Genomic DNA, 50,851 nt, shown 5'->3' with positions numbered 1-50,851 from the left:
ACTATGGTAAGCCTATTAGGCTATACTTGTTTATATTTGAGACCCAGCGGGATGGTTTTTGCGGGAAATTGCATACATACGTAGGCTATGTCACTCTCACTTGCACATGCATGTCTCATCATATCCGTAAATAGAGCAAAGTTGCTCCAACTAGGTGTGTAATTGACACATCGAGCAAGAAAGCGAAATCTCGAACCTCCATTTTTAAATAGAGAATCCCCTTTAAAAAAAAAGAGAGAGAAAGAAGTAGAACAGAGGAATGTATGTGGCAAAAAGAGAACACAACAGAGCTCGTAATAAAATGAGAATTAACATCAGCTTGGCTTTTAGGAAATGGCGAGAACCGAGGGATTTGGAATGTTGTAAAAGCGATGGGGAGATTACTTTTTTATAACTCAGCAGGTAAGTAAGGTATTTTATTGAACAGATAAATTGCCATATGTAGCTCTCTAATAGAGTTCAGTTGTTGTAAGGCTGGGATAGAATAGTAACATCTTCAGCTAGTCAGCTTAAAGATCCTTTCCATCTAAACTGGTTATATGTCTTAAACCGAGAAGTGTATGTTTTATGAGCAGTAGTCAAGCAGAGTGCAACCAAAACAATATTCTTTCTTTAAAATGAATGCAGTTTTGTTTTTTTAACCCCTAGAGGGCCAAATTTTAAAAACGCATTTAAAAAATATATATTTTAAACTATTAATACAAATATTTTCTAATATTTGTATTATTTTCTAATATATAGTAATGGTGCCTAATTTAGAGATAAATATAGTCTAGTACATGAAAATGCCCTTCAAATACAAAATATTAAAGTTATATTATTGAAGTAATATTATTGAAACAAAATACAGTAGGCTAAAGGTGAGGAATACCAAGATGCAAAAGCCTCTAAGTCCGTCTAAAGTTTTTGTTTAATATTAACATTTTTACCAGGCTCCTATGTATAGGTTTCTACCATGGTTTCTACCCAAGTACCGGTGTTGTGCCGGCATTGGGCTGAGGCTGGGATTTAGTGAGTTTGAACTTAGTGAAAGTATTTGATGAGCGTATACTATGTGCGGAGAGCATTCACTCAATATTATTATCTCATTTTTGACAGAGGTGGTTTTTAGAGGCTTTTGCATCGGAGGTCTTCAGTTGTACTTTTTGACTTGTGCGCCGTGTTTTTAGAACACGCCATGTTATGCGCAAGACAAAAACGCAGCCCAGGTTAAAGGGTTAGTTCACCCAAAAATGAAAATGATGTCAGTAATTACTCACCCTCATGTTGTTCCAACCCCGTAAGACTTCCGCTCATCTTCGGAACACAAAGTAAGATATTTTTGATTAAATCTGAGAGCTGGATCACTCCTCCATAGGCTTCTATGGGATCGAAACTTGCCGGCCCAGAAACGTTAGTAAAGAAATTAAAATAGTCCAAGTGACTACAGTGGCTCAACCATAAGTTTATCAAGCGACGAGAATACTTTTCGTGCGCAAAAAAACTAACAAAACTAACGACTTTATTCAACTATTAATTTTCTTCTGTGTGGGCCTCTGAGTGAGTTCACATAGTGTAACAGCGCAGCACTTCTGGGTTGTACGTCAGAACGTAGGCTCACTATTGGCCGACGCTGGTCATGTGTGTGATGCGTGAGCCGACATAGTGATGTACAACCCAGAAGCACTGCGCTGTTACACTACGTGAATTCACTCAGGCCCACACATAAGAAAATGAATAGTTGAATAAAGTCGTTATTATGACCGCCGCTAGCGTAGCTAGCGAAAGCGGTCATATAGGGATTGTCAAAGTTTTTTTTTTTTTTTTTTTTTTTTCACCTTACTGAATTTTTCGTCAACGATACCAGGGACACCGAAACACCGGGGAACATGAAATTTGGTGGGCATGTAGCCCCACTAGACTTCTAAGGAAAAATTTCGTTTGGTCCCCGGGGGCCACTCCCCCCCCGCACTGGGCCCCCCCAAACCCCCAAAAATGCAGTTTTTCCTAAATAACTACCTGAACCGTGGCACCGAGGATGAAGAAATTTTTATGGTATGTTGGTCTACTAGACTTTTACGGAAAAATTTCGTTTGGTCCCCGGGGGCCACTTCCCCCCCCGCGCTGGGGCCCCCTTAAATTTTTCGTCAACGATACCAGGGACACCGAAACACCGGGGAACATGAAATTTGGTGGGCATGTAGCCCCACTAGACTTCTAAGGAAAATTTTCGTTTGGTCCCCGGGGGCCACTCCCCCCCCGCGCTGGGCCCCCCCAAACCCCCAAAAATGCAGTTTTTCCTAAATAACTACCTGAACCGTGGCACCGAGGATGAAGAAATTTTTATGGTATGTTGGTCTACTAGACTTCTACGGAAAAATTTCGTTTGGTCCCCGGGGGCCACTCCCCCCCCGCGCTGGGCCCCCCCAAACCCCAAAAAATGCAGTTTTTCCTAAATAACTACCTGAACCGTGGCACCGAGGATGAAGACATTTTTATGGTATGTTGGTCTACTAGACTTTTACGGAAAAATTTCGTTTGGTCCCCGGAGGCCACTTCCCCCCCCGCGCTGGGGCCCCCGTAAATTTTTCGTCAACGATACCAGGGACACCGAAACACCGGGGAACATGAAATTTGGTGGGCATGTAGCCCCACTAGACTTCTACGGAAAAATTTCGTTTGGTCCCCGGGGGCCACTCCCCCCCCCCCGCGCTGGGCCCCCCTTAACCCAAAAAATGCAGTTTTTCCTAAATAACTACCTGAACCGTGGCACCGAGGATGAAGAAATTTTTATGGTATGTTCGTCTACTAGACCTTTACGGAAAAATTTCGTTTGGTCCCCGGGGGCCACTTCCCCCCCCTGCGCTGGGGCCCCCGTAAATTTTTCGTCAACGATACCAGGGACACCGAAACACCGGGGAACATGAAATTTGGTGGGCTTGTAGCCCCACTACACTTCTACGGAAAAATTTCGTTTGGTCCCCGGGGGCCAGTGCAGGCCTGAGCGGCGGTCATATTTTGTACCGCGATGCGGTACATCTAGTTTTGTTTGTTTTTGCGCACAAAAATTATTCTCGTCGCTTGATAAACTTATGGTTGAGCCACTGTAGTCACTTGGACTATTTTAACGATGCCTTTACTAACTTTTCTGGGCCGGCAAGTTTCAATCCCAAAGAAGCCTATGGAGGAGTGAGACAGCTCTCAGATTTAATCAAAAATATCTTAATTTGTGTTCCGAAGATGAACGAAAGTCTTACGGGGTTGGAGCAACATGAGGGTGAGTAATTACTGACATAATTTTCATTTTTGGGTGAACTAACCCTTTAAAAGTTTAACCAGAAATGGTCTTATTATTATTGTTTTTACTTTTTCATTCCAGTGCCCTGCATCTCGCGTTTTTAAGCGTAAAATAAAAACTGTTCTGTGTTAATGGTCAGTTATTCTGCAATCTGTATGATTGCTGGACAAAAATAGAGGGTGAGTAGATGTATGATAAATAGCCCAACTATTAACGATTTACAGTGGCTTCATCAGAACTAGACAAACTGTACCGGAGACTACAACAAAGACATCTTATATTTTGACAAATTCATGCCTGACCACAAACTCTTTGCACTCGGTTAATGTCATTCAGCACTGACAGGATGGTAAGAAATTTCCTCAGGGGACGAACGCAACTCTACAACACATCTGTGCAGTTCTCTCTACGTCCACGAGGTGGCTTTAGGTGTCAATGGATCCGGTGAATAACCTCAATGTGAAAACAACAGAATAACGGCCTCCGCTTGATGCATGAAATTTAGAAATGACATAATAAATTGCCTAAACCACAGTGAAAGCTCAGGTACAACATACGTAGATATCACTATTATTATTGAACTCTTCCATTCATAGTAACAGAAAAAGAATGTGTCCAGTGAAGTGAAAGCGCACACAATGTAAGAATAGATCTTAGTACTTGTGAGTGGTTCAAAAAAAGAGGGGATACACTGATTTAAGCCTTCATAAAGTTTTGGAAACAATCTGTTTCCATGTTTGATAATGTTGTTACTGTTACCTAATAACTAAATTACCCTCTAATTCTTTTAGACATATAGTTCACAGTAGGTTTCTGTCATGGCACTGAATGAAAAGGGATTAAGCCATCGAGTGGAATGCAGAAACATAAAAAAGGAATTAGATTTCCTGCTGTTTAAGAGAGTGCCTAGACTACCGCACCGTTCTGGTTGAGCGGGTTACACAAGAGCCATACAAAACCTCCATGTTAGACATTTAATGCCTCCAGATATCAGGGTGAGGATGTGCTTTAGACATAATGCTAGTGCTAATTTGCTGTTTATGGACATTTTATACGTTTTATTAACTTTATCATTCGTCCTTATTCTGTATGTATACAGTCTCCCCCAAAAGTATTTAACCTGCACATAAAATTGACTGCATTAGATAACAAACATCAAACCATAACAGAATGTTTTGGCGCATAACATAATTAATCTTGTGTCCAAATTGAGGTATAGTGGTAAATATCAAATGAGAAAAACAAAAACAATCTGTTTGGTGTAATGTGAGAAATGTGATGTAGGAATATCCTTTTTATAGTTCAAAAACAATGAGATCTCTTATTCCAAGACACTCTGTGATATCCAGCTTTGTTTGTCCAATCAATGGCCAGCACAGTCCACATCATTCAGCAGTAGCTCTCGGAAAACATGGTTGTGCCCTCTGCGGCACACTGGGGTAATGTTGGCACATCCAACCCGTTCAGAACCTGTTTTCGGGCAGAGATGTAGCAGTACGCCTTGCCTTTCTTTGCTCCAGGATGGTAGTGTTGTTGAACGGTCAGGTGGGCGTCTGTTGGTGTTGGGTCTGAGCACAGTTGGCAGCCACTGTCCAGAAGGCACTCTGGAGAACAGGCTGGATCATGGTGGCACACAGGACTGGCACCTCCCTGCTGTGTGTTGCTACCTGTATTACGCTGGTCATCCAAAATGCTTATTCCCAATCTCCATCGCTGCCATTTCTTTTTGATTTCTGACTGTACCTGAAATCAAAGACACGATAGGTAAGATAGCAGTTATGTGAATATATATATAGCATAGGATAGCAGGGTTATTATCGTACTAAAATACATTTTCTAAAATTAAAACGTTATAGACATAGAACAATAAAAAAAACAATGAATAAAAATGACAAAAAACAAAAAAATTACTAAAACGTAAAAATTTAATTGAAAACATAATATATAAAAAATAAAATCTAATTCAAAATATTAACAAACTATAATAGCATATCAATGATAATAAAATACCACTAATTATATACAGTTTTTTATTTAATTTTATTTAAATACATTATTGAGTATACATAAAAAATATGACACTATACAGTATAGAAAAAATATATACCTCTTTATTGACAAAGCAGTATAGTATGGCCACCAGAAAACCCTGTGGGGCAACAGCAACAAATGTGTCAAAATGCATTAACTGTAAGGATATACACTACATTAAAATAGTGCATGGAAAACAAAAAAGTAAGTACACTTGATGATCTAGGCCATGTTGTGACACGGTCTGTCTCGCTTGATCCCCTTAGTTGTACCTGAAAGGAATTGAAGAAGAGTTCAAAGAACAGGTTGACATTGCGAAGTACGCCCTCAGTCTGTTCCTCTGTCATCACAGCAAACACCACCTCATGAATCCCTAACAGGGGAATGAGGGTCAGCGTGGACTTGGCTAACCTGAGGGACCAAGAATATTAGACGCAGATTATTAAAAAACACAATCCGGCCCATTTCGCTTCAAAATGCCATCAACTTTTTTTTCTTTTTTTTTTTGTGATCACATTGTTTCAGATAAAAAAAAAAAAAGATCAAAACCTTTTAGGTTTTATAAATGTTTGAAGAGAGATTTCATAGGCAGATAAATTGACAATAGTGAGGCACTGTGGGTGAATCAAGAATCTAATAAGCCTCCATCATTATTACCAATACATATGCTTGTTATATTTCAATACACGTTTTAGTCCACTATGGATAGGAAGGATTTAAGCTTAAAGGCTAGAAATACATTCTCTGCTGGGAAAAGAACAGCTCCCTAAAAAATATGCTCCTCTCAAGGCTGACATTTGAAGAAGAGGATGAAACATTCTTCAAAATGGTTGAAACATTAAAAGCTTGCTAAGGCACTTTATGTGACACAGTTCCAGTTTACATAACAGAAATACCGGCTACAAGGAAAAACCAGCAGATCAGTTTGTTTTAAATAGCAAATTTGATTACAACAAGCAAAAAACAAACAAAAAAACAGACTAACAGATACTGATGAACATAAATTAAATCAAAACACTTCACTATTAAATTAATTTAAAATAAGACAAATTCTTACCTAAATTTATAATCTGTGTATCTCATCTGATGTGCTTTTAATTTGGAGATGAGGATCTGAATAATCCTTATAAATATGAAAAAGTTCACCTGCAAAATATGATTATTATATATAATTACATGTGGAATGCTCAATGTAAAGGCACACAAAACTTCTCATTCTGGAGAATGCAGAAAACTGCATAAATTATCCCAATTGAGAGTGACGGATCCGTTCAAACCAAGCCACAATAATTTCGGAGTACAGAAAAACATTTCCTCAACACAATCTCAAGAGTGCTCTAATGAGTCATCCATGTATAATGCAAGAGTTATTCATATGGTGTGTTCCAGTGTTGCACCAGCCATTCGTAAATTCGTTCTTAAATTGGAATGTAAAGTCCACACTAGAGGCTTATTAACTAGCTAGTTTGTAACTAACTCTGTACTCTATTCGGTTGCACCATTTGTTTATAAGGCAGAACAGCTAATAGGTCGTAAGCTCTCCATGAAGCAATGCGTAGTCACATAATGTGACATTTACCCTCAATGATCCAATAGCAGCCTTCAAATACGTAAGTTGTGAATAACATCATGAAAAATATATGTATTTTTTTTTATATGTAAATAACATTCAGAAACTGTATTTGAAATTTGAAAATGACATTCATTACATTGTATTATTTTAAATGCACAACATGGACCGATGCATATAGAGGAGTGCATTAGGACGGGTTCTTGTTGAAGAGCCTCTAACAAAGTAATCTGCACATAATGTTCTCTCTCTTAAATATAAGTATGTGTAAATGTCAGCATTATCATACAGTATATGTCTAAAGAATTGAAGTCTGTCGGGTAAAATAAAAGCTTTTTTGATGCAGTTCAGTCAGTCTGCTTTTTTATTCTAAGTAACCATTACTCCCGATGGGAGACTTCCGTAAATATTTAGTTAATACGTAGAGCTATGCTTTAACTGAGTTTAATGGTGCAACACAAAAATATTTAGGTTAATAAGTGCGCAAGTTGTAACAGTGACCATTTACGTCAAGTTGTCTGCTACAAATTATGCATAGCTGGTGCAACCGGCCCCAGATGACTCAGAACTTGGAATTCTCTCGCCTCCCACACAAAAATAACCACTGGAACATAGGTCAGAAATCCTACTAGTAAAGACGCAGCAGATCTTTCAGCCCTGACTATGATGAGAAGCACCATTTGTTGTCATTTCCAAGATGGTAGAAACTAACGCAATGTTCCATTAGTTGAAAATTTCAAGTTCTGAGTTATCTGGAACATCGGAATTGGGAAATTTCCAGTATTCAGTAGAAATAAAAGATCTGTAAGCACATATACTGTAAGCATATGTGAATGACTATAAATACAATCAGAGAACAAATTCAAATTTTAGACAAAATGAGATAAATATGGAGGAAAACTCACTAAAATTGCCAAAAGGATTGGCGTTCGGATGATCCACCAATATGCCATATTTTCGTTGATCTCCCAGCACCTTGAGAAATGTGTAGGGACATTTGTAATGCTTAACCAAAGTTGCTCTTAATCTTTAACTAAATGAAAGAAGGCTGTTGCATCAAGACTTCTGGCACATCTTACCTAGTGTTCTCATACAAGTAACGAACAACTATCCAAGGCACCACAAAGAGCACAGGCGTTCCTGTCAGAAAACAAGCAAGACACCTGCCTCACATTTGTGCATCTACATTAGCATTTAATTGATATATATATATATATTTAATGGTTTTTTATCAATTTATGAAATGAAGTATTCCACTTATTTTCATGACAATTGTTCTACAAAAAGAGTAGAATGAGTTTGTTACACACCCCAGCCGATGAAGAGGTACACACAGAAGTAACTGTTCTCTGAGAAGACCATCAGCACCAGCAGGTTGTGAAGATATAGACCTTCTACCAGTAGCCAATAGTAGTTGGCCCCAACACAATACTGCATCAGGACCTGAGCCACACGGCAGCCTGACATCACCTGTGGGAGTTTAATGTGGGTTTACTGTATCAAACAATGTACTTGAATAGTTTTGTAGCAGGAGCGTTTCCTCAAAGGCAAAATTGGATGAAAATAAATCCACAGTACAAAGATAAAACAATGCAAATATTACAAAATATGAAATTAAAAAGTGTATAAATCACACATTTTTTCTAAAATGACACACAATGGCACCAGCAGTTAAAGTTACAGCGGGATGCAACATCTTTCTTGGTTCCCCTCAGCTCAATGACTTTTAAAGGGATAGTTCACTTTGAAATTAAATTTTGGTATGTTTTAGCTTACCTCAAGGGCATCCAAGATGTAGGTGTCTTTGTTTCCGCAGTAGTTTCAATTTTTATATTTTTAGGTCAAACCGTTCTTGTCTGTCAGTCATATAATGCAGGTCTATGGTCACCACCTCAAAGAGCATGCACAGAGTCCAAATTAAATAATTCCCCATCGTAAGTACACATTGATAGCCTAAGACACGAAACGAGCGGTTTGTGTGAGAAAACGAACAGTATTTATATCGTTTTTACCTCTTGTACACAACCACGTCCAAGTGATCTGAGGGCGCGCGCGCTTCCTGGTGTGTGACATATGCGCGCGTTCTGGCTTAGTCTGTGCAAACAATGAGTGACATACACGCACGAGAGATCACTTCCGGCGCTTTCCGTTTTTAAAAACGATATAAATACTGTTCGTTTTCTCACACAAACCGCTCGTTTCGTGTCTTAGGCTATCAATGTGTACTTACGATGGGGAATTGTTTAATTTGGACTCTGTGCATGCTCTTTGAGACAGTGACCATAGACCTGCATTATATGACTGACAGACAAGAACGGTTTGACCTAAAAATATCAAAAGTGAAACTACTGCGGAAACAAAGACACCTACATCTTGGATGCCCTTGAGGTAAGCTAAAACATACCAAAATTTAATTTCAAAGTGAACTATTCCTTTAACAGACCCCCCTAAAGTGAGCCATGGGTTTGGTGAGTTTAACTGAGAATGAATGGGGAAAAAGTAATGTGAGAGGAGACAATGCTTCCATTGTGCTTTGATTGGCCTATTACCATGTTCATACTATACAATCTGGATTCATAAATAGGTCTGGACAATTAAAGAATGGTGTTAATGGGAAGACTAATTCAAAAGTAAGTATACAACCCTAATACATGGATATCTCGCTTTACAACACATCAAAAACAAACTAAAAATGACTTGAAAACATGATCTTTAATTTTTTTAGTGAGCAATCAGCTTGGTGGAAACCCTTGGTAGGCTACATCTCTGACTGTGGCCAGTGTTTACTGATCTTTGATGATCAGTATTTTGATGACTGATAATACGATAATAATTTTATTAAAAGACTATTAAAAAAACATCAGTTGAAAAATAAAATAGACATGAAATCTGAAATTTGTTTATCTAAACTTATTTAGTTTTTATTTTGTGATAAATTTAAAGATGCTTAAAAAACACTAACTTAATTAGATTTATATGTTTAATAAATAGAACATTAATTACAATTTTAATATAAAAATACAAAATAGAATAATATAAGCAATGTTTATTTACACTGCAAAACATTAAGTGTAACTATAACATGAATTTATATTTGATAAAAAAATACTGAGGACTTTGCCTCCTCATTCCAGAACAGCAACTGTTTTGCAGCGTGTAATTACTGTAATGTAATTGAGTCAGTACTGTATTTCTGCTTACCTCGTCACTCAGAACGATTGAAACATCTTTGTTGTCCCTGAACTCTGGAGCGTCTTTCATGAGAAGCGCGTCTCTCGTGAGGATGGACACAGCTCGCAGGATAAATGAGGCAAACAGGTTGGTGTGGATGTAATTACGTGTGCAACGCAGCTTCCTGCAATATTACACACAAACACATTATGGCTTTTCACACTTAAAATACTTAACCCTGGGTCAATATAAACACTGGGTGAACAAATCTTGCTTCACTTTTCAGACTGATCATTACTCCTAGGTACTCATAAACTCATGTTTCACACTATAAATTCCTGAATCCTGGATTAACGTTCTTATTTGGAGTGTCAGTGTCATTGGGCGAACAGCACGCAACATGTTTACATTAAGGCTCTTGCTTTTATGTCTTTTTATTCATCATATTGCAGGATGCAGGATGATGAATTAGGCCAACAGCTTTATATTGTTTTGTTTTTCTTCTTCTTCTGCATGCCATGTTCTGCTCACTTTTCTGAAGTAAAGCGATCACTCACCTGAATATGAGAAGTATGACGAGGGCTAAAGACAGGCTGGCCAGGGACAGAGAGTAACCAACTGTGTACATCACCCTGAAATAGGCCAAGATCATCATCTGATTCTCCTGTGAAGACAGCGAGTGAAAGAATAGCACTACACAGACATAAGCCAATTTAATTCATGTGACTATTCTGAAAGAAAAACCTTTTCAAATGTCTTGTGTGGGATATGGAGGCAAAGCTTCAGAGAAATTCTGACATTTTTCTAACTCTGCCATACTGACAACCACTGAAAGCTGCCTTAGGCAGAGTGTAATGACATCTTTATATTCACGAATCACACTAGCGAGTAATAGCCAATAACTCTGGAAAATAACTCTGCGAGCAGGAGATAAAGTCTCCTTCGCCAGTAAGAAATGAGAGCAGAGCTCTGCAAATGACACTAGTGGGACTGCTTTCCAAGTGCTTTGGTTAATGAAATTACAGAACCACATAAAAATTCACACAGCGAGTTTCCTATTTTACATAAATTCTCCATACACCACAAATCAAACTGGTTTCTTTCACTGAGAGCTTTTCCAGTCGTTTTGAACAACAACATGTACACTTGCTAGTGTGATCCATGAAAATAAAGATGTCATTACTCTCTGCCTGAGGCGGCTTTTAATGGCTGTAAGCATGGCGGAATTTAAGAATTGACTCCCTTTCAATTCATGAATTGGAATTTTAATGAACTGGCACCACAGGAAGTTAAACTGGAATTTGAACTTGGATGACAGTAAGTGGAATTTACCGAATTGCAACTTGCATTCAACAAAGCCACAAAACTAATTTAATTGGTCCAGGATCATTTAAATAATTACATGATTTATTTGACTAATGATGCCTATTTATTTCCTGATCTGCAGATATTTTTCTTTAACCAAGTTCAACAAGATTTTAACTTTATCAAAATTATTTAAAAAAAATTATATATACTGAATAATATAAAGCATATATTAGGGAAGCCATATACTTATTTGAACATTTTAATTATCTCACCCATAGGGCATATCCATTTAAAAGTTTGGGGTCAGAATTGTTTTAGAAGGAAATTTGTTTAAAAAAAAACAAAACATGTATTCAGCAAGGATGCATTAAACTGATTTAAAAGTAATACAGTTTTTTATTTCAAATAAATGCCTTTGAATTTTCTATTCAGAAAAGAATCCTGAAAAAACACAACTGCTTTCAACATTGATAATGATAAGAAATGTTTCTTGAGCAACAAATCAGCATATTGATTTGAAGGGTTCTGAAGGGTCATGTGATACTGTGAAGACTGGAGAAAATTGATAAAGACTGGAAAATTCAGCTTTGCCATCACAGGAATAAATTGACATTTTAAAATATATTAAAACAGTTATTTTAAATTGTTTAAATTATATGTAACAATATTACTGTTTTTTTTTATCAAATAAATGCAGCCTTGGTGAAGAAATTTTTTTTTTCTTACGGAAACATTACATAGAAGGAAAATGCAATCTGCTAAAAACTTCAGGACCACTGACAAACCCTATACAGTTGTAATCAGAATGAATGGCACCCCTGGTAAATATGATCAAAACTGGCTGTAAAAAATAAATCTGCATTGTTTATCCTTTTGATCTTTCATTAAAAAAAATTGCAAAAATCTAACCTTTCATAGAAGTAAAAGAATTGAAAGTGGGGGGGAAAATCACATTATGAAATAAAAAAATTTCTCCAAAACACGTAAAATATCTCTGAAGTATATTCCCATTAATTACCTTTTTTTAGCACACCAGGGTGACTAGGAACATGAAATTGTCTAGCTATGACTTCACAGGAGTTTAAATATGGCCAAATATAAACATAAACACAAATATAAACACAAAGGCCAAATTCTCTTAATCATCCATCACAATGAGTAAAACCAAAGAATATAGTTCTGATGTGCAGCAAACCTACCAGATGTGTTTGGTGCAAACAGGAATAAAAAGTACCCCATGCCTGCGGTTAAATATACTGCTGGATCTTATATGTTGTGGGCCTATTTTTTTGCTGGAGGTCCTGAACATCTTGTTCAGATACATGGTATTATGGATTCTAGCAAATAGCCTACCAACAGATACAAAAATCAAAACCTGAATGCCTCTGCTACAAATCTTATAATGGGTCATGTTTGGATCTTCCATCAGGACAACGGTCCAAAACAAACATCAAAATCAACACGAAAATAGGTAACTGAGCACAAAATGAAGCTTCTGCCATGACCGTCCCAGTTCCCTGACCTGATGAGTGGAGTGAACTGAAGAGAAGAAGCACCAGCATGGATCTGAGAATCTGAAGGATCTGGAGAGATTCTGTATGGAGGAATGGTCTCTGATCTCTTGTCAGTTGTTCTCCAAACTCATCAGGCATTATAGAAGAAAACTCAGAGCTGTTATCTTGGCAAAAAGAGGTTTTAAAAAGTATTTAATAACAGGGAGCTAATAATTATGGCCAGCGTGTTTTTGAGAAAAGCATTTATTTCATAATGTGATTTATCCCCCACTTTCAATTCTTTAACTTCAATGAAAGGTAAGATTTTTGTGAATTTTTTTAATGAAAGATCAAAAGGATAAACAATGCAGATTTATTTTTTACAGCCATTTTTTATCATATTTACTAGGGGTGCCATTCATTCTGACCACAACCGTATACATGTACATTCATTTTAGGTGATATTTTACCTGGGCTATCTGCTGGCTGCCATCTGCATTGCATTGTGAGTGGTCTCTCCATGTACGGCTGTGGTTGACAGTGAGCCACTGGCCATCTGGACCACATTCCCGTGACACAAACCCATTACGCACTAAAGAGGACAGTAATGCATAACAGGTCTTCTTTTACTCCAAACATGTCTAGTATTGGAGAGTCTTCTATGAACCTTTTTATTAATTGAGTGCATGGAAATGACAACCAACAGCATAATTTATGGTAGTCACTCATTATTATGTTAGTATGTTCTAAATCTGTCTTATGATTTTTACCTGGCAGAAGATAAAATGAGTTTAAGATAAACAATAAACAATCATATTTTCACATAAACAAATGGTAAGCTTTAAGGTCCTCCTTTTAAAAAGAATATGGTGAAGTGCATGACATTTATGAAGCAATTATTATTATTTTTCTATGCCAACAGGCACTATTATTGGCAGTGGTACCTTGATCATACCAAGGCAGATACCAGGGGCACGACACTTTCACCGTTGTGTTGGGAACTCCATCTGTCCAACAAGCGTACATATCAAACATGCTTTTGCAAAACAAACCTAATGGAGAAAATAGAGTTAATGTGAATATAAAGGTGATCCAGAGAGGTTTAATAACTTTATATACTCCTGCCAGAGCTTATTTCATATATAAAATTGTATATCTAATTGTTGCATTCCATGTTAGAAGTATAACTAAAATGATCCTCATTGACACTCCTTATGCAAGCAACATTTATATGGGAAGAAATATTCACGACAAACATTTAGAGTGGTTAGTGTGTGTCTGTGTGTTTACTTCTCTTTATATACATAGTAAATCTCAACTAGCTGTTTTCCAGTGTTGATACAGAAACGCACACACACACACACACAAGCTAATGCCTACCCGAAGGTGTGGGTTGTGAGCTTATCTTCAAGATGCACTCGTTCCGATACCTGTTCCATTCCTGCACTGTGTCCTTCACCGTCTTCCCACTCACACTCTGAAATAACACATGACACCATGAGGTTACAACTTTCTTAAAACTAAATCATAATTGGCCTTATTTACTGTTTTAATACATGTTTCTGGTCTTATTGTACACAATGCTGCATGCAAGAAATTCTTACAGGTTTCCATGTTTTTTGCCTTGCAATAAAAATGAACAGAAAAATGTTTTTAAAAAATGGTTAAAAAAAAAAGTACACAAAAGCACTATAATGCCATGTGTCCACCAAAGAGTTTTCAATGAGAGCGACCCATGTTTGAAAACGACAGCAGCGTGACAAAGCGCTGAGCGTCTATTTCATGCTGACCGCTTGGCTTTTTTTTCCGTCTGGTTGCCAAGAGTTGAAAAATGTTCAACACTGGGTAAAACGCAGCGCTCATCACTGTCACTTCAATCACAATGGAAGGGCAAGACAAACACCACACCGATCAACCGTCCTCTCTTTCTACATGGTTCAGCCATATCTTCATCCAAATCAAGGGACAGAGCAAGTACTTTACATTGTGTCAACATTTTTATATTCAGAAACAAACTATCTGCGAAATCAGAAACTAGTAACACTTCCGCGGATTTTCCATAGCGCTATCGAGCAGCTGGCTAAAAATACTTTGGTGGACACACAGCCTAAAAGTAATATAAGTAGGCCTATAGTATTGCAGGCCATATGAGAGCTTTATGGAAAACACACACTCAAACAGAATGAATGTATTTTTAGGAACTATTCCTTCAAAATGAACATTTAGAAATGCATTAACAACAAGCTAGTTTTTGCTGCAAAATGTATATGTTGATCAATACCTCAGCTCTGCACAAGACGGACAGAGTGAGGAGGAAGATGGTGGAGGTGCTCTTCATCACTGAAACAGGTACCAGGGGCCAGACATCTTAGAGCTGGGCCCTCATCCAACCAGAACCAGAGCAGGCCATTCTTTCAGACCTGTACGCCACCAGCTGCGCCCTTCAGGACCGAAACATATAGCAGAGAATTAATAACCAGATGGCTTCAAGCTCTTGAACTTCCAATCTCTGTCTGTCTATACTTTATGTGGTCTTATTAAATCCTTAACACATGAAAGTACTCATGTGCCCAAAACCTGCTTTAACTTCAACCTGAATACTGCTCGATTCTGTCCTTCCCCTCACATCTACATAATACTGTATGTACTCCAGTCTTTGTATAGTCATAAAAATGTACAGTCATTATACAGAAACAGAAATCTGCCTATTAAAATTAATTAAATACATGAATACATAATTTGAATAATTAAAACACTGTTAAATGTAATCTTGTACAAATCTGAATATAAATATGAACATATCCTATGTATTTATATATTTTAGTTATTTAAATTTATAGAATTAGTATAGAACTTGAAAATAGTATAGAATTTAATATTAATAATCATCCATTTATTAGACCATCCCAACTAAAATATGTCTGCGGAAACAAAAAATGCATAAAAGATTAAAATAACCATTTACGTTTAGTCAGAATTGGTTGACTGAATAGGTTGCCCTTCAGCAGTCAATATAATCCAGACGCTGTTGCTAAATCTCAACTTAAATCGATAATGGTTCAAGGAGGAAGGTCATTTGATCTCCAAAAGAAAACTTGACTGAAGTCTCTTCAAGCGTGCCCGAAAGGAGGAAACAGTATGCTTAATCGAGATGATGTGTAAATAAATGAGTGTCCTGCTAAATCATGTATGATCAGGTAGGTGTTGAATAATGTAGTTGTTTTTGTGCTAAACAGGCTGGAAAGTGCTGAGGGTATAAACACAACACACATGGAGGACTTAGGGAAGGAAATTCCGGAAGAGGACATCCGTGTAGTCACTCTAATCACATTGCTAGGGGAATAGAAACAGTTTATTCCATCTCTTTCCCATGAACTTCACCTGTAATTTCAATAATTCAACAAAAAGGGGACGAGTGCAGTCTGTAGAGTCTTAATGCTTGAGTTGATAATTATTTATATATATTTAGTTTAGTTCATTACATAAACATGGAAAATGGTAATATTTCCTTTAAAAAGTTTCCCTAAATAGTGGTACACTGAAGCAGTAGTTTTCAACTGATTTTGTTATTAAAAAAAAATTTAAAATCAAATATTTCATTTTATTATTTGATTATTTTTTACAAAACTATTTAAACTGAATAGAACAAAGGTTACAGAATAGAACAGAGACAATATTTTGACACAACATATTTTGACACAATCCATATTTAACCATGTTTGTAACCATTTCTCTGACAATTTGTGTCAAAATACAGTAATATCAACAACAAAACATGCAGGAAGTCTTTTCTCCACCCTTTTAAATGCTGTTGCCTATTTTAGTAAATAGTTGGATTTTATCTGCATTTAGCATTGTTTTCCCCTGTTGTCTTATGACCAGGACTAGATGTTTGAGTCAAAACCTCATTACAGTATCATCAGCAGATCTCATCAGCCTTTATTTATGTAATGATTGTGTTGTCACACAATAAGTAATTTCTAAATGGGGTGTGCTCCATGACTCTTAGAAAGAGTATGCAATAATTTACTCTGAAGGCCAGAAACCAATTCTGCAATGTTTATATCGCCTCACCTTAAAGGTTCTTTTGATGAATTCAGAGCATACTTAACCCAGGATATCCACTTGTTCCCCAGCCAAAAATATATTTACACAAAACACTGGACACAGGAGAAAACACTCGCCTACCAGTTAAGTTTGACAAGTGTGTTTAGCAGGTAAAAAGTGATTTAGTTAATTGAATTAATTTGATTATAACACACTTGAGACCTATTTGGACTAGACTAGAAAAAAAAAAAGAAAAAAAAAAGGGAAAAAAAATGATATAAGCTTTCTGGACACACAAAAGAATTATGATTTTAGGGCTTCGGGTCATTTTTTCCCGCAAGGGGAGGATTTGTTACAGAATGTGAGGAGAGGATGAGGGTTAAAGTTTGCTCACCAAGGTTGCATTTATTTGATAAAAAAATATGGTAAAAACAGTATTATTGTGATGTAATTTATAAATTATTTCTTAAGAATGACATTTATTTTGTAACAATGTAAAATCTTTACTGTCACTTTTGATCAATTCATCCTTGCTGAAAAAAAATCTTACTGACCCTAAACTTTTGAACAGTTGTGCAGAAACATTTCTGTTACTTGTATGTTATTGTCAAAAATTCCACCATTGAATCCATACTGTAAATTTTTTTTGTAATTTTAACTGTAAAACACTGCAAAAATGTGACAGTAAAAACCTGTTAATTGGTTAATGGTAATTTCCCATTCAAAGGAAACTGTAATAGATCTAACCTTACATTTTGAGAAATTGTACAGTAAAATACTGTTAAATGTGCCACATTTGGAAGTAAAAAGAAGAAATAATTTAATAAATTACAGTGAAAAAACGTAAACATTCCCAGAATTCCTTTTATGAAACTTCAAATTTGTAAATTGGTAATTTTTTATTAATTATGTATATTTAAAAAAAAATCTGATCAGCTCTGTACTTTAGGGTTTTATGTTACATTTTGTTTTAAATAAATGTTTATTCCATTATTTTTGTGTTATTATTGTGTTACCATTATGTGTTTTGTGTTTGTGTGTATGTGCTATAACTGTGCACCTTCTATATTTCAGTATTTACCTCAGTTTGTGGAAAATCTGCTTGTGATTAACTTTGATTCATCATGTGTTTTTTCTTTTTACCACCTGTGTTATGTCAATATATGTAAAAAGTACAAAACAGATTTTAGTAGCAGTGTGACCAATTGCTAATTCAGCAGGAAAGGGCTGTTGGATTTACCGGTTTAAAAATTAATTTTTCTTTTTTTCCTTCTTTTTTTTTTACAGTGTGCACCATAAAGTAACTTGTGTGACATCAACTATTTCATAGGAGTAAGAATGAGCTTCAATGAGGACCAGACTTTGTCTGTCTATGCAAAACTATGATTATGTAACCATTATTTTGTAGGGAAACTTTAATGATTGTTTGCTGATACACATGAGAAATTTCAATGCAATTTCAGGAAAGCAACAGTACATCTTGTTTTTACACATCACTTAAAATTCAACCCAAATAGAATCTGGGTTCAGAATCTGGGATCAGTCCTGCACTTTTCTTAATGCTTGAAAGAAACAGAAATTGAAAAGATTTGTTCAGAGTAATATAGCTGATGTTTCAGGCAGTCCTGCACTCAGAGACCTTCACACACTAACAGTGTGTCACTAATAACAAGTGCAACACCAACTAAACTTTAAAAGCAGCAGCAACATTAATGACGGCTATTTACTTGTTTACACAACTCATCTTCCGCCTGCAATCTGACCTTGAATGCACCAGACATAATTTATTACCCAGGTAAGTGGACTACGTATCCTACAGTCTACTGTGGCATCTAACCAAGGCCGTAACCATGTGTGTGTGTGTGTGTGTGTGTGTGTGTGTGTGTGTGTGTGTGTGTGTGTGTGTGTGTGTGTGTCTGGGGGGGGGGGGGGGGGGGTCTAATTGTAATTGTGAAGTAATCAATTGTAACTATTTACAAATTATACTATATTTTAAAATATGCACACATTCACTCTTACTTGTATGTCTAATAAGTTGAAAATGCAACATTTCTTTTCTTGTCACATTCAGTTATGAATTAGGCTACATGTTTGCATATTTTGATATATACAAAACGGCGAAATTTTATATCAAAAAGTGGTTTGCATCATTATATCTTACTGTAGGTGTTTTAACATTTATGTGAACAGTAAGGCCCGCCTTCTTTAATTTGATTGGCCATCTCAGTCATTTTGACGAAAAATGTAGTCATCATCGTAACAATATGCACTTTTAATGAATTTTTAAAGGGTTACATCATACTTCCTTTAAAAAAAAAAAGTATACTTAAGTTCAGTTTATTAAGTGTACTTAAGTTCAAGTGTACTAACACTAATATCAAAGTAGAAGTACACTTATAAGTGTACTATTTCAATAGGGATTGGGACTAAATTGGCCTAAAAAAGTATACTTTAAGAGTAAACTAGTTTACAACTAAGTTTTTTGTTTGTACTGCAACTATTGGCGCTTTTCCACTGCATGGTACGGCTCGGTTCGGCTCGGTACGGTTCGACTCGGCGCGGAACGGTTCGGCTCGCTTCGCTTTTCCACTGCGTGGTACGACTCGGCTCGGTACGGCACGGTTCGCTTTAGCTCGGTTGCTTTTCCACTGCAGTTAGTACCGCTTCAAAGTGGGTGGGACTGATCGTTATAGTTGCCGTCTCTTCTGCCATGACATCATCATATTAAATGCGAATTTTTCATTCCGTGTTTCCCCATCCGCTCCTCGGCAACCAACGAGAGGAACGTCTGCACCTCGTCCACTGACCACGATTCAGCCATTTCTTTTTTTAAGTTTATACTCTTTTTTTGAAGCAAATACTTTTAAAACAGGCACTACGGTGTTGGCTGTTGTCTACTGGCTATTTAAATCTAGCGGGTTTAGTGTCTCGTGTTGTAAATACAATGACGCTGGTAGTGATGATTCTGTCTGACCAATCAGTGATCTGCAGTGTTTTCACGTCACATTTTAGTATCGGTACGGTACGCTTGGAACCTCAACAGAGGTGGTACCATTTAAAGCGAGCCGAAGCGAGCCGTACCGTACCGTACCATGCAGTGGAAACGCGTCATAAGTGAGCCGTACTGAACCGAGCCGTACCGTACCATGCAGTGGAAAAGTGCCAAAGCGTGCCGTACCGAACCGAGCCATACCGTACCATGCAGTGGAAAAGCGCCATATAATACAAGTGAACTTATATACTGTTTACAAGTTAATACCTGTAGCACATTTTTTTGTTATTTTAAATAGCCATTTTCACAAAACTTTCATGGCCCTCAAAATATATGTTGTATGAACATGATATATCAAAAGAAACAACAGAGCATCTGCTTTTAAACAACAACAAAAAAACATGTTAGTCTAGCATTTTTATCAACACTTGAATGTGGGTAAGTTAGTTTCTTTCAAAATAAAATAAAAAAGCAACATTTTGAACAAAAAGCTATTTGAAAATAGTTTTTGTCAAAGACTTTCACCGGATCAGATTCAGAACGATGATGAAAACCTATATATATATAGACAGATTTCATATTCCAAACATAGATCACTTCCATCAACACCGCCAAAGCTTGCACAGAAGAGGCTTCCATGGTCGACATTTCATTCAGTGTGACATTAGGCATTTTTTATTTATATGCTGTTTAATGTTTGATGATTGTGTTATTTTACATGTGCATAAGCAATGCTTCTATCTGCATCTTCATCTGTGTTTTGTAACGGAGATTCCAGAAGATGCGTAATATCGCCCCCTACGGTGTAACAGTGAAAAAATGTATTGCCGGAAAATTCTGTCAATGGTGGGGAATTACATGTAGCCTACGTAGATCTGAAGTAAATTTCTATTTACACTACCAGTTGACTACGCAAAAATTCAGATACTCAGAATTTAGAACATACCTGTTTTCTTTATAAATCAATATTTTCAAACAATATTGTATAAGACAGTATGTAAAACTAAGTAAAAAACGTATTTAATAGGCTACCTACCAAATCAAAAGTCTAAAGGCAAGCCAAGTATAATTAGAATACTTAATTATTGATACCTCTGTACAGAAAGGCGGAGTACCAGGAGTCCCCGGTTGTATCGAACACAAGATCATCGAGGACGCTAAGAGGAACCAGGGAGATCTAGCAGTCCTGTGGCTTGACCTAACAAATGCTTATGGCACAGTGCCGCACAAGTTGGTCGACCACACACTCAGAGCCTATCACATCCCCCAGAAGGTACAGCTGCTCCTCTGGATTACTTCGGGCACTTCAAGATGCGCTTCACCTCTGGTGACTTCACTACCAACTGGCAGAGATTGGAGGTTGGAATTGTGACCGGATGTACCATCTCTGTGATTCTGTTCGCAGCGGCGATGAACCTCCTCGTCAAGTCAGTGGAGAAGCCTAGACGGGGAACTGTGCTGTCAAGTGGAGTCCAACCGGTCCCAATCAGGGCTTTTATGGACGACTTGACATTAACAGCGAGGTCAGTCCTGGAGGGCAGATGGATCTTGGAAGATTTGGTAGAGCTCACCACAGCAGCTAGGATGGAGTTCAAACCCTCAAAATCGAGAAGCTTGGTCCTGAAGCGGGGCTGTGTGCAGGACCGCTTCCGGTTTAAGATCAGTGAAGATACCATCCCAACAGTCACGGAGAGACCAGTAAAGAGCTTATGGAGGTGGTACAGAGCCGACCTGACTGACAAAGCAAGCGTGAAGGAGATGCTAAACCAAGCACAAGAATGGCTGAAAGCCCTGGAGATGAGTGGCCTGCCCGGCAAGTACAAGGTATGGGGCTACCAACAAGGCATCCTTCCAAGGCTCCTGTGGCCACTGCTTGTGTATGAGGTCCCCTTGACAACAGTGGAGGCTTTGGAAAGGAGAATTAACAGCTTTGGAAAGGAGGTGGCTGTCTGTCCCCAAAAGTTTTTGCTCTATAGGGCTATACAGCTCAGGGAGCAAACTGCAATTGCCAATTACATCAGTCGTGGAGGAATTTAAGACAGCCAAAGTTCGGTTGGCCATGATGTTGCGCGACAGTGATGATCAGGCTGTGCGACAGGCCAACATCGTAGTGAAGACGAGACGGAAGTGGAAGGCCAGCGGAGCTCTGAGGGAAGCGGAGGAGCGCTTACAACATGCAGACATCATGGGCACGGTGACCCAGGGGAGGCTGGACCTGGGAGTCATCACCCGAGCAAGCTGGAAGGAGGCAAGGGCAAAGGACCGGAAAGGGATGGTGCAGAAGGAGATTCTGGCTGTGGAGGAAGAGAGCAGACAAGTCAGGGCAGTAGCCATGAAACAGCAAGGCAGCTGGACCCGGTGGGAAAGTGTCAGAGGAAGATCCCTCAGTTGGAAGGACATCTGGAATATGGAGGGGCATCAGATAAAGTTCCTCCTTAGCTCCGTGTACGATGTACTGCCAACACCAACAAACCTCCAAAGATGGAGACTGACAGAGGATCCCTCCTGTGCGCTGTGCAAGAGACCGTCAAACCTGGAGCACATTCTGTCATCCTGTCGGGCAGGCCTGAGTGAAGGGAGATTTAGGTGGCGCCATGATCAGTTGCTGGCACAACTGGCCGATGGACTGGAGAAGGAGAGGAAGCGGAAAAGAACCAAGGCCCAAGACAAAGGCCCCCGCTTCATTGGCTTCCTCAGGCCTGGGGAGAAGGCAGGCAAGGAGGACAGATGTTTAGAGATCCTAGGTACGGCAGAGGACTGGGAGATGAGAGTTGACCTCGGAAGGCAACTCAAGTTTCCAGAGGAGATTGCCGTAACCAGCCCCCGACCAGATATCGTGCTCTGGTCCCAGGCAACAAGGCAGGTGGCCCTAATAGAGCTGACGGTACCCTGGGAGGAAAGGATCGAGGAGGCACATGAACGCAAGCTAGGGAAGTATCAGTCCCTCATCTCTGAGAGCCAGCAGAGGGGTTGGAGAGCCTGGAATCTACCGGTGGAGGTGGGTTGCAGGGGGTTCCCGGGACAGTCACTTTGGAGAGCATTGGGGACTCTTGGGGTCAGAGGGGCAACCCGCAAGAACCTGGTGAACAATATATCAAGGCAGGCAGAGACAGCATCCAGATGGCTGTGGCTGAAGAGGAGCGAGCGGTGGCTAAACCAGGCTGGCAGAGAGGGCGGGGATCAGAGTTGAGTGGTGAAGTCCTGAATGACAGAGGGAGCAGTTCCAGGACGCTGGTTCTGCTGTCAAGCCCCATTGAGGTGTCGTGGGCTAGTTGATGAAACACCGGTGAAGTGGGGTGCCCATTTGAAAACCCAGTGAAGCCAACAGGTCTTAACCATGTGGCTCTGCCCTCAGTTGAAGACGTCTGAGGGGAGCGACTTCTATGCTGGCCACCCACATAAGGAGCAGGACATAACCCCTGCCAAGTGTGGTGGCTGCGATATACCCTATCGTTTATAGACATACATTTAAGTATATCTGGATAAAAAGATTGAAAACAAGTATATGCCAAATATACTTATACTTTTTTGTTAGTATAAATCAAGTATACTTAAGTGTAATTTTATGTATATTTCTGAGAAGTACATAAAAAGTAGACTGAAAAAAGTATACTTGCTAATTTTTAATTTCAAAGAAATATACTAACAGCACACTTGAATAAACACATTTTTTTTGTAAGGGTTGCCCCATCAAGAGTGTGCAGCAACGTATTTCTGTCAATTAATGTGCACAAATACATAATACTGTGAAGTTCACAGTTGTTTGCAAAGGGTACTTTTATTGGTACTGCGGTTCACCCAGCACAGAAATGATAGCCATTGCTTTAGACCCCTGGCTAGTTTGATTTAGATGATGTTTTCTTATTTCAACAAGCCAGATATGTTAGAACTGATGTCCTCTACTCTGAGGAATGCAGAATGGGCATATTTGGAGATCTATGAAAGCACTGAAACACAGGTCCTCCTTGCACTGAATTTAATGGCATACACTCTCACTCAAAGCAGCTTGTTTAACATTCCTATACTACATCTTTTAAAGCCATCTATATGAAGATCAAAAATGGTTTTCCCAAAACCAGTCCCAAAGTTAGAAGGGTCAAAGAGGATAAAAGCGGGGGTTCCATTAGCTGTATCAGTTTATTTATTTGGACTGTAATGTATCCTCAGTGCAGTCCGTTCTTTAGAGAGTGATTCAGAATGACTCAAATCAAATGTTTTTTTGTTTTTTTAAAACTGGAATTGGCAATAAGTCCACAAAGAGTTTAGAATATCAAACTTAAAAAAGAAGTTTTTAGAATTATTTGAGATAAGATTGTGTATGAGGTTATTTTTTTGCACAACTGAAGATTCCTCAATTTAGTGTAATACAAAAATAATTCTGTGAAATAAGGCAATACATATAACAATAGTATGGTGACTTGACTTTATTTGCTGTAAAACAACAAATAGTACGTACCAATCCAACATCATAAGAAAACTTAAATAATTTACGTTTCATTTGAATTTGTAAAAATGTATTCTATTGATTTTTTTTTTTTTTTAAAGCATAAAGGCCCACACCCATAAACGGAACCCTCAGTGGGACGTAAGCAGATCCTACAAAAACAATGTTCAAACAAATTCGCCACCAAACTATTTTACCAAAATGTAAAATAATAATGAACTGCCATGAGAGTGTGTTGGTAAGTACATAAAGTAAGTTACTCCACTGAGACACATCCCAAATGTCCACGTCCTCCATCCTTATACATGCCTCTACTTTTACACCAAAAACAATAATTTCCAAACACATCAATTTGTTATGTGCTCCTGAAATTAGTAGTTTGATTTCCTATTATGATTCAGATTTGTATTAATTTCAGGAGCACAAAACAAATTCATGAGTTTGGAAATTATTGTTTTTGGCCCTACAAAGGCAAAACGCAGTACCCAAACAAACACTAAAGCAAATAAAAATATATTTAAAGTATATTATATAAAAAATATTATATTTTATAATTACATTTTTATTGTTTTAATATCAAATTTCCTTTTCTCTCCTTTCTCTGCCTTTGTAGGGAAGAACACATGAAACATCACCTCACAAAATGTTAACTTCACCTTACTTTATTTTAAATGAGAAAATCATGTTTCAGATTCTTTTGTGGCATGTTCCTTATTTCTAACTGAGGATATGGTGGAAACTCAGTGATCCAGAACAATCATGTGTCAGATTCATTTCTGGCATGTTCCTTATTTCTAATTGAGGATATGGTGGAAACTCAGTGATCCAGAACAATGCAATATTATTCCATGATAAACTGCATTGCATTGCACATCCACTCACAACATGTATTGCACAAGAGTAAACAAAACATCATCTGAGAATGTACAGTCTCATAACAACTTTCATTAGTATCTATTTTAGGTAAATGCAAATGCAAGATCCTCCTCTGTAGACCCACAGCTGTAGGGACATTATTGTATGTTCAGGATCAGTCTGGCATATCCAAATACAAAGCAAGACGATCAGAATAGCACCACTGTACGATCCAGGAATAAATACTGATGCTGGTATCCAGTGAGAGAAACGTGAACATAAACATTTAAAGACAAGAAAAAAGTAAGGAGCATAAATTCCTTTGCTAGTAGAAGGAAGGAGATTTGAAAACAGGGTGAATATCAAATAGAACAAGTGACATCATGACAAACAGACAATTCTGCAAACCAAATCATGGATACAAATTGATAAATCTCAAATCAAGCAAGTAAAGCTGGCAGACACAAGTACTATATCCATGATCTGAAAAAACAATCAATGATAATCTGAGAAACTGAACTCTTGACTGAGTGAGCGGTGAGCATATTAACTGCTTTCACTTTAGAGTGGAAAACTTTCACATGAACACACACATAGTCCTATTAATTATAACGATTATGACGAAGTGTTGAAAAACATTAGCACTGTGTATTTTTCTGCTCCTGCTGCGGTGCCAAGGCCATCTCCTTTTAACTCAGCTCATATAAATGGGTTCATATTTGCACACAAGAATTGGTACTAACCGTAACCATAAAGTACTACATCACAATTCATTTTCATTCATTCACTTTTTAAATTTCATATCCCTTGTAATAATTCACACATTATTATTTTTTAATTAACCCATTAGACATTTTAGATAAAACCACATTGTTCTTCAAAGTCAACATTTGCCACATACAACCATAAGTTTTACTAAATGATTTCAGATGTTATAGGCTACATTTTTAAGTTGCACTGGTTATTTGTAGTGTTGTTGTTGTTGTTGTTTTTGTGATTTTTATTTTTATTTTAATAGCACATTTTATTGCAATAAAGTCTGTCTTCTTCATCGTTTTATGTTCATCCAAAACCATTGTGCTGCGTAGCCTATATTACCACTGAAAATTTGAGAAAGTGTTTATATGTAGGCTACCACAGACATTAATTTGAAGTGACATCGTTTCCTTGCAGCTGACATATTTGGCTTATATTAAAATAGCCTACATTTTATATATAAAGCATTATGGACAATATATAGAGCCGGTCAGAGAGAGAACGAGAAGAGTCGTGTTGCCCGCTGTTGAGACATGTCCGTTAGGCTTTTCTCAAGACAATCCCACGTTCTTTAGTTTCACTTGCACGCCGGTAATTGATTTTAATCTCAAAAAGACTTTAATGGGCTGAACGCCAAACAAAACAGATGTTGAAATTGATTAATATGATAGACTATCTAAAATAGAATTATAACCAATTGAATCACACCTATTACATTTAACCATTTGGTTAAAAACCCCTCAACCGCGTCTAATGGCACAGCACCTTGTTGTTATAAATATCTTTGATAGGCTATAATACACTTAAAAGAGCACGGTTACATTAATTCAATAGGCTACGTCAAGCAATGGTTGTTCTTCTCTGATTAATAATAATTCATAATCTGCTAAATACCACAACACAGACAGAATTAGCCAGACAGTAACTTGTCAAGTCAAGCATATTGACAACCTAAATTAATTTGCAAATGAAAAGCGCGCCATGGTCAGGAACCCAGCACAACAGCATGAGAATCAATTTACCCATTTGCAGAGAAAATATTTTATCACTCAGGTTAAAAAAAGAGAATCGTTTTAATAAGCTATAGGCTAGATAGTGTCCATAGGCTACTTCATATTAAGCATATAGTTACAGAACATGGTATAGACACACATAACACAATTTCAATAGTATTAAATATTCAACGTCCTACCGTTCAGAGAAACATGTTTTTGGATAATAAGAAATGTTCTTTGAATTCCTTTGGTCGTGTTGAAATGGTGCTGTTAGCCAATCCAATTTCCTTAGTAAATGAGAAAAGTTGTGATGCTCGGCTTCTGGGCGAAATGAATCATTCTAGAAGTCAAAAGTCAGAAGAAATGAAACTGCGCTTCCACACGTTCATCAAATAGACAGTATGAGAGCGCGCGCGCCGCACAACACAACGTGTGGACGCGCGTCACCTACAAAACACAGTGAGACAGAAGGATGTTCTTTTTCTTTAAAGGGGCAGAAGCTAAATAAAGTCATCATGAGAAGGAACTAAATCGATAGCTTTTGCTAAATTAAACCGACTTAAATCGTGTGAAGGCTGAAATTACAATAATAGGAATATATATGGCCTATACATGATAAAAAACACATACAGGCTAAAATTGCACTGTGGTGTTGAAATGTTTGTATTGTAAGAAAACTTTCCTCACAATGGCTCTGCCTTCTGCTTGTTCATCATGCCAAAATGGGTCATCATCTATCATCAGCTATCAATAGCAGCATTCTTGTTCTGCCTTTTGCAAAACAAGAAGCAACCATATTGTTCAGACTATTCAACAGCATTCCAGGTATTAGGCCTAGCAATTATGATAAACAAATTCACACCCTGGACATGAGACAAACTCTTATTTTCTGACATATATAAACCAACAATAAAAATATATGTTTAAAATACAACTGTTATCAAAAATGGTACATTAACAATACAGTGAGTATAAAAGCAAATGTACTTGATTTAGTCTCTCAGAAATTGATCACAAGTCTTGTAATAGAGTAGCCTATATTTTAGCCTAATATTTAGCCTTTGAATTCATGTAAATCACAAATGACCTTTCCACCAGGCTAAATGTTTTTGTTATGTTTACATTAGCAACTGAAAATCTGTACGTTAATTTGAATCCACAGCACAATTACTGGTGAATTTGGGATGAATGTGTCATCTTAATTATACTTTCTAATTTTAAACAGCATCAGTTGAGTCACTTGGTATAGAAGGTTTGGCATTCTAACCTGTAACCCTGCCTTAACCACAAGGGATTTTGTCTGTTTTTCACACCCAAAGCAATGGCACCAGTAAAGATGATAGATTAAAACACATTACTAACTAAGCAGAGTGGTATTAACCAAACCCAGTATGACTCAAATGAATGTTTCCAAGATGGAATGTACATCTGTATTAATAGTTCCCAAAAAAATTCATCATAAGTTACCTTTTAAGATAAACTATTGTTTAATATACTCTCTCTGATGACACGTGGTGCTTTCACAGAGTGTTTAATCACAATTTCATGCAAAAGGTGAAGCTCCAGAACTTAATTCAGTGATTAGTTCAATTTATGAAATTTTACAGTCAGAGTGAAATATTTTTCATTATTTTATGTGTATATTACGAACATTCAAATCTACAGGTGTGAGAAATAAATTGCATGTGCCTGGGAAATTCAACATCATAAACACAAAAAAATGTTTCTTCCTGACAGAGTGAGTGCACACTTCCAAAATCTTATGTAATCTTAAAAGGGCTGTATTAAATAATGTTATATAGCTAAATTAAAATGGGTAGAATGAACCTATGCACTAGAATCTATTCAATAGGGTGAATGTACCATTACAGTTTTGCCTAATGTCTATTGCAACAGACACATTAGCAACATAAAGACATTATAGTCATTAGTACAGTTTAGCAGATACTTTACCAACTTAAAAGCAGAAACTAAAGTAATTTCAAAAACAGGAGAGAACCCCTCTCCTGTTTTTGAAAATTTTACTTAAGCCTCAACAATTAACTTAATTTTAAATCCTAAAACTATTCAAATATAATTAATATGCTCAGATGTTTCAGCAATTCCACAGAAGAATATTTGATGGAGACGCTGTCCACCGCAAAACATTACACTTTAATCAACTTATATTTGAGGTAAAGGTACCTCAGTTTTCAGAACCACATTTTGACTTTGACATGCATCATCATAGTCCAACTAGGATGGTTTTTATCTCTTAATATTCCATGAAACTGCATCTAGAATATTTTAAATACGATAGATTTCATTGAAGATGTTGATCATATATAGCTTTAATAAAGATTACAGCGCCACTGGACCCAGACAAATCATTTCAAGACACTTCAACCATTATCAGTAGGTTTCATCCAGGCCAATATTACTTGTTCTGCTTCAGTGGCCACTCAATATAAAGATAAATAGGTTTCATTTAATTATCTTTTCACAAAAAGCTGAATCATCAAATTGAATTAGCCAATGATCTCAAAACTGTTCAGTTGAGGGGGTAGGTTTTTAAAACAATGTGTGATAGGGACATGATCTGCAGAAAACTATACAGCACGTGCTGTAAAAAGCTGTACTGCGACATTCAGTTTAAAGGTGCAATGCAGATTCATTTAGCATACTTCATTTTGTATAATGTACTAAGACTCGAGGTGGACAAATGGTTGACTTTCTACAGTAACTTAAGTTAGAACAAAGATGACAAAATCAATTTTAAGTTCACAGGTAGGAACGAAGTGGTTAATGAGTAATTCAGGATCTTCAAATCATTTACTTTGTTTAAGGTTAATCTTAATGTTAAATGTAGATAAGAGGCCAACCAGTTGACAATTCTGGACAATTATACAGTACATTTCTTAAAACATCTGCTCTGACATCCTTAAAAGAATAGTTAGAATAGAAAAATACACCAAAATAAGGTCAGACAAGTTTAAAGTGGCGTGAGCAGGGTGAATGACTGAATGTTCATTATTGGATGAACAATTGACATATAGTGTCCTAGATATGTCAGAAGTAGCAAATCTAAAGTTGAAGGGTAAAAAGACTGAATAGTCTGGGATAGAAGTAATTGGCTATCCATAAAACCGTGTATCGGCCTGTTCACATCAAGATCTATGGTATAGCTCTGTTAAAGCATGGCATGTTTTTCAGAAACACTTTGTTATACTGGTTGAAACTCTCTTCACATCCTGATAGCAATCAATACTAGAAGTGGAAATATATATATTTTTTTTACATAGATCTTCTGTGGAAGTTTCAGGACCAAAAAATGTTCTTCCAATCATTGCATTAGGTAAGGATGTCTTTATTACCTGCATGTCAACCTATGTATTTCCATACCTTCGCACAGACATCACATCATACATCGTCAGTGCGTTCCATGACATGAGGCTCAATGCATTGACACACAGTCACAGAGCGTCGCAAACTAACAGCAGCCAACTTTTACAGTTCCTCCTGAACCAAAACAACGAGCTGCGTTCACGCTATGACGTAATTATCGTAATTAAGAGATGTCAACCTGAGACTTTCGTTTTCAGAACAGTTCACCAGACTTATTATTGAGAAATATGAGGATCCGTGGCTCTACCATTGGAAAAAGCGTAACTTGGATCACATGTGCCTTGATAACCAATCACATTACAAGATCACATCTAAAAAGATTTACAGATAAGATTTACAGATTTAGATTTACATCTAAAAAGATCAATCCAAAACTAATGTTTAAGAGCAAACATGTTGAAGATTAGCCTATGGGCTGTCGATTCATTAAATGACAAGCTTTTTCCTCACAAAAGCAGTTTATCCAGAGTAGTGAAGCCTCTCCTCCATTGACATCCATTTAAAAAAACAGCCTCTTCTCTCCACCCCTGTGTACAGCAGTATTAGGAGGCGTTACACTTTTTTCAGCTAAGGTTGCAGGCTTGCCTTCAAGTGGCTTTGGCTTGCATTTCATGCATTTCTATGGCAACACTATCAACGGTGAAATTAATCTGCTGCTTTCAGGTGGTATAAATCAGAGCTCTAAGTTGTTTACGTTCATTATTACTGTAATGTTATGTGCTTTGAGACATGAGGTTAATGCCAGTTCTCATGACGCTTTGCAGACACTGCTGTGTGCGTTCATGTGTCTTTCAAGGTGTGACTTTAGAGATGGTCTGAAGGGAGGGTGGGATATTATGCTTCCAAAGCTAGCTTGCTATTGCTAGCCTCTCCCAAATTGTCTAGCCTACCTTTAAATGCACCCAAACAAGTAATTGTTCCTGGCTGGTTTAAAATGAGATGGTGGCTCATACCTGTACATTTCCAGTTGTCACATGAGGGTATGAGCATGTTGTTTGTACAGTACATAGGCTGGCTTTATGACAATAACCTTATTGGCAACATGTTTTTCTTCACTCATATCCATTATTTAAATGAGGGACATTTGTGGAGCATGCGTATGCAGTGAAGCTCCAAGTACTAGGACTTTATCCTTTATCAGTAGGCTATATAAACTCTAAGGGAAGAGAATAACATCATGATGTCTTATGCTAGATGTCATTTGCAATTCTTATCAGTAAGAGCAAAATAAATACAGCAATGCAGCATTTTGTCCTTGTTCAAAGGAAATGACAGCCATTTACATATTTACAACATGTTTAAAAGGTGTAAATGAAGATGAAAGCAATTCTCCACCACTTAAGCACATTCTGTATTCAGTAGGTGCAACAGAGAAGAACCTTGGGTCCTGAGAAAAAAGAACCATAAATCCACAGTCTAAAGGACAAAGAAATGGGCAATGCATCACTTGTGGGCTACTCGTCATCACATGACAATCTATATGAGAAAATAAGAAATCTATACTGTTTAATAAAGCATGAGAAAAAGCTATTTTTCCAAATATATCCTTGACTTAGTGTATACGTCGCTGGTGTTGGTGAAAAGCACAAGTGCTTGTCTCCAACAGTTGAAATCTACTTTACACTGGCTGACACTTTCTACCGAGGCTGCCAAATTGTGCCAGAGCTTTGAGAGGATATGAACTAACAAGACAAAACAAAATCTCTTCACAATATGGTGACAGTTGGTTTTGGCAGTGCTAGCTTAATGCTAAATATTCTGCTAGGAACGCATTCGGCAGTCAGGTCTGTGACGACGGTGGCCTTGTTGTAATGCTGTTTGTTGTGCACATTTGACAAACCTATTTCTAGTATAATTTTTTTTTTTTTTTAAGACTATAATTATAACAAATTATTCAACCGTGTTACAGAGAGATGTTCTGGGATGACCACTTTGCCAAACATTTGTGTAACGTTCACTCTAAGCAAAAAGTCAGATGATGAGCTATGAGCATACAAACTATGAAATGTTGTCCTCAGTGAACTCGAGCCATGAGATTTGAGCATTGTCATTGATTTCAGTTAAGAATAAGAATAAAGTTAAATGGAAGGGAAAAAAATGAATGAGATGTTATCAAAAATACTATTCCTCTTCTCTTATAATAAAAATGATGTATATAAATATTTTACAACTGAAAAAATAATAATTATTATTATTTTGGGGTCTGAATTGTGTGTTTTTTTATTGTCCTTGTATAATAATAAAAAAATATAAAAACTTGTATATAATAACCTTCAGTATATTGCATGATCAACATGTCTAGAGAGGTATTATTTCAGCAGTTGAAAGCTTTAAGCCTGCTTATTAGTAAATCTTTCCAAATACTCAACATTCCTCTTTTTAATCTTTGCAACTTTGAATTGCTATAATACCTTCCACTTATCCTCAGCATTTTTTGTCTAATTGTTAAGACAGAAAAGGTTTGGAAACGAGCCTTTACTAGTGACTACTTCACAATATTCTCATGCAAGCAAGACAAGGTAATTACACTGGGTGGTATCTGCTGTTTTGATTATGAGAATAAAATGTAATTTTATAGAGCAACTATCATAGTAGGAAACTTCCTCAAGCAAAGTGACACTCAATTAACCAAATCAAATTAAACCCTATAGTGCTCTCAGTGGACTGTGCTCTCCATTTTGTGATTCCTTATATTTCACAACATTCACACAGCCACAAAAGAATCTTTCAGGGGCAAAGTTTTTCAAACTAAATTCTCCATTTGTTCTGTCCTGTACTTAAGTGTATCAGAGTATAAGTGTTAAGCATGTTGTCTCAGCTGGGCTTGATTCTTAAAGATAGTATGTAATGAAATAGCAATAATCAAGCTTTATCTAAAATAAATAAATAAGTAAATAAAAACACAAAGATCTCTGTATGAAGATGGCGAATGAAATTGACAAATGAACTATCCATGGGTCTTTTTCACTGATCAATAAGAAGATTATACTCTTCATCTGGGATTGCTCCAGGCAAGCATGCTGACCAAAGAGGCGCCCCATAAGCACCCAAAAAGACAAAGAGGAACTGTTTGTGTGTGTTTGAGGGAGAGAATTAACATCCTGTGTTAGATGACAGAGCCTTTTGAAATGCTGGTAAATCATAATAATTTTTTTTGACATTTAACATGGGATGGAAGATAACATGATGTGACATAATACTGTTGCATGCCATAAACGCTAATTTAATAAAAAATGCCTTTTAATAAAAAGAAATGCTCAGAAATGTAGTTACAGTTGGCCCTCATGATGGATAAAGCAGCTGTGAGTGGAAAATAAATTATTCCATTGATTATATAAATAATACTTTTTTTTTTACTTTTACATACTGATCCTTGTTATGTGATTTAAAATGATCTATTTAAACTTCCTGAAATTGTCTGACATCATTTAAAAAAAATTACTATTTGCAAACCATCCTAAGAAAGAATTTAGTCCAATATTCCTCCAGCAACATGTCAGTGAGCTGATCGGACGAGTAGCCAGCAGAGATTTATGCATTCTTAATTCCCATTACCTCAGTATCTGGCACCATTATATACAACCCATCACCAGAACTGACAGAAATGGACTTAAATATAAATAACCTGAATATAAAATGACAATTAAAATGCCAATTCAGTCAGATTCTTAGAAAATATTCAGTCAGATTCTTAGAAAATATTCCTTTTAGTAATCATGGCAACTTCTTTCATAACATTTAACTCAAAACCATTATTTTCTTTCATCAGTTTTTATGACATTCACACATGGCTGTTAACATCTTGGGAAATGTCAGGGAGGATAGAGAGCATTTCTCAATCATTCTAACCATTTAATTGTAGATTTTTCGATCAGGGTTTTTGGAGGTACTTTTTAAAGACCCTTTTAAGACCAAATAAAGAAAATGAAGGATATTAAAAAGGGAACACAGATCGTAAATTTTTTTCTTTAACTGTAAATGTCTAAGGAGAAGCACAATGAATTGTATTAGCAACACTTCAGAGTTTGAAAATACAACTTCCAACAGATATTCATTACTTTTTAATTCATTTTTACAAAAAACGTAGCTTGAATGCTTCTGCTCCCAACCACTAGAATATGGGGAAAACTTTTACTGTACTTTCTGATCACACTGCAAAATGATGTTCCTCAGTATTTTTGCCATGTTTTCCAGTGCAAATGACTAAAGATTCTTAAATCAAGAAGCATTTAATTTAGAGTCTGAGAAATTTATCAAAATTAAGTGAACAAATATCTGCAAATGTTCTCAGAAAAATCAAGTTTTCTTGTTCATGTTGCAAGCATAAACTCAATTAATTTTGTTTAATTTTACACTTGTATCTATCTCAAGTAAATGTATCTTAACTTAAAGATGTTTAGAGATTTTAACTGGAAAACAGGACAAAAATACTGAGGATACTGAAGATATTACTTTTTTGCAATGCATGCAACATTTAATGCCATGATTTTATGAATTTAAGACTCTCTCCTCTGATTGAAGAGCTTAATTTGTGTAGGGGAAAATTAAGACCTTTTTCAGATGCGCAGAAACCCCGTTCAGCGCATATAACACACTTCTTGCATGTCATTTCTGCCTTCAGGCGATGTCATTTGGCCTTTTCTGTAGTCTTGCTTTGAAAATCCAAGCACTGATTTTTCTGTTGATTTTCAATGGGTTATTGTGGAGAGAATAACGTGACAGATAAAAATGATTTGTGAAATGACTTCATTGAACACAATAATGAACAGATAAATAATCACAAGATGACAGTTCTTTTGAAAATCAGGAGAGGAGAAAAATCTCAGACACCATAACGACCCATTCAGGATGTTTTCTCTTCATGCTCTAGTGCAAAGTTGAAATCTTTTAGAGCCAGAGAGACCAAAATTTCTCTCACTAGTGCAAGTGCAAAGCCCAACAAGTAAGGGCACAGCTCCAAGACTACTATTTGATTGCCAAGGCATTTTATCAATATATGCGGGGCATGTATTGGTGGAAGAACAGCTTTCAGACACTCTTTCTTCTCGAGAAAGTGCAGCCCCTTTGAAAATCACTTTTTCCTCTGCATTCATTCTAGGGATGCAATGATCCGATACTCAGTATCGATATCGGCTCCGATTCTGCCATTCTTTACCAGATCAGGTATCGGTTGGATGAGGCTGATCCAAATCCGATATTGTGCATATACTATTCTGTGTTATTGTTAAGCCCCACAAAAGGCACACAAACATTATAAAGCACCATACAGTTTTCGTGCACTATATTATAAGTGTTCAGAAGCCATTCTATAGTATAATGTGAGGTAGAAATGAATATTTATTGGGCTGTATTGCTGTACCTTAATCAGGGCTGTAGCTAGAAGATTCGGGGCCCCCTGAAAAAATACTGATGTGGGCCCCCACCACCCTCCACCAATATCATATACTGTACAATGGATGAGCATGGAGGCCCACATATAACAGAAGATGGTGATGTTGTTGTAAAACCTTTATTTTGAAAAGTTAAATGTTTATATATAAATTACAACTAATAAAAACAAACAAAAGAAATTGTTAAATAATAATAAAACAAAAAAAATTTCATCAGTCTGTTATAATTCATAAATCAAAAAGTAAACATTTAGAAATGAACAAGAATGCAGTCAAATTTAAAAAATAAAATCATTTATTGTCTTATTTTTTAATAAAGATAATATGGAACTGGTAATATATTATTAAATAAAGCTAATACATGTATTCTTGATGTAATAAAATACATCATCAGCCGGCAGGTCAAGTTTCGTCATGCTAGCATGTATGGAAGTATTTAAAACAAGGGTGTTACAAATAGCCCCGCGTTAGGTTGTGCCCTGCTCTCCCCTATTCCTTGGGGTACGTGAGGTGACAGAAGTACGTACGCAAACAAAATGCTGAGTTTGGTGTTCATTTAATTCTACCCCACCTTAAAGGTGCTCTAAGCTATGTCACACGTTTTTTAGGCTGAAACATTTTTTGTCACACACAGCAAACATCTCCTCACTATCTGCTAGTTGCCTGACCCCTGAACACACTGTAAAAAAATGGGGTCTTTGTAGACAGCCCATGCTCCACAAACGGCAACAAAAACAAACTGGGCCAACCTGCACCACGAAACATAACAAACAGTGTTCCAGCCAATAACTGACAAGAATGATTTGGGGGTGGGGGTCGGGGGGTTAGGGATCCATCTAGTGAAATATCATTGCATATTTCTCTATTGAATTTTTTTTTTAATTTGAAGCATTATTTATATTATAAAGGAATTTGTAATGGTAAAAACTGCACAGGAAAAATCAATTTAAGGGGGCACATAACTAATACTATATTAGTATCTTATAATACTAATGCGTCACAAAAGTTAGCAAAATGTAATATAAATTAACAAATGGGGGACGAAGATTGGAGTTCATAGAGACCAAACATGCCACACACATGATTTTGGTTGACCATAGTATGCAAAGTCTGAAACATTAACCCAATAGAGTTTACAAGAATACAAAAGCCAAACCACATAAAAGGAAAATAATGAGATGGGAAAATCAGATACGTTTACACATTTCTCAAGTGGTTATTTATAGAATATATAGGATTAACAGGGTTTATTTCTCTTCCTCAGTAAGAATTAAGTGAGCGTCACAGCCCTCTGCAAATTCCTTTTTGGGGTATAGAATCTTATTTATCACCATCTTGGAGTCCTTCAGGTGTGCTTTCATGTGTCTTGCACTGAGGAGAGGCTTCCGTCGGGCCACTCTGCCATAAAGCCCCGACTGGTGGATGGCTGCAGTGATGGTTGACTTACTTCAACTTTCTCCCATCTCCCGACTGCATCTCTGGAGCTCAGCCACAGTGATTTTTGGGTTCTTCTTTACCTCTCTCACCAAGGCTCTTCTCCCCCGATAGCTCAGTTTGGCCGGACGGCCAGCTCTAGGAAGGGTTCTGGTCGTCCCAAAAGTCTTCCATTTAAGGATTATGGAGGCCACTGTGCTCTTGGGAACCTTAAGTGCAGCAGAAATTTTTTGTAACCTTGGCCAGATCTGTGCCTTGCCACAATTCTGTCTCTGAGCTCTTCAGGCAGTTCCTTTGACCTCATGATTCTCATTTGCTCTGACATGCACTGTGACCTGTAAGGTCTTATATAGACAGGTGTGTGGCTTTCCTAATCAAGTCCAATCAGTATAATCAAACACAGCTGGACTCAAATGAAAGTGTAGAACCATCTCAAGGATGATCAGAAGAAATGGACAGCACCTGAGTTAAAGGAGCTGTATGTAAGAAATGTATTTCAATTAATCATAAAATTGCCCTGATATCGAACTAGACATTAAGAAATCATGTTCTTTTCAAATACTTCTATCACTGACAACAGTAGTCCGGCCAGGATATTGTCATTTAAAAAGTGAAGTTGCAGCCCTCAACCAGTGGCGGATTTAGCAAATCGGGGGCCCAAGGCGAAGGTAGGTAGGCTATGGGCCCCTCCCCATCCAATCTTTAAAAGAGACGAAAAAATATGTATCGACTGAATGGTGGATAGGCAGGTAAAGCTAATCTACGGGGAAGTAAAGGTTAGAGAGGAGAAAAAAACGTCCCCTTTAACCCTGCATACACTTCTTTACTCCTAAACAGAAACATGTTACAATGTTTACATGGTACAATATCTGGTAAGCTATGTTTTTTTTTGTTTTGTTTTTTTTTCTTGACAAATTTCACCATTTCGATTCAATTCTTGTGATTTGATTCAATATTGACTCATTTGGAAAAATATTAGGTACGTTTCACAAGATAGGCGTTACTTTTTCTCAAGAAAAAAAAAAAGCCCTATCAGCTGGTATAATTTAAGATTAAAATAAGTAATATAGTACACATATTTAGCCAAATACTCTCTATAGCTTTTTTTTTTCTAGCCAATTAAATGGCTTTCCTGAGGTAAATGTTATGTGACGATTGTTCTCCAGCTGTTTTACCTCTTTCCGCGGTTGAAAAACACGATTGATATTATGAATGAGAAATATACATTTCGGTAAGTTATACTGTATCTTTCAACATTGTTAATTCGTGTTTATTTACTATTAGCTAGAGATGATCAGTTCACGTGCCGCTATAGGAATCTGTCACGTCACATTAAAATGGCAAAACGGTATTTATTGTTTGAATTTCGTAATAGAATTGACAGAATCTGAGAGCTGATATTTTTTTTAAATATCATGATTCATAAGTAAACTGCTCAGTTTTGTATGTCGATCTGCGTGTCCTCTTTGCTTCACGATTTTTCTGTGCGTTGGACTTTGTTGTTCCTGACTGTATCCCCAACAGTAGCCGTAAAAAAGTTTGTCATCTTTGGCAGCGTTCCCAAATACTTATCAGCGTCTTTTCACTTTTTTCTTTTATTTTAGCCGCTTGGGTAACTTCGAAACTTTAAATTTTCGCGTTTAGGCTCGTCTTGCTCTGTTTGTGTATTTCCCAGTCCTCCTGTTACTGCGTATTTCGCGCCGCGCACCTTTACAGACTTTTTGCTTTCCTCCCGCTTCCTCCTTTTTTCGGCACCGCTTGGGTAGCTAGCTTCGCTTCATTTTTACTCTGTCTACTACTCTACACTCTGTCTGTCACTCTGTACACTCTGTCTGTCAATCACTTATTTTTCTCCATCAGTTTTTTGGCACAGCCTTGTCACTTTCGCAGATGCGCAGTAAGTGAGATAATGGAATAGTCCAATGTAGTGAGGTGGGGGGCCCAAGGCAATTGCCGACCTTTGCCTAATGGTAAAGTCCGCCCCTGCCCTCAACTGATGTTGATGTTGTCATCTTGTGTTTTGGCCTGAAGCTCCACCCTCCACCTATCTACCAATCATGAAGTCAGTAGTGTTTCGGCGTCCAGGTTGCCAGCTCTGCTCTAGTTACCACAGCTGCAGCTACAAACGTTCCTGCTGGATCCTGCAGCCTATCTGGCAACCTCGAGTCAGGGGGAGGGGGAGGGGATACACCGCTCTACAGTAATTTGAAAGTGATTGCAGTACCAGTTTTGGCCACAATCTTACATATGGCTCCTTTAAATATATGAGTGTCACAGCAAAGGGTCTGAATACTTAGGACCATGTGATATTTCAGTTTTTCTTTTTTAATAAATGTGCAAAAATGTCAACAATTCTGTGTTTTTCTGTCAATATGGGGTGCTGTGTGTACAATAATCAGGAAAAAAAAAGAACTTAAATGATTTTAGCAAATGGCTGCAATATAACAAAGAGTGAAAAATTTAAGGGGGTCTGAATACTTTCCGTACCCACTCTATATATATATATATATATATATATTCGTATTTCTTCATAATGAAGTTGTCTGTATTAAGTAGATTGTGTTTAACACACAAAAGTGTGATTATAAGTTCAACACACAGAGTTGCCACATACAGCATGTGTAGAGCTGCTCCAGGCAGAAACAGCTGTGTGGTTATGTCATGCAGAACGTTGTTCTAAGAAAAGACATTGGCAAACGGAGATAAAAAAAATATTTTAACATTTCTATACGAGAGTGCTGTTCCCTGAAGCCAAGATTTCCATGTGAGAGATCTCCAAGCCATCTCAGGCTTGATTTCCGGGCTAGATAACTCACGTGTCCTACTCCTACTTACTAATGGAATGTGACCCTGCTAAAATTCAGAGTAAGGATTGGGAAGTAAGACGCAAATGTGTTCAGGTATATCCATTGTTTGGCAGGTCTGTTTGTTTACCATTTCCATGGCAACAGTGCCATGTGCTCAAAGAACTTGTCCTGAAAGGTGTATAGAAGAAGAAATTTAAACAAATTAAGAATGCCATCCTTTTTCAACTGTACTTCCTCATCAGCAGTTAAGAGAAGGATTAATTAAGACTTTGTGTGGGCAGTGTCCTTGACATGACAAAACGGCTAGCAATCTGCATGTATTGACCAAACTGGTCTGTGTAGCATCTCAAATGACATTTACAATTTTAATTATGAGTCAAATTGATCATTGAAATTCTCTCTACTTTAGTATAAGGCATTATGCAATAACTGTGAATCTTGGCACATATTATATGTACCAAAATCCCCCATATGCACTATAACAAGACATACTTGCAATTTCTACAAAACCTCTATATTAGCCAGTCAGATCATTTTACCTTGCTTGCATGTTTAAAAAGGTTTACAAGCATAAAAATGATTGCAAGGTCTAAAAAATGCATATGATCAAAGAAAATGTGATCTAACAGGTCACCTGTCCCGAAACTCTCACACGCTGACCACGGGCTATAACACATGGACAGTGATGCCAGTCTGAACCGCTTATTGTTAGGGGCTGTGTGAGCTTTGCTATATGTACAGTCAAACCAAAAATTATTCAGACACCAGATATCATTTTTTAATTACTTTTTTTTACTAGTGGGTGTAGGACACTATGGTTAATTTATGTAAGTCAGGATAACAAAATAAAGTGAACTGTGACATATTATACCCAAAAATTCTTCATACACTGGACTACCAGTAAAAAAAATAAAAAAAATTGGGACAAAAAAAAATAAATAATAATATTCAGACACTTTGACCTGACCTTGTTTAGCTTAAGTGTTTTTTCTTTAACTGCTAATACAACCTTTTTACACCACACTGTAAAAATAAAAGGTGCCTGGAGGAACCTTTTGGGGTTCTTCACTTTGCCACACCGGCGGAACCGTCTGTAGATCCTATAGGCACCCTTTAAAAAGGGGCGGTTCTCTGAAGAACCACACAAGTTTCCTGAGGAACTCTTATATTAGGCACTGTGTGGAACCACTGTGGGTGCCTCCAGGAACCAAATTTCATTTTTTAAAATATTTAATTTCATGTTGTTACTATGGTTACCTTTGACTTCTATTATAATAAACAAATTGAACCATATACAAAATAAGAATTGTTTATTACATATTTTATATTCATTTTTATACATACACTTCCATGCACATGGGAAAAAAACTAACTATAGATTAATATCAATGAATACACAAACAAAATTGTAAAATACATAAGAAACATGAATAATCAACCATGTCTATACAATAGGCTATACAAGAAAATACATTTCAACAAAATGCATGGAAACACATATGTTCCACGAAATAAATCAATGTAAAAAAATTAAATTGACTAATTAAAAATGTCCATCTTCACTTAACTTTAAAACATTTGTGTTTCAGTCCGATGGTAAGTCTGACATCACTGTTTCCAAGTACAAAAGCTCTTTCAGATGCCAAAAACAAACAAACAGTGCTAATATGCACTCATTGTGCTGTCATATTCCTGAAAATTATGATCCTAACCTTTATCTCTATACCGAAATCTCAGATGGTTAGTTATTCAGCTATTTTGAATCATAAAATGTTGAAGTCTGGGATGCCGTGAGACTGGAGACTGTAATGTACACTATGGCTTTTGAAAAGCTTAAATGTGTGACTTGAATCAACAGTGCTCATAAATGGTTGTTGAGTATTCTCATGAAACAAGATAGAGGAAGTAGAGGCTTCGATCTGGAAACAGTATTAAGGTGCAGTAAAATGATCTGTTGTTCTGTGAATGTTCACTGGTGAATTCCAATCATTTCAATAAGAATCCACACAATCAGCAATTTAGTTTGTGGTCAAAAATGTCACTATGGGACCGAGTTGGTCACTGGAATTCGCTAGACTTGACCAATAGAAAGCTGTGTGAAAGTGACTCCTGTGTGAGCTGTGCTTCATACATTACATCGCTACACTGCTGACAATGGTCAATTTACCTTTTTGACTGTGTAATTTCACGAAATTCAAAAATGTGACCGCACCTTTACTCGCTGCATCATAAAATGCAATCAATAATAAAATCTTCACAAGGGACATGTGAGGTACTTAAAGAGTTAGAAAAGTGAAAAGGTACAGAAGATTCGTTTTCCGTTTGTTTTTCCTCTTTTCTGGTGGATGGTCCAGGCACTTCAGTGATTTTCAGGTCTACAGGAGGATTCTTGTTCAAACTTGTATTTCAGCTTACCGAGATCCCTGCGAAGTACAAAATGTATTGTTAGTAAGGTTATTAAAGTGATAGTTGTGAAATTTAAATAATTTCCTCAGCCTTGTGACGTTCCAAACCTGTTTGACTTTCTGTCTGTGGAACCCAAAAGCAGATCTCAGGCATAATGCAACCCGTCACCATTCAATTTCAATGGTGATGAAACACAAGCAGAATTTTTTTTTGTAAATCATTCACTAAACCATTCTTATGTACACTTGTGTAGTTCAATTCAATGCAACAATTTATGTAAAAATGGTTAAGCTCCAAAAATGTCCCAGAAAAGATCATAAAAATAATCAATGAGTTCACAACTCATGTGTTATGGGTTGTGTTGTAAGTCTTCTGAAGCCATATAGTAGCTTTTTCCTTTTTTATGTCGAAAAAGACTAAACTTGAAGTTATAATTCAGAGTTAAAATGTCTTTTATTCAAATGCAAATAATAAAGATATAAGAAAAAATGCATAGCATTATTGGCGCCAAACCTGTGATATTATTTTTGTGAGCAAGTTAACATGAATGAGATTTGAGAGAATGAATGAGGGAAGATTTTCAGAGAATAACTGATTAAAAAACACAAGTACACAGTCAAACAATACAATTTCACACAGAGAAAGTTCATAGTAATAAAGTACTTGCATGTGGTGTATAGGTAACTTACTGTAATTCAATGTTGCCTCTGAAATGTTCAGATTATTTTAGAAATGTAGGCCTACTGGTTGTTCTGTGGGAACAAAAGGACAAAGCTGATTATTCAAAACATAATTAATATTTATTGACCAGTAAATGGCTTTAAAATGGTATTTGAGAGAATGAGGGCACCTGTAGTAAGTAAAGTTAACTTAGGCTAAACAAAAACAGACCAAACTATATTAACCTGCTTTTGTTATTCTTCATAACAAACGCCAATGACGACAGCAGGAATTCAGCTAAATTAGTTCGGCTATATCAGCAATTGGAAGACACAGTTGTACATAATATGTTGAATTGAATTACTAAATCAATCTAAGACAATAAGTCAATAATTTCCATTTGTTCATTACATCAACGTAGTTATAGCATCGCGGCTAAAACCTTCATACCAGATACTGTGCACTAAACGAGCGGTAAACACTGTAAAAACGTAGTAATGTATAATACATTTAGTTTATATGTGTGTGTTTGAATATATAGTGAGTAGACTCTGTATTTATATTTATTTGGCGAGTTTACAAACCTTGTAACGGAGAGCCGAACAAACGGCGGAAGCTTTGATGAGAGGACGGAGCCGTTACTTCAAATCCGATGACGTCGATCAGCTGAGCTTTGTTGCGCGCGAGCAGCGCGAGGATCACTGAAGCGACGACAGTAGAGGAATAGCAGCAGTTTCGTGACAGAATAAAACTTTTCTCCTCCTGGTTCTTCTTCTTCATATTATTACTATTATTTAGTCTTGTTGTTTAAGGTTTAAATTAATCAATAAAATAGGCCTATACTAAATAAATGCAAGCTACCCAGGGGAAAAAGACGTAGGCCTATAGGCTTCTGTTAAATGTATTAAAAATGCATTAAAGTATATTTGTATTGTAGGTCTACTAAAAACACACTCAAGTACATTTTAATACATTTAATAGTACGTATTTTTCACCTGCGTATGTATACTGAATCAAACTTAAGTAGCCTATAATAATAATAATAGGATAATAATAATCTTATTCTGGCCTCACTGAACCATTGGGTTCCTCCAGATGCTGGCTTTAACATAAGAGATCTTCCAGGAACCACTTAAATGTTAAAAGATCTTCCATTAACCCTTTTATCGCATTCAAGTTCCTCTATTTTCCCCCAAAGCACTTCGAGGTCTCATGGTAATGAAAAGGTGACTCCAGAACCTCTGAACTAAATACAAAGTGCTTAAAGGATCCCATAAGTTCCAGCAAGAACCTCAAAGATTCTCAATGCTCCTCCAGTAACCCTACTATAGGAGAAAGAGCTTTGAGGCACTTAAATTACATTTTGAAGTTCCTTGAGAATCCGACAGGAGATTTGAGGCTCCTTTAGTTTTTACAGTGCAGACTGAACAAAATTAAGCAGTGCTTGGTAATTGCTTGACTTAAATTGGTATTATCTAACTGTGTACTTAAATTTAACAGCTGACAGCTTTTCAGTCTAACAGAAGGATGGCCAAAACCAGTGAAATATCAACTGATTTGATACTCCTTGTTGTTGTCCTATTTTATTACCATTTTCTAAACTATAGCGAATAAACTCTGTGATGATGTGAGAAATGTTGAAGGTGTCTGAATAAATTTTGGTTTGACTGTAGTAGTGTGGTAGAATTGGTTTATTCAAACGCTCATTGACACACCTTTTCATGTACAGCAGATCCTGGATGCTACACTGCAGAATACAATGCATCCTTTAGTCTAGTGTGACGATGCCAAACAAACCTAACCACTTCCATTGAAAGTGTGATCAATTCATTAGGAAGTCATAAACATGAATTGGAGTTTCAGACATGCATGCTTAATGTACAACTATTGCACTTGAACATTCACTACTCATAATAAGGCTGTTCCACACTGCTCCTCAAACCACTTGAGAAGATACAACTGTCATTCAGATGAATGGGAATGCTTACAGAAAGTTTCAAATATATTTCTGATAATAAGCATTAAAAGAAATAATCAAATGGCTGCTCACAGAGATCGGATTTTGTTGGCATGAAAACAAATATTTTAATAGGAGAAAGGCAGTTTCTTTCTTACAGCTGCTGAATCATATCCTCACATCAAAATCAAAGCACTCTAGTTTTGTAATTTAAGGAAATTAGACTTTTTAAAATTTAGTTCATGAGTTTGTGTGCCCATATAATCTCAGCATAAGTGGTAAACAGATTTGGTTTGCTGTCTGCTTTAGAGCGGCTTAGAGAGGATTTACTTGAGCTCCGTTTGCCCCCCATTACACAGGCAAAATAAAGGAGAAGGGGAGGAGGATGGATGCTGAAATAACTGGCAACAGGAAGTGGTAAGAGGTTGTTTTTATACCTTGGTATTAATTAGAAGATTAGATGAGAGTACTCCTCCCAAAATTACATGAAATAACTTCAAACAAGTTCATCAAGCCTTTGAAGTGCACTTCAAATTATGAAGTGAATCAAAAGTGCAATTTGTCACTCTGTGAACAAAATTAGTACTCTGAAATTTAAATTACTGAATTTTTTTAAATTCTTAAAATGCTGCCGTGTCAGCAGAGTAGAGCCTTTTAGAATGATGGAAAATCCATATAAAAATCACAATGCATATATTTATCATTCTCATTCTGTCCACAAACCAATTAAAACGTTCTGCTCCATTCACCCATCCACTAAAACGCTGGGCCTTACACATTGGCACATATTGGGCATTTGCCATCTGACATCCACATGAAAGCTCTGTTCTCTCTCCCAGCTGGCAAGTTACCACTGAGGGATGAGATGAGACCTGCATATGCGAATAAACCCCAAACATCAAGTCAATACACCAGTAATCAATTTGCCGGAACTGCCAACCATAATGATCTTGCATTAGCATGACCAATGAAGCCATTAAGCCAATGTAAACAATAACCACTTTTGATTCATGAATGATGGGTGTGACAGAGCTGCTCAAAAATGGTTTGAGAATCAGTTGGCTTAAGTCACTTCCTGATTAAATGGTAAAATGAACGTGAGCATTTCTCTCTGAAGAGACGCCTCTGTTTTGGCCTAATGAAAATAAAAATTATAAACAAACACAAAGAAGGCTGTTATGGCCTCAATGTCAACTAAATTCACCTCTCACTGATTTAGTAATAAATAGATGTTCTGATTAGGCAGAATATGGCTGCGGAAACTAAATTAATGGTGCATGAAGCAAGGTAACAAAGTGGTAGACCGCAAATTCAATTGCCCATACAATATCTATCAACTCTAATCATTACATATAAGCAACAATGTAGGACTTTTTACCCTCTGCAAATAAAATTAACTATAACGTCAAATAAAGGATTGCTTAGCATACTCTCCTATGTTTGCAAGCCTTCTTCCACCTTCTGAAGTCGTGATTAGGCTATTTACGAGCTCATCGCATTCAAATTTTGACTTGAGTTCATGTCCAATTTTTTAACTAGAAACTAATATTACGATAATTCCAATAGCATGTGAAGTCAGCATTACATCTCGTGTAAACAGAGAAGTTGCCTTTGTTATCAATAAACAAAATTCACGCTGGACTCACCACTTTTGCACTTCTCGGCCACCGTACTATAGCACGCAACACCCCAAAAAGACCTACAAATATAATAGATTTAGAAAGAAAAATGAGTATATTTAACTATTTATAAATTATACATACCAGGGGATTTTAGTCCACTGGTGCACCGACCCCCTCCATCAAATAAAAAAAATGTGAGCCTACCCTTATTTTGTAATAAGTTTTGTAGCCAGGCGTTGAACCTAATACAGATTTTCTTCATCGCTGGCAAACAACAGTGTTTGCAGATTTTGTTTCAAATGGTTTGTCGATAGCCTCCAGTAAATATCCGACTGCATTAAGCGCTCGTTTTGTTCTCGGTGTTCTAAAGTTTGCCGTTTTTGTGGATCGAGAAAAGTTTCAAACGATGCAGACAGTGAAAGCACGAGTTGAGCTATCCAAATGATTCAGCCTGGATCGCGAACCGATTCAAGCCATTATAAAGTAGACCATTTCATTGAAACCGATTCAAAAGAGTTGTTATTCATTCGTGGATTGAGCATCGATTTTGTTAGTTCTAGACAGCCGAAAGGAAATACTGGACACACAACATATGTTTGCTTAAAAATGTGAGCATTTTCTCATGTCGGTATACGGTAAAATCACTCATTAGACACAGATATGTCAGTAAGAATATGGAGGATATGTCAGGCTCGTGGCAAACACTCATTAGACAAGGATATGTCAGAATATGGAGGATATGTCAGGCTCGTGGCATAGTCGAGTCACGCATTTTGTTCGATGCATAGGCTTTTGGTAAATTGGCTCACCTTAAGAAAATCTACGGAGCCCCGAAAGGATGGTGATATGAGATGAGAGAAAAAAATATATTTCGATGCTTTTGCGTCCTCTAGTAAATGTGTTCCCCGAGAAAACATTTTTATGCTTTTTGGGGGCCTAAAAATGCAATCTTTTTGAAAACGTATTAGCCTACGTGTTTAGTGTAGGTCTGTAGCGAGTGCTCTGTAAAGGAAACGTGTAGACTACGTGTGAAAATCTAGACGTATAAGTCTTTAATTGTTTCGCTGATCCGTGTGAATGGGGATGGTTTATATGTTGTTATCTGTACAAAGAAATGTTGTTATCTGTCCCTTTTGTGCTCTGTAAAAATCAACATATAATGTTTATTTTTCTTTGTGTTATATAGCCTATTCTCGCAACAAAACCATGGGAATTTGTTGCTCAGGTGCTTGAAAAACGTTATGGGACGCCAAAGTGTAGCATATTCTTTTAATGTGCCAAATATAAAACATTTTGTAGCTTGACATCGAATAGCCCATGTTTTAGTCAGACCTGCACTGCCATCTAATGTTAAAGAGTAGAAATAACAGTTGCTTGACTGTCAAGGACATTTTACGACACCAGCATCATTAGCAAGTAAATTCCCAAAATATAAATCTTTAGACCTGTTACAGGCAATAAGGAAAGAGCCTATTAATCTATTGTATAGCCTACCTGTGTAAAACAGTTACATATCAAGATATGGTTTTTGCCCTCGGGGCTTGTTAATTTGACTAACCTGCCTCTCGTCTCATATCTGAATATATTTATATACCGGTATTTAAATAATGCTAGGAAATAGTGACTGCATATTATGGGACTCCAAGAGTAAACATGCACTCTTGTTCCCTCTGGGAAGCAGCAGATCAGCGGTGAGGCTGTTGCTATAGAAACGCAGGCAGCACAGGTTGACTTCGGCTGTTCGGTGGAAAGGTGTTGAAGGCGCTGACTCGTATGTGAGGAAAGTAGGCTGGCGGATCTGAAGACCGGCGATTAAGAGAGAAATAATAAAGGAATTGATCAGAAGAAGGACATGTCGGAGCGAGTAGCCTCATGTGGGAACCTGTATGACACGAACACCCTTCTGCTTCGGTATTGCAACGGTAAGTTTGGCAGCGACTTGACTGAGCATTCATAATGAATGCGCGAGAGAGCCATGCACACGAGATGGTTTGTTTTCGTTTCCATTTCAGACGTCTTGTCTTTGATATCAGTATGTTTTATATCAACATTCAAGCAATGTAATATTATTGTCTTGTCAATGCGTCACTGCCTGCGAGGGCACAACAAAAGAAACTGTCTCAGGGTTATGTGATGAATATTATTTGTTTAAATTACTGACCAGTTTTATATCCTGTGTACATGCAAATTTAATTCTCCCTTAAATTATTTTCTTATCGCATATTTGTGGTTTGGATCAGTGTCATGGTACAGGGATGAACATCTACCCAGATTCAGGCTCTTGAAAGATATTTGAGAATTACAATCCGAGCTAGGCTATGTGTTGTTTACATTTTTTTTAATTCATTTTCTCATCAGCTTTTGATATGCTTGGAGCCTCTCATCCTCAGCAAAACCTGATTCAGCTTGCTTCACTTGGGCTTTGTTGTTTGGTTTCAGCTAAGGTTTTAGTGGAAAAGAATGTACTAAGTTGCTTATTTATTGTGAGCCATCTAGTGAATAACATTACCCACCTATTAAGATGGATTTACCAGGGTTATCCCTATGATAACAATACCTTGAAGCTTAGTTGTAAACATCATGTCTTTTTTCAGCATTATCATGACTATTAAAGATCTAATCATTAACAAACATTAGCCAAAATATTAGTTGTAAACATCATGTCTGTTTTGAGCATTATCATGACTATTAATACAATGATCTAATCATTAACAAACATTAGCCAAAATATATTTGATCTGCAAAGCGGTGGTTCTTCTCAACTAGTTTTTCTGTAGGACCCATATTTTGAATTATTTAAATTGGTGACCCAGCAGAGCACCAGATTTGATTATCATACTGAATTTTACCATGACAATGCATAGGCAAAATTGACATGCATGACACACGTCTGACAACTTTGCATACTGTGAACAACAGCAGAAATGCAATTTACCCGTATAATACACTACGCTAAATATTGCATTAGTATTATCCACTTTACCAACTGATGAATGTGCGTCAAAATACCATAAAGTTTGTTGAACACGTGTCCTTTGACCTCAACGACAAAAGATATTGATAAGATAATATATTTCTCCTGCCTATAGGATGATAAGCCTATCAATTCTGCTATCTTAGCTGAATAATTATCTTTAGATGCAATTTGTTATTTCCATTTATAATCGTTTTTCCCAGAATAGACCTGCTACTCATTTTGGGGTCGTGGCCTACCAGTTGAGAACCACTGATATAAAATACATTTCAAAACCACAGAAAGTTCTATACAGCCGATGCAAATATTTCAAAGCAATTTACTGGTGCAGTAATCGATTTTTGAGAAATGCTGTTGAAAGTGGTTTAGACTGAGCGCTAAAACCACTGTAAAAAGAAATATGGACGTAGTGTTCGTGATGTCACCCGTAGGTTTCTAAAGAGCATTTTTGAAGCCCAAAGTGGGCGTAGCAGGCCATCGCCATCTTGGCAGCGCGTCACACCCGGATAACCGAAAATGGGCAAAGAGGCGGGATTAGCTGAGGTGAAATGGTGGCTAACAGGCAGCAGCGGCTAGCAGTGACAGCATCGGCAATCCACCTGTCACTCAAGTGGCCACGCCCTTAATTATTATGCAGAACTTTAAGGCTTAATATAATTTAAACGGATGAGTTATGAAAAAAATTCACCACCCTCACAGTTGTCATCAAGGGCAAAATTAGCTACTGTATATAGACCAAAACCACTTTTTGTACCAGGCTGTAGGCTAAAAAAAAAATTCTGCTGTAAAGTTGGGCATTTTAACATGGAGGGTATATGGGATTGACTCTCTTTTGGACCGTGTCTCTAGCGGCCAGTCGATTAATTGCAGTTTAAGTCACTTCCGTGTTGGATTCAAGAGAGAGACTGGATGGTTGCCGCTTGGCCAAAACACACTTATAGCCAATCAGCAGCAAGGGGCGTATGCACTCATTAAGGGGGAGGTGCCTGTGCCAGTGTGTTTGTGAATTTGGGGGGCGGCGCTATCAAATATGTGGTGTGATCTGTTTCGTTTGGGGTGTGTTTGTTTTTGGTGATTTTAAATATCAACAGCTTTTTTCAGAAATCGCTTACTGCACCTTTAAGAACAAACACATAAAATGATTGTATTTTATATACATATTTATCTTTATATATACATTATTTATTGATATTTTTATTTAATAAAAAAATGAAGAAATAAAAAAATAAAGCACAATTAAAATGCTTGAGTAAAATTAAATATTTAATAATAATTTCA

The 50,851-nt window shown here is 37.0% G+C and overlaps 2 protein-coding genes across 2 annotated transcripts in view; one reads left to right on the top strand and one right to left on the bottom strand.

The window, feature by feature from the left end:
* Positions 1-3,537: 3,537 nt before the first annotated feature.
* gipr (gastric inhibitory polypeptide receptor) lies at positions 3,538-27,395 on the bottom strand. The gene is made up of 14 exons (XM_082180533.1): positions 27,137-27,395; positions 15,132-15,291; positions 14,231-14,327; positions 13,795-13,902; positions 13,321-13,442; positions 10,607-10,713; positions 10,080-10,233; positions 8,189-8,348; positions 7,958-8,018; positions 7,784-7,853; positions 6,366-6,454; positions 5,581-5,719; positions 5,385-5,426; positions 3,538-5,020 (listed from the first exon to the last, which is right to left on the bottom strand). Exons 2-14 carry the CDS (start codon positions 15,186-15,188, stop codon positions 4,667-4,669), a joined length of 1,560 nt encoding a protein of 519 aa, XP_082036659.1. The 5' UTR covers positions 15,189-15,291; positions 27,137-27,395; the 3' UTR covers positions 3,538-4,666.
* A 21,000-nt stretch (positions 27,396-48,395) lies between these two features.
* The window catches only part of eml2 (EMAP like 2), a 20,458-nt gene continuing 18,002 nt past the window's right edge, over positions 48,396-50,851 (top strand). The window contains exon 1 of the mRNA XM_082180500.1: positions 48,396-48,521. Within this exon, the coding sequence (XP_082036626.1) occupies positions 48,452-48,521 (70 nt within the window). The 5' untranslated portion in view covers positions 48,396-48,451. The remainder of the gene's footprint in view (positions 48,522-50,851) is intronic.

The sequence above is a fragment of the Leuciscus leuciscus genome (genome assembly GCF_965113295.1).
Source record: "Leuciscus leuciscus genome assembly, chromosome: 9".
Taxonomy (NCBI): Eukaryota; Metazoa; Chordata; class Actinopteri; order Cypriniformes; family Leuciscidae; genus Leuciscus; species Leuciscus leuciscus.
This window is presented reverse-complemented; position numbering and strand designations above follow the sequence as displayed.

Excerpts from the sequence above, each read along its gene's own strand:
- gipr (XM_082180533.1), bottom strand. The coding sequence starts at position 15,188 with ATGAAGAGCACCTCCACCATCTTCCTCCTCACTCTGTCCGTCTTGTGC. Across the intron at positions 7,854-7,957 it reads TACTTGTATGAGAACACTAG|GTGCTGGGAGATCAACGAAA; the intron begins GTAAGATGTGCC and ends ACATTTCTCAAG. Across the intron at positions 5,427-5,580 it reads TCTTCTTCAATTCCTTTCAG|GGTTTTCTGGTGGCCATACT; the intron begins GTACAACTAAGG and ends GTTGCCCCACAG.